Source organism: Gastrolobium bilobum, unplaced genomic scaffold (assembly GCF_033153095.1).
Source record: "Gastrolobium bilobum isolate Gb01-03AN ecotype WA unplaced genomic scaffold, APGP_CSIRO_Gbil_v1 utg21399, whole genome shotgun sequence".
NCBI lineage: Eukaryota > Viridiplantae > Streptophyta > Magnoliopsida > Fabales > Fabaceae > Gastrolobium > Gastrolobium bilobum.
The window spans coordinates 1-72,089 of NW_026897686.1; the positions used below are offsets into that span (position 1 = coordinate 1).

Here is a 72,089-nt window from a genome sequence, read left to right on the forward strand (position 1 = left end):
CTAAACCCCCTTTTAAAGATTTTATTTCTTCCCAGTCATCACCTGTGACAATTATGTCGTCAACATAAACAATGAGGATAGAAATTTTGCCACTATCGGAGTGTTTAAAAAATAAAGTGTGATCAGTCTGAGCTTGGATAAATCCTCTTTCTTTAACAACACGAGTAAACTTTTCAAACCACTCTCTAGGGGATTGTTTAAGTCCATAAAGAGATTTCTTCAACATGCATACAGAACCATCTCCCTGTTCAAAACCAGGTGGTGGATCCATGTAAACTTCCTCATGTAAGTCCCCATTTAAGAAAGCGTTCTTTACGTCCAATTGATGCAAGGGCCAATCAAGGTTGGCAGCAAGTGATAGTAAGACTCGGATAGAGTTAAGTTTGGCAACGGGAGCGAACGTCTCCTGATAGTCTATCCCATAAGTCTGAGTAAATTCTTTGGCAACCAATCTGGCCTTATATTTGTTGATGCTGTTATCTGCATTAAATTTTATTGTGAACACCCATTTGCAACCTACAGTTTTCTTTCCTCTGGGAAGTGCCACGGACTCCCAAGTTCCATTTTTTTTAAGAGCATCCATTTCTTCAAAGACTGCATCCCTCCATTTAGGGTCATTAAGTGCCTCTTGGATATTTTTTGGTATTTTTGTACCGTCTAATATAGTGTTGAAAGCACGAAAACCTGGAGATAACTTTTCATATGAAATGTGATAAGAAATAGGATGAGCAGTGCAAGATCTAGTACCTTTTCGAAGGGCAATGGGCACATCTAGGTCAGCTGTACCAGTGTTCTCAAGTGGATTGCTGGAACTAGGACTCGGGTCAGAATCCTGGCAGTCTAGAGGATCTTGAGGAGATTTTCGCCTGCTGTAGAATTTTCCCCATTTACCGGGAGGATCTCCAGTCTCTGGTACAATCGCTGTCCTTGTCTCCTGTACATTAACTCCCCCTGACTCCAAAGGTAAACAAACAACAGATGTTTCCAAGGGTAAAGGTAAGACAGTAGAATTATTTGGATTCCAAGACTTGTCTTCATTTATACCAATAGACTCCCCCTGAAGAGAAGTCAAGGGAAAAAATGATTGTGTTTCACAAAAAATAACATCCATAGAAACAAAGACCTTTCGAAGAGAAGGTGAGTAGCACTTGTAACCTTTTTGATTAGGAGGATATCCTATGAAGACACATTTAACAGACTTATGATCAAGTTTGGACCTTTGATGTGGAGGAATATGAACAAAAACCACGCAGCCAAACAACTTTGGAGGAAGGGAAGAGAGAGCCCGAAAGGAGGGAAAAGAGCGGGTAAGGCAAGATATGGGAGAACGAAAATTCAGGATGCGAGAGGGCATCCGATTGATGAGATATGAGGCAGTCAAGACAGCCTCCCCCACAGGTATTTAGGGACATGCATTGTAGACAAGAGGGCTCTAGCAACTTCAATGAGATGTCTATTTTTCCTTTCAGCCACCCCATTTTGTTGAGGGGTGTTAGGACAAGAACTTTGATGGATAGTACCTTGCTTGGTTAGGTAATCACCAAGAACAGAATTAAAATATTCAGTACCGTTGTCAGTTCGCAGGATTTGGATAGAGGTCTGGAATTGAGTTTGTACCATAGCATGAAAATTTTTAAAAGTGGCTGCAGCTTCAGACTTATCTTTTAGAAGATATACCCAGCATACTCTAGAATGATCATCAATAAAGGTAATAAACCAACGAGTTCCAGATATATTTTTTTCACGAGCTGGGCCCCAAATATCACTATGAATCAATGTAAATGGAGACGAAACATGATAATCTCTAGGGAAATAAGAAACACGAGAGTGTTTTGCAAACTGACAATCATCACAAAAAAAGGAACTTGGTTTTTTGTTGATAAATAAGTTTGGAAGCAGCTTTTGAAGATAAAAGAAATTTGGGTGTCCTAAACGACGATGCCAAAACAAAACATCATTACAATCGTCTGATAAACATAAAGAGTGATTTGCAAAAAATCTCTTTTCATGAGAATCTTCTTCAAAATAGTAAAGCCCTTCTTCCTCTCTAGCACTGCCAATCATCAGCCCCGAATCCTGTTCTTGAAAAACACAGGTTTTGGCAGAGAATTTAGCAACACAATGCAATTCAGAGGAAAGTTTACTAATAGAGATAAGGTTACAAGTAAGAGAAGGGACATGAAGGACAGAATTCAGAGTAATATGTTCAGAGAGCTTAATGGATCCCTTTCCCGCAATATTAGAGAAACTACCATCAGCGTCCTTATTTGTGACTGGTGATAATAAGGGGTATAAGAACAAAACAGGGATGCATTACCTGTCATATGATCAGAAGCTCCCGAATCAAGAATCCAACGACTACTATGATCAACATGGAATGCCATACCTTGTTGAGCAACATGACTAGTTGCCTCAGCAGATTGAGACATCACCTTCTGAAATTGCTCATAATTCTTACCGTTTAAACGGTGGTTAGTAATCTGTATAGCTGGGTTGTCTCCGGAAGACGAAGAACAGGGAAGAGGAAAGACACCGGAAACATTACCGGATGATTTTTCAGAATGCTTATTCTCAGCCTCAATATTTTCAACTTCCATTGTTCAAAATAAAAAAAAATATAAAAAAAACAAAAAAGGAACTCCAATCGTTCAGAACTGAAAAATCACGAAGAGGAACCAACTGGACCCAACAAGAAGAGTGCTCCAATCGTGATTTAAACCCCCAGAACAGGAAGAGGAAGGCCAGGCGAGTCGTTCTGTGAAAGCCGCGTGACAAACGGAGGCCGGCAGGGCGGCGCGTGGCTCACACGCGCCAGAGAGGCAGTTCTGCAGTGGCGGCGCGTGGAGGCGCGTGGCTGACTTTCCGGCGACGGGGCTGACGTGGGTCGACTCGGAAATGGCTTCTGAGTCCAATGGTGGCCTTGGTTTCGTGATTGGAGGGGTCCAGATATGGTTTCTGAGTTATTTTAATAAACAGTGAAAAATGGAAAACGGAAGGAAACGTGAAGGTTTACAAGATGACCACAGGATAACCTGCTCTTGATACCATGATGAAATATAAGACTGAAATGTATTTTTCATATATTGATTGACACCCAAAGGGATCTTTATATACAGATTACAAGGTAGTTAAGGAGTTGAAGTAATAAATAAAATACACAGTAACCGAAGAGGCATCACACTACTCAAAGGAACAAGTAGCTAGAAACAAGTAGAAAACTCTAGAATATTCTACAGTTTCTCTCTCTAATTTGTTCAGAAGTCAGGTCTCATCTACATCTACATCTTCATCTAGTCCTAATTACCCCATCTCAAGAGATGTATCCTGGCAATTCAGCATCTACCCTAGCCATTAACCATTTTGAGAGTCATCTTTCTGTGCTCCTCTTCTAGATTCTCAGCCTCCTAACTCCCTAAAGTTATCTAATTCCACTCATTGTTCACCTCAAGATTTTGATTCTCCTATTGCCACTAATGTCCACTGCTGGTATTGCATCCCCCACTACAAAATCTTCTCCAATTTCCTCGACCACTCCATCTTCCTCCCAATCAAAGTATATTCCTTCTAATAATATTAGTACACCCTCACCTACACATTCCATAACAATCAGGTCCAAGGTTGCAGCTAGAAACTTGGCCTTACACATGTTGAGCCTTCCATAGTAAAACAAGCATCTCCGGGTCCTCATTGTTTCAAGGCTATGCAATTAGAGTTTAATGCCTTACAAACTAAAAAAAACCTGGACTCTTGTTTCTTTAACTCATGGCAGGCAAGTTATAGGCTGCAAGTGGGTCTTCAAAGTCATGGAAAACCCAGATGGCAGTATAAATAAGTATAAGGCTAGGTTGGTGGCCAAATGCTTCCACCAAAGGGCTGACTTTGATTACAATGAATCATTTTCCCCTATGGTAAAACCTATTAGAGTTCAGTTCATGCCAACTATTACCCTTACATTTGGCCTTCCTCAATGGAGATTTGGAGGAACAAGTCTATATGCAACAACCCTCTAGTTTGGAGGTTTCAAAAGTCTCTTCATGGGCTGAAGCAAGCCCCAAGGGCAGGCATTGAGGTTAAGAAAAGATCTCCTATTACTATGTTTCTTACTCAATCCAAGTACATCTAATGGTAAACTTGGATTACAAGGGCAGAGATGCATGATGTCAAAGACTCAAAGCTATCTCCCCTCCTATGGTTTCTAATGATAAACTTTCCAGATTTGAATACAGTAAAATGTAAAAGAATATGTTGTGTATTGATCTGTGTCAGAGAGTTACAATATATAGAGACCCTAATGGGCTTAAGTGAAAGGGCCAAACCTAATCCTAATACAATCAGAATATTTACGGATAAGACGGAATCCAATCATATCTAATCATATCATATCTAATATTCTAACACTCCCCCTCAAGCTGGTGCGTATATATTATGAGCACCAAGCTTGTTACAAATGTATTCAACCCGAGGACCTCTAAACGCTTTAGTGAAAACATCTGCTAGTTGATTAGATGAGTTGACAAAAGTTGTCTTGATTTCTCCTGACTGAATCTTTTCCCGAATGAAGTGACAATCAATCTCTATATGTTTGGTCCTCTCATGAAAAACAGGATTAGAGGATATATGTAGCGCAGCTTGATTATCACAGATGAGTGTCATGGGTTGTTTCTGTTCACAAAGATGAAGCTCCTGAATCAACTGCTTTAACCAGATCAACTCACAGGTAGTATTTGCCATTGCACGATACTCAGCTTCTGCACTAGATCGGCAAACAACAGGTTGTTTCTTGCTTTTCCATGAGATTAAGTTTCCTCCGAAGAAGACACAATAACCAGAAGTAGAGCGTCTGTCCGAGGGTGATCCTGCCCAATCGGCATCTGAGTAACCACAAATTTTTGTATTTCCCTGATCCGAATAAAACAAACCTTTTCCTGGTGCTCCTTTGATGTATCGGAGGATCCTCACAGCAGCATCCCAATGTGAATCACAAGGGGAATCAAGGAACTGACTAGCCGTACTGACAGCGAAAGAAATATCTGGCCTAGTCACAGTAAGATAATTGAGCTTCCCAATCAGCCTTCGATAACGTCCAGTATAAGATAACGGCTCCCCTTGTCTGGGCAATAACTTAACATTACGATCCATGGGTGTATCAACTGGTTTACACCCCAACATACCAGTCTCTTCTAGGATATCCAAGGCATACTTCCTTTGACAGATAGAAATGCCCTGTCTAGATTGCGTCACCTCAATTCCCAAGAAGTAACGCAGCTTCCCAAGATCCTTTGTTTGAAATGCACTGAATAAATGTTGTTTTAACTGACGGATTCCGTCTTGATCACTTCTGGTGATGATGATGTCATCAACATAGACTAACAAATAGATGCACTTGTTAGGAGATGTAATCCTATAGAATACAGAATGGTCAACTTTACTGTGAATTAGGCCAAACGCATGTACAGCAGAACTGAAGCGACTGAACTATGCTCGAGGAGACTGCTTGAGACCATATAAGAATTTTTGAAGACGACATACCTTCCTAGACTCCCCCTGAGCATCAAAACCAGGTGGTTGCTCCATGTAAACTTCTTCTTGTAAATCACCATGAAGAAAGGCATTTTTGATGTCAAGTTGAAGGAGTGGCCAGTGACGAACAGCAGCAAGGGCAAGAAATAGGCAGACGGACGCCATCTTAGCGACTGGAGAGAATGTATCGCTATAATCAAGACCAAAGATTTGAGTAAAACCCTTGGCAACTAGGCGTGCCTTGAGACGATCAACATGGCCATCAGGTCCAACTTTCACAGTAAACACCCAGCGACAACCAACTATAGACTTCTCTGGAGGAGCAGAAACAAGGTCCCAAGTGCCATTGGTATGAAGTGCGGTCATCCCATCAAGCATCGCTTGACGCCATCCTGGATGGCAAAGTGCTTCACCTGTGGTCTTAGGAATAGAAACAGAAGAAAGACTAGAAACAAAGGTGAAATGAGAAGGAGAAAGACGATCATAGCTCAAGAAGGTATAAAGAGGATAAGGGTTACGAGTAGTACGTGTACCTTTTCTTTGAGCAATGGGAAGAGCCTCTGGTGAAGGATCCGGAGGGGAAGAATCAACTGCAGGGGACAATGAGTCAGCAGGGGTCGAGTCGACTGGAGGTACTGGGTTACGACGCTGATAAGTGAGAAGTGGACGATTCTCAGGTACTGGAGCAATAGGTGATTGCTTATCTGGAGAAGAAGCACCTGCATCTGGCAAAGACAAGTCAAGAAAAGGAACAGGAACAACATGATCAACCTGTGACAATGGAGATGGGATAGAATTAAAGGGTTGTTGATCAAGAAAGGTGACATCAGCGGAAACTAAGTAACGCTTGAGATCAGGAGAGTAACGCTTGAGATCTGGGAAGGTATGTCGTCTTCTCCCAATCAGACTTGTCCTCCTTAGGGACATCAGTAGACTTAGTCGTGAGATGGTTCCCATATCCTTGCCCAAAGAACCAAACTCGAACAGAGGTGGCCCAGTTCTTGTAATTAACAGATCCCTTCAATTTTGAAGAGGTAATGGACCCAATATTGGTAGAGATGATATTAGGAGAATTTCTCACACGAGGAGATGGAGAATTGACCTCCGAATGAATTGGAGAGTTTGCTGCCATAGTATTAAATCACAAAGATATAAACCGAATAAAGAGAAACGAACCTGATCACCAATCAAGAAGAGGTGCGCACAAAAAGTCAGACCCACAAAGAACCAACCACAGATCCAGAAAGAGGAGGAGAAGACGATCGGCCGGAAAAAGCCGCCGGAATAGTGCTCACGCGCCGGCAGAAGGTGGCGCGTGAAGCCCACGCGCAGAGAAGAAAGGAGGCGCGTGAGAGCGCGTGACAACTCCGATGGTGGCCGGACTTCCACAGAGCAGGTCGCCGGGAGGAGAGGATGTTGTTCGCGTTCGTTCCAGACTGAAATCTCGCCGGAAAAGTACTCCGGCAGCCTGAACAGTGGCTGATGGTGGCTCCGGTGACTGTTTGGGGATGTGGACACGTGCAGAAGATGCCTGGAGAGGACTTACAGTCCTTGATGGCTTGCCGGAAGGACGCACGGCGAAGAAAAGATGACTCCTAAGCAGTGGGCTTAGGTTTTAAAGCGAAGAACAAGATTTCTAAGCGGAAACGAGGGTTCCCAGAACGAAATAGCTCTGGTACCAAGTAAAATGTAAAAGAATATGTTGTGTATTGATCTGTGTCAGAGAGTTACAATATATAGGGACCCTAATGGGCTTAAGTGAAAGGCCCAAACCTAATCCTAATACAATCAGAATATTTACGGATAAGACGGAATCCAATCATATCTAATCATATCTAATCATATCATATCTAATATTCTAACAAATACAATTACTTCTCTAACCCACACCTCTACAAAGCAATAGTAGGTGCTCTGCAATATGCTTCTAAGATCAAACCAAAGATCAGTTTTGCAATGAATAATGTTTTTCAATTCATCAGCGAGCCCTTGGAGGATCATCGAAAGGAAATAAAGTGGATAGAGGTATCTTGGTGGCACCTTCGGTCTTTATCTCCGGTCTGCCGATCCTCAAAGCCCATTCTCTCCTACAACATTTTGTGGTGCTGAGTAGACTAATGACCCAGATAACAGAAGATTTACCTCTAGAGCTTGTCTTTATCTTGGTTCAAATTTAGTTTCTTGGTGAGGCGGAATATAAAAGCTTTGCTCTTACATGAGCAGAAATTCTGGATAAAATCTCTTCTCCGTGGTTTTATGTGATAACTTGAGTACCATAGCCTTTTCCCATAATCCCATGCTTCATGCCAAGACTAAGCACTTGTTAGGGAACAGGTTCTGGCCAAATAAGTCTGTCTCTCATGTTCCAGCTCTAGACTATAATATTGATATTCTCACCAAGACACTCTCCCCAGTCTGTTTTGCCAAATTAAGACACAAACCCAGGGTCTTGGACTCTGCATTGCAGTCTCCATCTCATTGAGTTTGACGGTAAGTGAGAGTGTAACTTTACTATTGTTGTAATCTTACCTTTTTGTCCTTACTGTTTAGTGATGTACAGCTAAGCATCTCTCCTTAGTAGTTAAAATATGTAACTAAATCAGTTTAGTTCGGTTTAATAGTTGGTTAGGATGACTCTATGCTGAATCATCAACACAGAGCATGTCTCGAATACTTTTAACTTTCTCTTTCTCTATTTTACATGCAATACACAAGAGTTCTCAAGATCATTTCTCTCTCTTCTCTTCTCTGATTTTCTTTTGTCCTACATGGAATTTTCACTGATTTCTGATAGATAAAATTCTTTAGATGATTATGTTGTTGTTCTCCAATAAAAGCAAAAAATGTATATTAATGTTTTACAAACTCAATCTATGAACGAAATAACTTTACCTAAATTCTTTCCTTAATTTTGACACCATTTTAGAGTTAGTTTAGTTATAATTTTTTTCTTATTAATAAGGAAATTTTGTGTAGTTTACATAGTAAAGGAAAAGGGCATAGAAAATAACAAAAAAGAGGACGAGGCTAGGGGATCCATAGTTCAATGCAATTGCTTTTCACAATTTCTTTAAACAGAAATTTTCTCACATAATGTCCTTTGCATGAATGAGGAAACAATCTAAACAATGCACAACTTCGTTGATGGATTCTACATCAATGTAATAATAGTTTCACAGCCGAGGATACTCTCCCAATATTCTATACAGGAATTCCAACCTGGTGGTGCATAATGATCACTCTATATGATGTACAGAATCATGTGTTAGTATGGTCCTGTTAGGAAATGCAAGAACTATGACTAACCACAAAGCATTACCATTGTTAATTATAGACAAAAAATTTACATTTTCCTCATTCAGCACATGATTGTTAGTATTTTTACAATCATAACCACACACAGATAGAGCATATTTTGCAAAAATTGCTGGAGTATTTACTTTTTCAACTGTCACTGGTGTCCCCAAATATTTCAATTTTCTTTACATTTATTTATGGTAAGTCCATCAATACATTTGTCAGAATATTTTATGATAAAGATGATACAGCCTAAGTGAATTTATTCCAAAATGCTTTCAGAGAAAGCATCTAGTATTATAGTGGCTAAACTGTGTTTGCATTTTGAAAACAAAGAAAACAACTAACAAACATAATAAGTGGGGGGAAAAAATAATGAGAACATACCGTGGCTATGTTCTTCTCAAAAGAAGAAATATTAGATTTAATTGTAGCAAATTGATCCGCATCAAAAGATTTTCTATGTGCATAAATAATCTGTATTTAAGCAGCACCAGAAGCATGAATCAGTTTAACAAATTAAGAAAAAATTGAGACACGAACCACCAAAAGAAAGCAATAGTATTACCTGCTGAAAAAGAGAGCGAGCAGCAGATAAAAGAAAATTAGGCAGATGTTCCCCAGGATGAGAGCAATGCCACAAATTGGACAAGGTAACTCTACACTTGAGACATTGCACCCAAAAATCCTTGATGGCATGTGTGCTTTGCCTGAACATATGATACAAAGAGAAATGTGACATTCAGTAACAAGATGCAATGCTGTATTTGCCAATCTCCTGACTTAATTATTCATGAATTTCCTCAACACCGCAAGTAACAGAAATGCTGATCATATGGCAATGGTCATTTTGAACTTATATGGCTAAAAAGACACTTCATGAGTATAAGTTTGGAAACATTGATATATTAAGTTATATTGTGATAATCATGTGGCTTTACATATAGCATCAAAACCAGTCTATCATAAGTGACCAAGCATATTAGAAATTGATTGTCAGTTTGTCCAAGAACATTCCTAAGGAAATCACTATTGAGTTTGTCAAGGTGATCAACTAGGTTGCTATTCTTAGAAAGTCTCTTCGATGTCCTCAAATCCAATTTATCTATAACATGTTTGATGCACATAATTTTGTATATTCCGACTGAGAGGAAGTGCTAGATATCATTGTAACTAACGTAAAATATTATACTACAGTACATTAGTCATTATATCAGGAAAATAATTATTTAATTAGGTCTATATATTAACGGTATTACTAAGAACTTATTAGGTGGTCAAAGGAGGCACAAAAATAGGAGAGATCTCCATAATGAGCTAAGTGACAAATGGCAATGTGATTAATACCACATCTTAAACTAAAACCTTAAGGCAATAAATCTACAAGTCTTTTATTTATTTTTTCCTCAATGCACACATTCTTAACCGATGTGCAACTCCATCACTCATCTTTGAATTGCTAATACAAGAATCCCAACTTTAGTATGTCCCACAAGCAGAAGCTTTTTCAAATATTCATGGGGTTACCAACCAAAAGACAAGTCTTGGACAACGTGCTCCACAACATGGATTAGACACAAACTCAAACACCAACCATAAGATAAATAACAAAAAAACTAGATAATGAATAAAATAAACTCACGTGATCTGCAACACAGTTGATGCACCGATAGGCTGAATAAGCATGTGGGGTAGTGCAATACTAATATCATCAAATTCGTCAATCTTTGAGAAATTCTGAGTAACAATAAATATTATAAATGGGTCAAAAAGCATACAAATAGGAATAACTAAATATAAAAGTCATTGTGCGGTCACACATACCTTAACAAATTCAGGTGAACACACCCACAAAGATTCATGCCAGTTGAACCACATCTCCAGAATAAAGCTTGCAACTTTCATATTCACTATAATAAACCCCCCCCCCCCCCCCCCCAAAAAAAAAAAAAAAAAAAAAACTTATGTGAGCCCAATCACAAAGAAAAAGAAAAAAAAAATAAGATGACATATGCAGAGCTCTAAACCAACCTGCATCCACTAAAGTCCATGCATTCATGGTCCATAAGATCTTTTGATGGGGCGAAAACATTTGTGCAGGTCTTGATGAGAAACTCAACGAAAATTTCAAAGCACAGTCCAAAAAGGTGGAAAGACGTTTCACAGCCTGTTGTTAGAGAAGCAAGGAAAATTATGTTTAAAATGCAGTATACATGCAGACTATTTGCAGCATAACACACAAAATATTATGAATAAACCATTCAGAGAGGCGTAGTATACTTTATAAACAAGAGTTAAACATCAATAACTATAGTATAATGCAGTATATTATTAAAAAATATAAAAACCATTCATGAGAGGCAAGCTTGATTAAATAACACAAAATAAGCAGTGGAGCCCAACAGAAATCTGCAAATAAATAGCAAATTGTTGTTAATATTACATGGTGTAACCCTTCGGGATTGTCCAAAGGAATTGATGTGAGCTCCTGTAGTAACTGCATGTCCAAGAATAAACTGGTATTATCAACTGGAGGCAACGTATCCTGCCAGGCCTCGAAAACAGATTTTTGGCACAACATTTCAGGTGTAGACAAACAACAAGCAGCGGAACTTTCATCAAAAGCTGAAAGGCCTTCAGATCCTGTTTTCATCTGGAGCTTGTTTTTCTCATATCCAAACCTTCTTAACAACATCTGTAGAGAAAATTGATTAACAGATCAATGAGGAATGCACATTCTTATAAATTTCAATGATGTCACAAACAACACAAACCTGATATGTCTCCTCCAACTTCTTAACAATATTAATATCATCATCCTCTGGACCCCGTTTTGCTATTATAAATGATGAGATACTGACATCTGCATGGTTATAGAATATACAACGAAATATTATGCATTCACATATAATCCAGATGAACAATAAATCAAAAGTAAATAAAACTGGCATGCGCCAGCAAACATGGCTAAAACCAGAAACATTCATGCTACATATTTAAAGTACCCTCCTGATTCTATATTCTGCAGATTTTCATTGTAAAGCATATAAAGGAAAAATAAAAATCTAGCAGCTTCAAGTCTTTTATGCCAAGAAAAGAATAACTAGTAAAAAATAAATTTAACCTAGAGTGAACAGCCATAAAGTACATTAACTGTAGTACAGAAATACAAAAAAGAAAAACATAAACTGAAGTTTTCGAAACTTCATCGGTTTAGAGCAAGGGCAAAATTTTCGGTGCATGGTTATGTTTTTCAGGAACAGGAATCGGGGAGGATAATTGGCAGTGATAAAGAAGGAGGACTCTACATTTTTTAGGGATCTGATCATGTGGAGAATCAAGCTACTTTTGTTGAAAATGATCATTTTTTTTTTTCCAATTGTGGGGATAATGTAATGTTGTGGCACCATAAGTTAGGGCACCCAAATTTCAATTATCTTCAAAAGCTTTTACCGAATCTCTTTACCAATAACAAACCCAAAGTCTTTTCTTGTGACATATGTCAATTAGCAAAACACTCTCGTGTATCATATCCCATGAGGAAGTATAAAGAATCCTCCCCATTTACTCTTGTTCACAGTGATATATGGGGTCCATCTCGTCTAAAGAAAATTTCTGGCTCGCGATGGTTTGTAACATTCATTGATGACCGTTCTCGAGTGTGTTGTGTTTATCTTGTCAAAGAAAAGTCTAATATTGTCCAAGTTTTCAAAAAAATTCATGCCATGGTTCAAAACCAATTTGGCACCTCCATAAAAATTCTTCGGACAGACAATGGCAAAGAGTATTTCAATCTATCCTTGGTGAATACTTGTCTTATCATGGCATCCTTCGTCAGAGATCATGTCTTAAGGTTAAGAATGTGTGCAGAAATAAAAAATAGGCACATTCTTGATGTTGCTCGTGCTCTTATATTCACCAAGAATGTCCCTAAATATTTGTGGGGGAAAACCGTTCTAACTGCCACCTACCTCATCAACCGAATGCCTTCCCGTGTCCTTCAGTTTCTTTCTTCGTTGTCATGTCTTTTAAAGAACTATCCATCTCTTAGTTCTATGTCCTCACTTCCTCCAACATTGTTCGGGTTTGTTGTATTTGTCCATGTTCCATCACACCAACGATCCAAACTTGATCCTAAATCTCACAAGTGTGTCTTCATTGGATAATCTCCTACTCAAAAGGGATATAAACGTTATTCCCCATCTGTACGAAAGATTTTTGTCTCCATAGATGTCACTTTCTTTGAGAGTTAATCTTTCTTTTCTCAGCTTTCTTTTCAGGTGGAGCTTCTAGATGAAGATCAGTCTTAGGAACCCTCAGTGTTACCTTTTGCCTTATCCATCCCTTTATCACAGAACTCAACACAATTAGAAACAGAGGGAGATGATCAGTTGGAAAAAGGTAGAGACAATAATCAGCAAAAACAATTGCTGGTTTATAGTCGGAGACGGCCTCCTCAAAATGTAAATAATCTAGACTCTTTGCACTACCAGGATTCCACTTCGACTTTTAGTTCCAACAATCTGAATCCAACCCAACATGCCTATGAGAATTTCAATTTGCCAATTGCTATTAGGAAAGGAACCAATTCTTGTACTTCACATCCCATCTCTCAATATGTCTCTTACGACACATTATCTCCAGGTTTTCGTACATTCAACACAGTCTTGGATAGTATGAAGATTCCCAAAATATCCAAGAAGCCCTTAATGATCCAAATTGGAAGTTGGTTGTCATTGAAGAAATAGATGCTTTGGAAAGAAATAACACATGGGATATTGTGGAATTATCAAGAGGAAAGCAACCAGTGGGTCGCAAGTGGGTATACACCATCAAATTCAATGCAAATGGCAGCATCAATAAATATAAGGCCAAACTAGATGCAAAGGAATACACTCACGTATGGGATAGATTAGCAAGAAACATTTACTCTTGTTGCCAAACTCAACACTATTAGAGTTCTTCTATCCTTTGCTGCTAATCTTGACTGGCCCTTACAACAGTTGGATGTGATGAATGCTTTTTGAATGGTGATCTACATGAAGAAGTATATATGGATCCTCCACCTGGTTTCGAAAAAGGAGCCGACTTGGTGTGCAAGTTAAAGAAGTCTCTCTATGGACTCAAACAGTCTCAAACTGATCTACACTCTTCCACAAACACTCTAAGGATGGTAAAGTTGTCATTCTTATAGTCTATGTGGATGACATAATTATTACTGGTGATGACCATGAGGAGTTAGATTCCTTAATGGAGTATTTAGCAGGTCAGTTTGAACTGAAGGATCCTGGAGTCCGAAGGTATTTCCAGAGCAAGACAGGGATCACAATCTTAGATTTGCTTCAGGAGACAAGTATACTAGGATGCAAGCCAGCTGAAACACCTATGGAACCCAACATTAAGTTGGGAATTGAACATGAGAAAGAGGTGTACAAGAAGCGGTATAAGAGATTGGGTGAAAGTTTGATCTACTTGTCCCATACTCGACCTTACATTGCTTTTGCAAAAAGTATGGTTAGCCAATTTATGCATTCACCCAAAGAGAAACATCTTGGTGTAGTTTATAGAAGATCTACTTGTCCCATACTCAACCTTACATTGCTTTTGCAATGAGTATGGTTAGCCAATTTATGCATTCACCCAAAGAGAAACATCTTGGTGTAGTTTATAGAATCCTAAGGTATCTCAAGAGTACGCCGGGAAAGAGATTGTTCTTCAAAAAGGGGTATAATAGGATGATTGAAGTCTACACTGAAGCGGATTGGGCAGGTTCATCGGTAGACAGAAACTCAACCTCAACCCATTTCACCTATGTGTGGGGAAATTCCGAGCACTAAACTTGGAGAAGCAAAAAGCAAACAGTGGTTGCAAGGAGTATTGCTGAGGCGAAATTCTGAGCACTAGCTCATGGAGTTTGTAAGCAAAGTTATCAAATGCGGATTACAGTATGTCGCGGCCAACCCCGAAAAACGCTATAGCGGGTTGCGGTTGCGGAAAAGATATATGACATAAATAATGACAAAAAGAAACACTTTTTAAAGGCAGATATACCAAAAGTGACAAAGAGATGTAGATAGACTAAAAAACCCTTAAAAAAAATTTGTACACATTTAAATTTAGGACAAAATTAACATTTTGTCTTGTGACAATAATATGGTAGTGATTTGGTCGCAGATGTGACCGCGATGGCCGCTATTGCGTTCCGGTTCGGCGCGATGCGGTTTCTCGCGGCGTTATTGCGGCGCAATTAACTACTATGTTTGTGAGGGAGTTTTCTTATGAGCTAGTGCTCGGAATTCCGGTTAAGAAGCTCTTAGGTGAACTAAAGATCTCTTATTCCTTACCATTAAGGTTGTATTGTGATAACAAAGTAGCAGTCAGTATTGCTCAAAATCCTATTCTTCATGACGGAACAAAGCATGTGGAGGTTGATCGTCACTTCATCAAGGAAATATTGGATGATGGGAGTGTGTGTATGTCATATATCCCTACCAAAGAGCAAACTGCAGACATTCTTACTAAGAGTCTACACAGATCAATTTTTGATAACTTAATAGACAAGTTGGGAATAAAACCACTCCCCGTTAAACCCGACTAGCGAGTGTGGGGTGGAGGTAATCCTTGTACGCAGCCTTACCCATGCATAATTGCAAAGAGGTTGTTTCCTGAATTCGAACCCATGACCTTTCAGTCATGAAAGAACAGCTTTACCACTGCTCCGGGTCGCCCTCTTGATCAATATTGGGAATGATCAATATTTATCTCCCAACTTGAGGAGGAGTGTGGGAATTTCTTGTGACTTAGTATAATGGTCCTTAGCCCATGTAGCTTTTGTTGTTTCCTTTTTTACCTTTTTTGTTGAATATATGAATAAAACATTCAGTTCTAACAGGTAGAAATTAAAAACCATCTGTTTGTCTAATGTCTTATTCCAAAGACTAGAATCTATGTGTAACGTTGACTTTCAGATGTGTAGTGTGCACTACATCATTCCAAAGAAATATTTAAACATTCATAAATATGAAAAAGAAAAGGGATAACTCATGATACGAACATATAACCACAGACCACAAGAAAATTACTAGAACATAAAGAAATTTATTTGACAACATAAATCCAATGAAAATTGCCTTAGATATTATCATGTCATCTTTAAACTAAGAGAGGTTATAAGCCACAGGAAATTGCTCAGTGATCATTCTATCACTCTAAGATTCAAATTCGGTGTAATCCTAATTACCCGGCTAAAATGATACAAGGGAAAAGGTTGCAAATATTAGAATTCAGTGAGAAACTCATGGAAAGTGAGGGAAAATAGGAGAAAAGATGTAGAATAAGATTCTGGAACATTTAGCTCCGCAATGAGTCAGCTAAATTATCTAATAAAACTACTAAACTGAAATCAGTTACTCATCCTAACCACTAATGAGTAAAACTCTACTGTACACAGGATTACAGTAAAACAATACAGTAATACACCACTAAACATTAAGGGCAGAAAAATAAAGTTACATTAATAGCAAACAATATACCTTGCATTGCGAAGAAGCGAAGATCAGGATCAAATGATGCAACAACATCAACAAGATGGCTGCTCAAAACTCCTGGATATTTTCAAGGAAAAATCGAATATGAACAGCAGTACAAAATGTAGGAGGAATTACAATAATTAAGTATTGGCAAAAAATATTTCCATCTTATGAACAATTGACCACTTAACTGGTTAATGATGTTCAATGGGTGGTTACTTATAACCAGTTATTGAATTAATTAACCACTGAAGTGGTTAAATGTTCCAAAGCTAGGGATATGTTAACCAAGAAATCCTTTTTCAATTTTTTTCTTGAAATAACAACAAAAAGAAATTCAGAGTAGTAAACCTTGATTATTGGATGCTGTCTTTCTTGGCCAAAGCGTTTCAACAAATTGTAAAAGCTGATGTTGTTTATCATGTAAGTCAGAGGAGCATGGCAAAAATGGGTGACCACCATGAATCCACAGCAAGGATTTTTCCGAAGAAGACGTCCCCTCCAACTTTTTGCTCTCCATCTATTTAAGGGAAAAAATTAGTTAACTTTCTGAAAATAACGGAAATATATAAAATATTATGCCTGGCTTACCAGAAACTCATCTACAGCCTCTGGACAGATATCCATAAACTTTCCAACATCTTTCACCAAAGAATGCCACGAAATTATCATCTGATCAAGCTTTGAAGAAATGAACTGACGCCAAAATAAAACATGATGCTCAATAAGGTCAGTGTATAACTCTATTTTATGATCAAATGCCGGATCCTCAATTAGCTTAGGACTTGAAGCAACAAGTTTATTAAGGAATTTGTCTTCCAATACATGAAGAGACTTCAAAAGTGGAATAAAGCAACAGGCCTCATCACTAAAAATATATTGGCTCTCAGTATTCCACTGCTGGTAAGTTAACCTTAGCGGATCAAAGCACCGAATAGCATTACAGAGATTTGTAATGTTTCTATTTGATGCATCCAAATAAACTAAATCAAGTGATAACAGTGGCATTAACTGCAAATCAACATCTAGGTTTCCACGGCATGAAATATATTCCCATATAGGATGCTTGATCATCTGTTCTATCAGCATGAGAAAGTTATTAAAAAACTGACAGAAGGGTTGCAATTGTGAACTAAACCAACTTAACCTGAGAATATAGAACTTAAAATCACTTTCCATTGCTTGTTCCATGGTCCAGTTCGCTGCAAAAGATAGCATCTTATAAGTCAATTCCGAGTCGAATTCACTTTCCCTTTCAGAGTCCAAAATCAACACATTTGTAGCCTTAGGAAACATAATTTCATGCAAAGTCCTCATATCCATCAAATATGCCTTCACATTATCACCAGCAGTTTGCAAACAAGCTGTTGAGTACCTTTTCCGAGCAATTAAATATTGATGTGATGCAAACTGAGTTCCCAGGAACTCCAGATACATGCAATTCTGTTTGATTGAAGCTTCTTTTGAGTAATGTATATAATCCATTAGTCTCAACGGCACTGGCCATCCACCAGGCAAACCTAAAGGAGACTCCACCAAAGAATCATATCCAGCTAAATCGGTTAGTGATAAATATGCAGTTTTTGCATAATAGATTATTTTCTCTCCTTCATCACCCAATGGGGAGAGATATATATGCTCCCAACTTGTTTGTAGACTCCAAGTAGGATGACAACCATTCATGAGAAGCTGCAGAAAAAGATGAACCCAATGTGAAAGTTCAAGATACGTAATGCGCACATTAAGCTCTGAACCTTCTTTTTTAGCATAAATGTGTGCTGTGGCCATTGAATCAACCAATTGACCAACTGAGATTCCTGATAATACGAGAAATCTCTTCACATCTTTAAATTCAGTATCCTCATAGTTATACCCACTTCTATTCTCCAATGCCCAATATGGCTGCATCATAAATATTTCAACCCCCCTATTACGCATTGCTCGAGAAACTTCACCATAGTGGGGATTAACTGTGAGAAACATGCGGAAATTAGGGTGTGGATGGATAGACAAAGGGTTTCCATCAACAATTCCACGTTCATTGACCATAATTGATCCACAAGGTTCAACCAGAGAGTTAATCCTATCAAGAACCTAGCAACAACAAGAAGCCAAAAAAATTTAAAAAAAAATTACACTAACTACTCAATCAACATCAACATCAACATCAACACCAACATCAACATCACATTTAACCCAAGCTAATTGGGGTCGGTAGTAGATGAACCCAATGATAAATAAGAGAAGATTAAAATATAAAATAAAATAAATAAATAAATACAAAAATAAAAATAAAAATAAAAAATTGGGGAAGGGGAAAATAAGATGAAAGACAAGAAGGGGAAAAGAAAGAAAGGGGGGTTTGAAGAGGAAAAGGACTAAAAAGGGATCATCTGGAACATTGAAATAACAACAACGGGTTTGATAATACTCAATAACTAACAAAAAAATATTTTGATCAATCAATCCAAGTGTTAAATTACAATTAATAACATGTAATTCTAGCATGCCAAATTTTAAAATAGAAAAACCATATGAACAAATGGCTTAAATTTTAGTTTATTTCAGGAAATAATTTTACACGTTAATATGAAGGCATCTAGACGGATTAGGAAACAATGTAGGATTAAAGCAAATTTTAACAAGCCAGATGTGCTTGAAACAAACTTTCAATACACACACACATCCAAAGGGAGAGACAAATTAGTCAGTTTTTAGAAACTGTTGAGCACAACTCCACACACAAGTAAAGACAATAAATATGATTCTGCATTTTGTTCAAGAAAGTAAGTTTTAGAACCATGAACTTGCACAATATTATTCAACATAGGTAATGACATACCGTGGGGTTACATAGATTTGCATTCTCAAGGACAATCCATTCCCCTTGCTCTATAGCCTTGATCAGCAGTCCATTAACCCATTCAAATTTTGTTAAAATCAACCTTTTCTGCACATCTGCCTTCAGCTTCGAAACTGTCTTCATGGACAAATCAAGTTGTTGGATTGAATAAGATGTGGGAACTGAATTCTTTTCAATATTCAACTTTAGATGTTCAATGATCTCAGGTAACAAACTAAGAGAACAATCAATTTTCTTCCTATACTCAAAATGATTTGAATCAGAAGCTGCCAAACTGTCAAAATTAACAGCAGACAGGAAACCAATCCATCTGTTGTATAAATCAGTTTCCTTAAATATTGCTTCCTTTGAAGCCTCCAGTTGCAAACTGCAGTACTCGTTAACATAGCGCTCAACTTGAGCAACAACCGAGCGAAAATTACGCAAGGCATCATATTGTTCAAAAGATCCAAGTAATTCAGATGTATCAGTTGCAGATGAAAGATTTATTTCATTTAGTACATTGCCTGTTAGGTTGGCAAGTAATCTTATCAATGAAGTTTTTCCAGAGCATGATGGGCCAGTCAAGATACATAACCATTGACGCTCAACACACTGAGCAGCAGCTTCCAAACTTTGACAAATTTCAGGCAGTATATAGAGCTGACTGCTTGTGGCCGATGATAATTGGACAGGATTCCTTTTAATAGTAACATTCCCCACAACTAAGTGATGTGCATTGAGGCTAACTCGAGGATATGGGTTTATAAATGGTTTCACCTCAAATACCTCAATGAAGACACGTAAGACTTCCTTGCGATCAGCTTCTGTACGCATTCTTTGAATGTAGACAATGTTCAAGAAGGAATACGCTCCCAAGTGCTTGGGTGCACCTAAATTAAATATAAGGAAATATCAGGATAAAAAAAATAGAACGTCTCTCCATAGGATATTAGGAATAAAAAGAGAAAAACAGGGAAAATAAAAGCATCAAATCATAAGAGAGGAGTAGAAATAATAGAACCTTCAATTATCTCACAAGATCGAAATACATCACGAAGATTGAACTCCCATGGAAAGCCATCCTTGGCAAACTTTTGATTCAAGATAATGTCTTCATGCATCCTTTTATTGAATAAGATTAACTTCGAGAGTAAAGGCCTAGAGATAGTAGAAAATTTTGATTCACAAATGGAAAGATAGTCTTCCACAACTAACTCATCCACATATACCTGCAGTCAACAACCAAAAACCACAGTTGATAAATCTTGCATATCGTGAACAAAAGATTGAAACAAAACATGTTCTTTAAAAAGGACAGAACTAGAATAACACTTTGCTTGAAAAGAAGGAAGTTAATAATAGTTCCTTTTAATTTTATTAAAAGGGACAGTAATCAAGGCAGAGGATTTTGGGCTTTGGATTCATCAACTCTGAATGCTTGAAAGTCCTCCTTTGAACATCTAAGCTCAAAAGTAAATACAAAATTAAGATACTACAAGCATACCTTGGTAAATCGATTTAGGAAAGATCTTGGAAGGCCTTTCCGGCCACCACCTTGATGTGATGGATTCTGACAAGCAAAAACTCGAAATGATGGTGGACATTTAAAGGTATTACCCAGCTCTGGTATAAACACCTCAGCTCGGTGGTCCAGAATAGCATTTAAACCCTGATACAAAAAAATTGTGTTACAATTCATATTATACACTGGAAAAGCCCTAAACCCTTTCTCCAACAAAGCAATAGTATAGGTGGAAACAACGCATTGCTCATTAAGAAAATGAAGGAAAGTAAAACAAAGAGCAACAAATAGAGATTAAAATTGATCAGAAAAATGCCTCTAGAACAGATTGTGGAGCAAGATTAAGCTCGTCCAGCAAAACCCAACAGCCTTCCTTCAGGGCCTGCAGAAACAAGATAGGCGAAAGTTAAATACATATCAAAAGCTGAAATGAACATGGTAAGTTTCATCGTATGACAATTCAACCTGCAACAGGATCCCATCAGACCAAGAAAACATCACCCCATCATCACTTTCCACTGGTAAATCAGATCCCAACAGATCCATCATATCAGTCTGCACCAAATATACATATAGAATTAGAAACGCACAAAGTAAGAACTTTGTCACCACATAAAGAGCTGAACAAATTATTACAGTAAAAACAATGAAAGTATTATAAGAGATAAGGATAAACTAAGACTAATTACTTACCTGCTCAGATAAGTTTATCCGTACAACTCTGTGCCCAGAACATTTTCCCAATGCAATGATTAGACTTGTTTTCCCAACACCTGGACTACCTTCCAGTAAAACTGCAAACCAACAATCAATTAAAACAGAGAAATAAAATAAATTAAGTGAGAAATTTCTCTCATAATTAAAGGAAAATCAAATGCAAATGAAGATACCAGGCTTTGAAAGCTGCAAAGCCCGCAAAACTCTCATGGCATTTCTGCGGGTAGTGGGCGCCTTGAATTCAAACCCCCCATCATCACAACTGCCAAAACCTATAGGCATAAACCAAAAGTCACACAGAATAAGCCACATAAGGCAATCTGCACAGTGGGTTTTAATAGGGGAAAAAATATTATTAGAGAAAAAAAGATTACAAAGCAGAAGGGAAATGAATCCTATTAAACAACCTAACCAAAAAAAAAAAAAAAAAACTGAAAAATATTCATTAGCTCATAATATTTGCATCCTCTAAAACTATGTTACAAACCAGTGGCTCCAAGATGATATATGAAACATATCTATAATATTGAGACACAACTAAACCTAAAAAGAAATTTACTGTTACAAAGCTTTCAACAATCAAACTAAATCAGATAGAATTAAATAAAACTGAAAAATATTCATTAGCTCATGATATTTTCATCCTCTAAAACTATATGAAAAAAACAAGTTGCTCCATGATGATATACAAAACATATCTATAATATTTAGACCAAACTAAACCTAGAAAGAAATTTAATGTGATAAAGCTCTCAGCAATGAAAACTAAATCAGATAAAATTAGAATGATATATCACAATACTACCTTTCTTGATATAGAATGGATCAATGCCAAATAAATCATCGCACTGCATATCATCAGTAAGTGACACATCCACAGTTGTGCCATATTCACCCCAACCGTAGTTTCTCATTCTTGAAAGCTTTGAATATAACAAATTACTTTCATCAACCTGTTGCAATATTCCACTCCGCATTTACAATTAATTTCTAGAGATAATATTGGGAATGGCACCAAAGAGAAACCATAAAAAACAGCATTGTCCCATAAGAGCTCAATAAGCACATATCACCAAAAGTACATATAGGAGAGTTGCTTCAAACTCATTACAATTATTTCACATAGGAGTGCAGCAGGACACTGCTGAGGATGAATAAACATAACAATCTAACCTAGACCAACAGACACCAAAACTGATGCACTTACAGTTGGCTCATTGTACATGGCCCAACCATTGATTCAAGAAGCTCGAAGTCGACTAGAGTTGTGGCCCAATAAGAATGACCCAATTGTTGAAAAAGGCAATGATTTGAAATATAACAAATTACAATCGAATCCAAGTCTCAATAAAGCACCAGATGTGATTGTGATTTGTTTCAGAAGAAAAGAAAAGCAACACATTTGGCGTGATTTGAAATCGAAGATTTGGGATGTATTTTGAATTATTTATTTGTAATTATTTATTTATTTTTAAAATTTAATTACCATTATATTTATTTTAGAAAGTTTTATTATTTTTAGGATTTTTTATTTTTGAATTTTGAATCAATTTGTAATTAGTATATAAAAGGGTGCTTACGACCCTTATTCTAGGAGTTGAATGGTGTTATTTTGTTAATAGAAATTAAGAACCGAAGGGTTACTCTTTTGTAAAATCCTAACTTAGCCACTATTCTATGCGTTTTCGGCATCATTTGGTATCAGAGCACTAGGTTGCCTTCAACCAATGGCTGAACAGAATCGTGGAGGTCGACGGCTGCGGAGTCACGAGGGTAGGGAACGTGGATTCGTTCCTGAAGAATATAGACAACTACGTCAGATTGACCCGCTAGATATAGAAAATGAAGAGCTCGGAAGGCGGATCCTTGATTTGAAGCAACAACTTGAGCAAGCGCTAGACAAGAAAATCCAAGTTTTGAAGAGACTATGTGGGTATGCATGAAAATTCAAATTTTGAAGCAAATTCTTGTCGAGGTGCAGAGCATGGAAATTCAATATTTGGAGCGGCGACTTGCGTGGACAAAGTTGGGCATTCAATCCGAAGAAGGAATGGAATTAGATGACGCATCTGATGACGAAGAAGAGGACGTCAATCCCTTGGGGATTCTAAACCAGGGACAGAATTGAGAAGTACAACCTGGAAATCAGTCCACTTTTCAAGATATCGAGATGCAAATCAGCATTCCTGACTTTGATGTCTATGATCACAATCCAGTTTATGATGATTATCCGATCTATGATGACAATCCAATTTATTATGATTATCCGATTGTTGATAATTATCTCATTTATGATGATTATCCATTTTATGATGAAGAATCAGTTTATGATGATAATCCAGTCTATAATAAATCTAATGGAGAATCAGATTATGAAAATCTAATAGAGGAAGATTTATCATTTGAGTTTTTGTCTAAAGAAATTGAGATCAGTGAAGATAAACAAGATTCGAGGACAAATCTTTTCCTATTAGGGGAGAATGATGCACTTACAGTTGGCTCATTGTACATGGCACAACCATTGATTTAAGAAGCTCGAAGTCAACTAGAGTTGTGGCCCAATAAGAATGACCCAATTGTTGAAAAAGGCAATGATTTGAAATATAACAAATTACAATCGAATCCAAGTCCCAATAAAGCACCATATGTGATTGTGATTTGTTTGGGATGAAAAGGAAAGCAACAAATTTGGCGTGATTTGAAATCGAAGATTTGAGATGTATTTTGAATTATTTATTTGTAATTATTTATTTATTTTTAAAAGTTAATTACTGTTATATTTATTTTTGGAAGTTTTATTATTTTTAGGAATTTTGAATTTTGAATCAATTTGTAATTAGTCTATAAAAGGGTGCTTATGACCCTTATTCTAGGAGTTGAGTTTTGTTATTTTGTTAATAGAAATTGAGAACCGGAGGGTTACTCTTTTATAAAAATCCTAACTTTCTGTTTAGCCACTTTTTCTATGCGCTTTCGGCATCAAAAACCATTAGGAAGTGAGCTTTAGATGATCTTACAACCTCCAAGGCTCCAACATAAGGCTCCAACATAACATCAATATTGATAACATTAATGCCTCTATCCAAACAAAAGACTTAACCTTAGGAGACTTCGATTTCCAAAGCAGATGTTCAAGGATAAAGTTCAGTGTGTTCAAGATTGGGTAAGAAACTTAAAAAGTGCGCTTACAGTAATCCACACACACAAAAATCAACAGTCCAACCCTCCTATCTAAATTGGAACCCACATGAAAGAATAGAGTAAAACAGAGGCACTGCAATTTAAAACTTAGGAAAGGAAAAGTTGATATAAGAAACATCAGGATTAGAAAATTATGGGAACAAGTGGATAGGACCAGCAAAATTTGAATCTTATAAAGTCATTTCATTCAACCAGTCAGTTGATGAATGGGAATGGGAGGAGAGATAGTGTATAGTTGATGAATATCAAAAGGAGAAACATACCCTCAACTTCTGTAGCAGAAAGGATAAACATCTCTCTCTCAGCTCTCCAGCATCCCTTTCTGTAATCCCGGTCCCTGATAAAAAGTTGAGCAACTGTCAGTAAATAGCCAGAAAGAGAGAGGGAAAGGAAAATAGAGCAAAATGAATTAATTTCAGTAGACTTCAAAGCAAATAATGAAATCTACTTTGTGGCTACACAACTTGTGGGGTGTTTATGTGGTTGGACACTGTTTCTGCTTCGGGTATCTCAGGAACCCATAAATTGAAGCTTTGTGAAATAGTACACAAATTTTATCCCCCACTCAACTCATAGTTATTCTTGTAAGTCACACATTCAACTTCTGATGTATTCTCTCTCCTGATTGGTGTATGTTGTGAAGATACAAGCTTGGAAACCACTATTCAATAGTTCATTCTTTTGTGGAAATACCTAAAGTTATTTGGAGTTTATGAAAAATAAATCCTACAGCATCTGGCATAACAGCTGTGGCCACATCAGCTCAACATCAACATCATCTATCGCCACAACAACACAGCACTAAACACAACTGCCATCTCTGCCACTACCCCTATAGCACACCACCACCGTATTAAATCTATACATTAAATTTTAAAACTTTGGTGACAATATTATAAAATTCTTTTAAAAGAAGTAGATCATGAAACCAAACAATAACAATAGAATTGAGCTCAAAAATATAGTTTAATTACTTGTACAACCCAAACACAAAAGATTTTGAATTTCTTCTAGTTTGAACAGAAACCAACTTTTTCAACATATGTAGTAAGCCATTCCAATAAAAACAACATTCGTATATCTGAATCATTATAGCATTTTAACAACCAAAGGAGATTTAAATTATATGGATAAGTGGAATCAGGAGATTAATATGATCAAAAATCAAGTAACCAAAATAAATTATTCAATATAGTAATTATACAGGAAATAAGAGGAAGTTGAAGAAAAAAAAATTCATAACAAACTAAATATACCTAGACTTAACCCATCAAGTAAAACAAGAAATACTCCATGAAGAAGGGCATATTCAGGTCCTAAGCTTTCTTCCGTCACACCAAAAAAAGAAACCCAAGAAATGAGATCCCTCATGGTAAGCATTCTCTCTGGATGTAATTTGTTGAACCACTGAAAAGCATAGGAATAATAAATACAAAATGAATAATATATGAACTATGAAGATTAAAGAATTAATCACCACAGAACAAGTAGCACATAACAGAACAATAGCATCATTCAAATGTAATTACTTGTTACAAAAATGTAAAGCAAGAACCCAATACCAAAATCCTTGATTTATACAAATATTAGGTTAAAAAGGAGAAGTAGATGGAAGGAGAACAAGAAATCCTCATAGAGCCACTAAAACAAACTCACCAAACCCATTTCAAATCCAAAAGATCAACTTCATTAAAATATCTTAAGCCGATACCCATAAACAAACCAAAACACAACTCTAACCTTACAAAATGCGAAAGAAGATAAAAAGAATATCTCGTATAGAAACTAGAATAAACTATATATGGACAACAAAAACCTAAAAAAATGATAAATTACAGGTTTTGCAAGAATATAAATCTGTATGAATTGAACAAAAAGCATAAACATAATTATACTTAAGCTATTACGTGACAGTCACATGCCTCGTCACCCATTAGGCGTGAAGGTCGAAAAAATGCACATGTCCACCTACCTGTGCTAAGAAACTCCACAATATTTAATTACTTATTAACAGAATGGAGCGTGATGAGGATCAAACTCTTAAACACTTGGTCACAGAGGCTCTGGTACCATGTAAAGAATCATTTACACTCAAAAGGTTAAGTTGTTGGATGAAGGCACATCAATGGTTTTATATTTTATATTATAATTCTCTAACAGGCACAAACCCCAGCTACGCACCAATGAAGAGAATGTTTGCTAAAGATAGGAGAGATACATGGACTAATGCCAAGCATGAAGTAAATAAAAAATGACGTACCACCCATATCAGGGCAGTGGTGAATATTTTAAAATCAAAAAATGTACAACTAATGATTTCAATAGTAAATCTCAACATACCTCCAAAAAACTTATCATAGCACGAACAATAACTGAGAGTCTTTCTTGAAAAGTTGGACCTAAGTTGCCTGCAACTTTAAACTTGGAAATTCTGCACATAAATCAAATAAACCGAAATTAAATTGTATGTTTGTCAAAACATGTGTACTCCAATTATGAAATTATAGGTACCTTTTCAAGGCAACAGCTTGAAGCTCATCTGGATCATTAACGGGGGGAACCCATATCTCGGTGAAGCGATTGCGTAGTGCTGGAGATAGCTCCTTCTTACCATAATCACCACCAGGATTCATTGTTGCAAGAACAAAGAAATTTGAATGCGCAGTAACTCTCTCCGGATCAGAGCCTCCTTTCTCAGCCAAAGTCTTCATCATCAAAGAAACAAACAGAAATTCAAAATAGTGATAGGAATTGCAAAAGAGATATTATTCATAAAAATATTTGTCACCAGCAATAAGCAAATGCAATAAATATAAGCAATTACTTGTGTTTATAGCTCATGTTAAAAATTGCTTTCTTTGTTCTCAACATAATGGAGTGTCCCTAGAAGATGTGCAAAAATAATTGAGCGCCCTCTCATTTTAACACACTTGCCTACCTTAACTTTGTTTCTAATTTGCGCCTAATTTAACGAGGATATCTTATCCTCGTCTTAGAGGGCCAGCCTGGAACAACGGTAAAGTTGCTCCTTGTGACCGGAAAGCCATAGGTTCCAGTCCAGGAAACAGCCTCTTTGTCAAAATGCAAGGGTTTTGGCAACGTACTATCAACCATTACCCATCCCCTCGCAAGTCGGGGAGCCTTGTATACCGGGGTTTTCCCTTTACCTTATCCTCATCTTCTTTTGAATACTCTCTTTCCTACCTCTTACTAATATTTCTTCTCACACCAGCTCAAAAGAGCATTCTGTCTCTCTCAAAAAGATGAAATGCCAGCACTCTGTTTCTCCCAATACCTCTTTTGGCTGGCAGGGTCAAGCAACCGCCACCGTCTTTAATTTCAGGTACACTTACTATACTATATTCACAGAGTATATTCACACAATCGTCATTAAACCGAAGGGAAGAAAAAGTGATGACACCATTATTTGATACATCTTGAGCTATAAAACTAGATCTAGACTGACTTAAGCAGCCAGCTAAAAGAAACATATCTATATAGATAATTGACTTACTAGCATCCTTTCTGGCTCCAACACACTGTTCAATCTCTCAAGGACACTATCATCAGCCAAGGATATCTCATCCACAAGAAAGAGATCGCCATCTCTCATTGCTTTCACAAGGGGACCATCCTGCCACGGAAACATATTCTGCCAATCCCGATGCAAGACATCAATGTCCAACTTTAATTGCTCCAAAGCATAAAGATCTTCTCTGCTGACACCAGGACTGCAAACTTGATCTCCTTTGTATTTCTTTATCATACCACTCAGCAGATCAAGAGTTGAAGAAGCTTGATCTATGTCAGACGAAACAAACTATAGCACATAATGTTAAATCAGCATTTGTTTTATGAATAACATGGAACAAATGTATATATACATATATATATAGTACTCACAGGGGATTCAGGAAAGTATGCAAAAGCCTTTAGTTTCTTCAACTGTTCAATGATCTCTTTATAGTTAGAAATCAGTTTAGACCTCTCTCGTCTAGGTCGGAACCCCTGGAAAACATTTTCTAGTTAACACTACAGCTAATTATAGTAATAGAGATAGGACTCTTAAGAGTCCTAATAGGAACAATTAAAACAAAAAGCATGAGAAAACCAACCCCAATAAAATCAGACGTTTCTGTATACTGATGACAATTCAAGATATGTAACTTCAACTGCAAACAAGCACTTAGTAACTGACAGACAGTAGTCTTCCCTCCACCTGTTTCCCCAACAAGCAGTACAGGCTCGCGTAATTTAAAGCACCGCTCCACAAGGAAGTATAACCTCTGCATACTCTTGGTCAAGAATACACTGCATATGACAAAACCATCAGCAAGAGATAGTGAACCGATTTTGGACCAGAAGGAAAAGGCAACAGTGAGCCCATACCTCTCAAGACTCTCTGAACCTCCTAACCCAACAATCAAATTGGAAGAAGCGTTCACTCCAAATAAAATCTGAAACACAGTTATTGTTGAAGATATATTTTAGTTCAACCACTTTAATATATAATATATGGGTATGTACAAACGTTATGAATTTATATCCAAACTATATGATCCTTTATCAACAAAACAAGTCTGTCTATGAGGAAAAAAAATGAAAACAGCATTTACAGAATAAGTCTGCAGTGCCCAGTCAAGGAAAGCATATGACCTTACATTCACCAGATATATATATATATATATCAATTAATTCAAGGGAAATACTAGTCTCATGTTGTAGGAGACTAGTATCTTATGTCAGACACAAAGCATGTGGGGCCCACTCATAAGCCCCATATTTTCTGTGTCTATGACATAAGATACTAGTCTCCCATAACATGAGACTAGTATTCCCCTTAAATCAATACTCCAAAAGCCATAAAGTATATGAAAAAGCAGTGGCAGCACAATAGTAAATAATAACTACTATTTCCTGGCACCCCACAGGCGTGCAGGAAACACTAAAAGAAAGAACCATACCGGGTCATATAAATTTTTTATGTTTAGTTTAACCTTAAGATGTTTTTCCAGAACTTCTTGAACAACAGACTTCTCATTCTCATCTCGCAGCCTTTCTGCCAAAAGATAATAGCCATCTTTGGCCAAATCTTCACGACTCTTGCCAAATCTCTTGAAACGGTCAGCCCAACGAAACAAGTCTCGAGGAGTTATAAATCCATGTTTACCAGCAAAAACATTGCTACTCTGTCTGAGCATCCGAAGCTTCTTCATGACTTCAACCATATTTTGCGCGTAACTCAATGGAATTTCACATCTCTCACCCAATATTATGCTCAGCTCATCATCTGGAATTTCACCAACATGAATCTCTACAAAACGATTGCGAAATGCCCGAGACAACATCTTGCGCCCACCATAGAGTGTAGGTGGATTTTGAGTTGCAAAAAGCATGAAATCTTTATGTGCTAGAATTGTTTCTTGCAGTTCAGGAATAAAAAGCTCTCTGTTATCATCAAGTAATCGGTTCAATGCCTCCAATACATCAGATGGAGCCAAGTTCAGCTCATCCAGTACAATCCAGTAACCATTTCTTACAGCTTTAACCAAAGCACCTTCTTTAAAAACAAGCTTTCCACTAGCATCAAGTATATAAGAACCTACATAGTCCTGCAAATCAGTGTGTTCATGATTGTTGATTCTTACGAATTCATGACCAGTTATTGCAGCAAGATACTTAACAAGGCTAGTTTTCCCACTAGATGTGGGACCCTGCAAGAGGACAGGATATCTGTGTATTAGAACAGCACGAGCCAAATTCCCAAGATGCTCCAGGACACTTTTAGTTTTGACATAGCTCCCTGAATATCCATCGGATTTGAAGGTACTTAAATACCTATCAAAATGTACCTGCGGAGGAATACTCCCTCCTAATAAAAGAGACAATATCTTTTGCCTCATTATTTTGGCACTGGGTCCATCCAACATACTGAGGAAAAACATACTAAAGCCATCATATAATGCCTTTTGAAATCCAAATTTTCTCTCTGCTTTCCTTATATAGTCTAGAGCACGATATAGAGACCTTAAACTGTACTGAGGTTTCTGATTAGCACCATCCTGCAACCTCTCTTCAGATTCCTTTTTTGATTCTTTATAGAAACACACAATTTTATTCACCAGCTGTTGATCCATATGGCCACTATTTACGAACTGACTAATAAACAGACTTAAATCATCATCATCCAAAACATCATCAACAAAATACTCAGTAAATCTACTCCTCAAAGAAAATGGCAAATCTCGCTTCCCGGCATCTGTTGCTGGATTCATGCAAGCAAATATACGGAAGTTTGGATGAGGGCATATATAATCAATATCGCCTCTTTCAGCTAAACAAAGCGTTCCATTTTCCCCTTCTAGAACACCGATAATTCTCTGCAAGATTTCTGGAGGAGCCAAATTCACCTCATCAAGTAAAATCCACTCACCATTTCTAAGAGCAGTTACAAAACTTCCTTCTACAAAGGAAAACATCATTCCCAAAGATTGATTACTTTGACAGACACGATCCAGTAACAACTCCCAATCTTTTAGTAATATCTCCCAATCTTTAATTTCCCTTTTACGCTTTTTGGAAGGTCCCGTTTTGGAAATTCGTTTTTTTATAAACTCAATTGACCTCTCAACATATGTTTGAATTCCTAGAAGTAGCCTTTTCCAATTCTTCTCGTCTGAAAGCATTTGTAGCTTTGCAAGAGCGTTTGCATTTCTCTGAACAGCAGCAAACCATTAGAGCCCTTAACAACAATGACATACAAAATACAAATTGGGCAAACCTCGGTGCATATTGCTACCCGACTTTGCAAGGGTAGGGATGAGGGTCGATGGTATGCAGCCTTACCCTTTACTTTTTTGCAAACAAACTGTTTCTCATCCTCAAACTTGTAACCTTTCAGTCACAAAGGAGTAACCCTACCATAGCATCAAGGCTTGCCCTCAAACAAAAAAATAAATAAATAAATACCTTATCCTTCTTTAATTTACTTCTGGAAAAAAGTTCCAAAAACTCCTTATAAAGAGCAGAAGTCACGAACCGTGCATCCATAGGCTTAAAACCCCCAAGTAAGTCAGCAACGTCACTTTGCTGACTCAAGTTCTGGAGAAAGAACCACCATCATGGGCCACTCAAACACACTTATATAAAATTCCAAATAACAAAGAAAATAATAGAGAATATGTAACACACCAAAACGGTAAGCTTCTGATCAAGCCTTGAAGCCAAATTTTGAACAAGTGTAGTCTTCCCAGTACCAGTTTCTCCCACCAAGAGTACAGGCTCATTATACATGACTGAAAGCGCTACGCGCTCTAGCACGTGCATAAAACTACGGATTTCTACAAAAGGTGTTGTACGTTCATGTTCCTGCATAAGAAAAATAAAAGCAATGTCAAAGAAACATGACATTTCTACTAAAACTGGATCATCTTTCAAATTGTAAACTGACGATACTGACAGATTTTTTAGGGAGGGAAGCCCGGCCTATTGTTAAATGTGTGACAGAATCCTGCATTTTACCAAGACAAGTGAGAAGTTGATGCGGCCAAATGATAAAGCAAAGGCCAATACTTCACAAGATAAAACCTGAATTATAGGTTTGTCACGGGGATACAAGGACTCAGCATCAGAATCTGGTACTTTCCACAACTTTGCTAACTCTTTCATTATTGACAACCGGTTTTCATATGAAGTTGAAAAGGCCGCAAATACATCAACAGCCTGAGATTGAAGACAATAGCCACACATGAAGTAACTCTACCAAAATTGATAAGAGAAAAGGGCAGAAAAATAAAAGAAACCAAAAATCAGACCTCTTTAAACACTCTACGACATTGGTAATCTGATAAGCTACCATCAAAGCAAAAACCTAAACCAGCAATCCTATTGCACCATTTAAGGAGATCCCTGCCATGGAGGAACAAAGTTACATCAATGAAAGAAAATGAACAAAACAAGCACCGGAAATATATAATCATTTTAAATACCTTAACGAAAATCTGCTGAGACAAGAAACAGAAGCAGAACTTCCGGGGTGAAAACCCGCAATTTGATGCATGGAAAAAACATTAGCCCTTTCAAAGGTTTCTGCCAAAAAAATGTATAGGTATTTTATAGTGAGATATTAAAGAATGAGTTTGTATTAGCAGCTTACAATAAAACAAAAAAGTTATAATAAACTACATATTAAAAGAATATCATATCAATACCTATGAGTTTGTCAACATGAAGCTCCAAATCGGGATGCCTCACTTTGAGTATCTCTTGCAAGTCTTTAGTATCTGGCGGCCTAATCATCACTCTTCTCCAAAGGGCGCTAAGTGAATCTTGACCTTCAAATACAATAAAAATCAGCATCAAGTTTTAATCATAAAAAGACAATACAACATCAACAACAACCAAGCTTTCCCAATAGGTGTGGTAAGTTAAATGGATAAAAAAGACACCATTAGTCTCTATCAAAACCTTATATAATGAAATTTTTCAATTATTTGAAAAAATAATTAGTAGAAAGTGCCTACATATATATATATATAGATAGATAGATAGATAGATAGATAGATAGATATGATTCAACACTATCATGCCAATGGTTTCATTTAGATTTGGATATAATCCCACCCATTCAGAAGTAGTCATGCTTTGAATTATTTGTTGCCATACAAAGTAGTCTCTCAAAAGGAAAGAAGCATAATAGCCATTTAGCTATCAAGCCATACGTTTTGAGATTCCAAATTTCCCAGAGCTAATCCTTCTTCAGCTCAATTGTGAACGATTGTATAGAAAAAAGAAAAGACCAGTACAACAAGGGCAATAAGGTATCCTCTAAAAATGGGGAAACAAAAGGGATTAAACCAAAAAAAACAACAGAGAAACTAAGAATAGAGCAGAGCTTCTCAATCTCCTTGTCAAAGAATAGACACCCTTGAAACAATCACGGACAAAAGACCCTCAAAAATGCATGCCGTGTGTTTGAACCAAGTGTATCAAAGGATTTATTTACAGTACACGGCAACAAAATTTTGTTATCTTTCTTACACCCAGTGCTGATTGGAAAGGATCTTTACTATATTACCCAACTAGCACGGGTACAACATCAAATTGAGATATACATTGTCAGCACTCCAAACTTCAAACGTATTTATGACAAGAAAGTAAACAACTAAACATTATGACATTCATATATCACTACCAAAAGAACTATCAAACATATTAATTAAAACCAAAACAAAATCATGAAGAAATGACAATTAAATAAAAAACGGAAAGGGTAAAGGAAAAAACCTGCACTCTCAAATGTGTCAAACTTAGAAAGGGAAATAGTTGAAAATACTCTAAAACTTTCTGCAACCCTTATTACCTGCAAAATATATAATGCTTCAACAATTAATGACAAGTACAGAGGAATGACAGGCAAATAGATATAAAATCAATTAACTATCACTCTGCTAAGGCAGGCAACACCTTCCCACAGAAGATGCATATCTTATGATCTATGGTTAACCAGGGGGCCATGGAAGATCCCAAAGGACTCTGCCCTTGTTACCTATCAACCAGGCCTCAATATTATTCTTTTTCTTTTTAACTTCCAAGTAAAAGAAGAAATACAACAGTTCATAAAAATTTGTGCTGTGTATGCAGCAGTTCGGTGCATTTAAACAAAACATCAAGGTATTTACAACAGAAGTTTCCTCCTCTGTCCTCTTTGGTGGGATTGGCTTACATTCTTGAACATAAGCAACGATGGACACTCAATCTCTACAACAATGAACACAGCACCAGTGAGAGGTCATGAACATCCTACCCCACAATAATTATGTAAGGGCAAGGAAACATAATTGAAAATTCAGGTATTCCACTTTAACCAAGTGCTTTTAGGTTTAGCCCATAGTAGTTAATTGCGCCGCAATAGCGCCACAAGCCGCGCCGTATGGGCGTTGCGGTGCCTTTCCGCAAGAAACCGCACCGCGCCGCACCGGAACTCAATAGCGGCCATTGCGACCGCATTTGCGGCCATATTGTTGTCACACGGCAAAATGTCAATTTGTCCTAAATTTAAATGTGTAACAGAAAAAATTCAAGGGTTTTTTAATCTATCCGCGTCTCTCTATGTCACTTCTGTCATCTCTGCCTTTAAAGAATATATTTTTTTGTCATTATTTCTGTCATATATCTATTCCGCTATTTTCACAACCACAACCCTCTGTAACGCTATAGCGTTTTTCGTGGTTGGCCGCGATATGCCGCAATCCGCATTTGATAACTATGGTTTAGCCTAGTTATATTGCCAAAGCCTTCTAATACGTATCATGAGAAACAGCTCCACAGTGAAAGGACACCCAATGTTCACTAGGAACTAGAAAAAAAATCATTCCAAATAAAAATTGCCACCACATAATGTTAAAATATATAGCAAAAGTTGCCAAACAATAGCTGCAGAAGAATGATTGACGTTAAGTATGAATATACACAATCTTTCATTTGTATAATTCCATTGACAACCAGCATCAATAATGTGATCTCAATCTGCTACATAAAAGGGTCAAACCTAAACTTCAAATTTTGAAGTCCTACATAAGTTTGATCAAGCCCTCAAACCCAATTAAGAAAACTTAGAAATGTTGTGTATCATGAGCCAAATACTTTCCTATGGAATAATCTGTTTGTGGTTGATTCATAGTGCACACAAGTTAAATCCTTTTACCTTGAAGCAGTTTATGTAATATGTTTAAAAGGCTTTGCAGGAATACATAGGCTATATTTTTAAATAGTCCACGGTTTATGTAATCTTTTAGTATTTGATTGTTGAGGCACATCCGTATTTCAAGTTGTGTCTTTACCCTTACATTTGTTATGGGATATAATATCATCATATAATTGTCGTTTTCGCTTCTCTTTGGAACTCTACCCATGTAGTTGTTTCAACGGAATCTCTTCTTCAATATGCAAAGAAATTGCTTATAATACAAATAGCAAATGAATCCAATTACTTTATTCATGAAAAGAAGCAAGCTGCAGAGAAATCACCTCCCCATGTCCTGTCACAAATGAACCAGCCCCTTCCAATAAAGGCATTAAAATGGAGTGTACATCAGACGGTGCTTTGTTGATATCCTCAAAAACAATCCAATAACCATTCTGCACAGCCTGCGATAAAGAAAGTACATAAACATAAAATAAAAGCTTTCTTGCATAGTTGTCTATACAGAAATCAAAAAATGTCCACGTGCTTGTTAATTAGATAGAAACAGTCAAAACAAACCTGGGTAAGTGACCCAGGCTGCCATCTAAACTCCCCAGGCCCATTTGTACAGACATAACCTCCAACTAAAGTTCTGCCATCAATTTGATCATCCATCTGGATGGATAGAACTGCAAAAAAGAATAAATGCATAAACAATTATTAACATAAAAAAAATTATAAAAGGATAAATTTATTCAGATGAAGATTACAAAAGAGGATATAAATCCTCCAAAACATAAAACAAACATGAAAAAAGAGAAAATCAGTATAACAAAGCTTCCTAATCCCTCTGTCCTCTACATATCCGTTAGAGAAACAACATATAAAAGCTCATAAGCTTGGCATCAAATAGACACCAACCGCCTAACATTATCCCACGTCAAGTGATGTGTAAAAAAACCCAAATAAAATAGTGTCCTGTTCATGTTAGAGGGGTTTGTGCCAGGTTCAAGACAATATATTTAAATTAAATAAACATATAATTACATATTAACCCTCACTTACCCACGTTGATTTATACATTTGTGACTATTTAAATAATTTTCATTCGAAAAGTAAAATAGTCAAAATAAGACCTGAAAGATATGACATACCAGCTCGACATGCTCAATCAATTTATAGACAAGGGAAAACAAAAAATAATAATAACATAAAAAGAATGAGGTAAATATTAAGACATACCTCGTTTTCCACTATCCTGAGCCAGCTTAGCTATGAGAGCAGATTTTCCAGAACCAGAGGCACCATATAAAAGAACAGGCCACTTCTGGCTCACTGCCAATAGAACTCTCTCATAACTTTTCTTTACTGCTGAGGTCAATATGAATGTATTACTTACAGATATATCATCCCTGAAATAACAGAAGATACCAAAAATTAAGTGCTAATCCAAATGAAACATGGAGTACATCAGTAGGGTTACAAAAGAGAAGCTACAAGAAATAAACCAAGGGAAAGCATAAAAAAGAGCATTTAAGAAAATTCAAACATTATAATTGTAAAGAACCATTTCAACCCAAAAGCTTAAACTATAGGGTGATGCTACATTAATGATTTTATATTTCTCTAACACGCCCCCTCAAAAGAGAACCCATTGGGCTTGAAGGATGGATGATGCATCACACTCAGCCTACCTGTGCTAAGAAAGTCCATAATATTTAATTAGTTTATTAATAGAATGGAAGGGGTGAGGATCGAACATGAGACCACTTGATCATGGAAGCTCTGATACCATATAAAGAACCATTTCAACCTAAAGCTTACGTTGTTGGGTGAGGTTATATTAATGGTTTTATATTTCTCTAAAAATAACCTTAAGCAGACAAATAGTATTCAAGTTACAATGCCAAATAAAATTAAAAATAGCAGAAAAAATATCAGTGTTTCAATTCAATTCAGACTACCTTGCGGCAAGCCGCCGACTCTTGAGAAGTGGCTGCAACTCAAAAAGCTTTGGTGAGCTAACAGGCTGAGAATCAGAGGCAAAGGATTTTAAACAGTTCTCTTGACTGAAATCCATGCTTCTATCTGGAGAACCAGACACATAGTCTCCTATTGGCTCAACATACCAACCAGCTTTCTCTAGTGATGTGTCCTGACAGAACTCTTCCCAACTGAATATGGCAAGTTAAAGATTGTAATTAAACAAGCATTAAATTTTAAGTACAACATACAGCCAAAAAGAAGTAAACAATACTGACTGCAATAGACACGCAAATGCTTCCTCATCTCTAATATTCAAGCTTTCAGTGGCTCTATAACTTAATTTGAGCACAACTCTTAATATCTGCACCCTACACCATATCAGGTCTGGTTTGCGTGGCTCTTTTACGAGGTCCAGAAAACAAGACCAGTCCCAAAGCTTTGAGAAAATTTCAGGTTCCACTAGAAGGAGGCGGTATGATATTTGGGCAACATGCAGTGCATGGGTCTCAACCTGTAAAAAGAAAAGGAATTCACTTGGTAATACCCAAAGCATATCACAAAATTATTTCCCCAAAAAATGAATACAAAATGTGTACTGACCATAACTTGTTTCACTGAATATCTTTCAAAGGGAGCAGGAGCAAAATTGAAATAGCTTAATACCGAACTGCACCAAATAACAAATAATAACATAAGTTATAACAAAAAGTTACTATAAAAAGGTCAACCAAAAATTCTCAACAAGCAACCAACTTCATTCATTATGAAAGTGGAATGCTACTTGTGTAAATAGGAAGATAGGTGATAACAAAATACCACAAAACTTATATGACCTATAATTATGCAAATATTAAAAATAGCCAGCAAATTATTATGTAAATTCCCAGATATAAAGGAAAATCATTTATCAAAGCTCAGTTGCTGATAATAAACAAAAATTTCTTATGCTGGAAATTTGCGATTGGAATACAGTTTTGTCCCCCTTCATTTTTCTTTTTTGCAAATACTTTTCTTCACAATGCTAAAATTTGGGGGATGCTAAAAGAAGAAAAATACAATTTTCTTCCCCTTTTTTTGGACAAATGAAAGAACTAATACAAACTAACATAAAGATTATCTTTACACACATACACTCTCATGAGTCATGTACACACACATTGGATGAATTATTGTTGTTGTTATCATCATTATTAAAGACAATGATGAAGTATTGCCAAAAAAAGGGTTATATCCTCCTGAGAAAAGATTCAGACAAGGGATATAGAAATGGAAAATAAAGCCATTAATACAATAAATCTCTCCAATTCCACACGCATAATTACTTATAATTTGTGTTTGAAATATAAATTTGCCACGTCAGAGCTACGATAAGAGTTCTACTATAGCATTTAGGAAATTACCTGCAGACTTCACTTGCCATTTAACAAGATTTTATACTAGGTCATTCATACAATTTAAGGGGGGGGAAAAAGTAATTATGAAAATCATATTTTGCATTCCTATATTTTAAAATAATAATAATTAATACTACTAACCATCTGTCTACTTAATTAACAGAAATATTACCCATCAAACACAAAACAGGAAAAAAAAAACAAAACAAAGAATTAATTCAAAATTAGGCAAATACTACTATATTTTACAGGGGAAGATGCCAACCTCAGCAGAAAAGGACCCATGTCAAGAGCCCGACAGAAGGCAAGACAAGCCAGCTCATGAAGAACTAGACCCATTCCCCTTTGACCATAAAACTCTACGACATTCGCAACTTCATCAGAAACTGTGAGGCAATCATCTTCCTTTGCAGTATCCTTAATATTAGACCTCAGACTCGGTACAATACAGAGCAAAGCAACAGCTTTATCTACTATATTTCGAGCAATTGGGCGGAAACATCCCATCAATGGAATTGTATAACAAGGGTGCAAAAACACCCCCACTAAAGTATTAACTACTTCCTCTTCTGTAACCATGTGCCCCTGCACACAATAATATATAAACAATAAATACAAAAATAAAAATCAAACTGAATAAACTAAAATTTGTGAATTGAACTGCAATTGAAGATTGAGGCTATACCTTCTGTGCCAGCGAATCAAACTGAGGAAAACATTGAAGCTTTGGGCAACGATCAAGAAATCTCCGAAGAGAAGAATGAAGGCTAAAACTCCCGTCAATCGCCATAACCAGAATTATATCTCTATGTGTAATCAAGCTGAACAGTTAAAACAGTATAATATATATAATAAAAACAAAAACAAAATGTAAAATAGGTTTAAGTCCGAAAAGCGAGTTTCTCCTTTGCCTTCAACCTGCACACGAAACAAAACAATTGAAAACTGAAGAGAACAAGGTTCGATTAGAGAAGTTTAGGATTGTGATATAATTGTAATTGAAATAACTATTATAATTGCGTTAGCGGAAGATGATGGAAGTGTTGAAAGCAGCGACTCCAAGCGAAGGGACTCTCTCTCTCTCTCTCTCTCTCTCTTGTTTTCCACAGCTACTCCAATTGAAGGTGAGGGTTTGCTGTGTGCAGGGTTTAGGGTTTAAGGCGCTTTATGTATGTTCTGTGCGAGTGCACTCGGCACCGTTCCACGTCAGCGGATTGTAAAATAAAGGACGTTTTAAAACTTTGTTTTTTTTTATGATATAAATTATCTTTAAATTTTTATATTTTGAATTTTATGATTATTAGATAACTTATCTTAATAAATCTTTTTCAAAAAAATAATTTTAAATAAAAAATGTTTTAAAACTACGTGAGCAACGCAATCTTCAACACAAACTTCCTGCTGAACTCACGGGCAAGGGCAAACGAAATAGCTTGAGATTCAAGAAATTCAAACAAGAAATTAAATTTAATAATTATTAAAGAATTAGTTTTACAATTACTTAATCATTAAATTATATTTTTTAATTGTATGTGTACAAATATTTTAAAATTATTGTAAAATTGCATTATAATAATAAGTTTAAAAAGTCCGAAAAAAAGTAGTTTGTAATTAAAAGTTGTCAAACAACTTAACATAAATTCCAAGTAATTTGGCGGTGAGATTTAAGATTTATATTGGATTGAGATTTTAATAAATTGTTTTTAGCCAAAAAAATATAAGATATTCAATTATGATTTTAAATGATCGTAAAAAAGTCACGTCGTATTCAATTAGAATTTTCAAATATTGTTTTAGAATTCGTCCAAATTCGATGGTATTCCATCAGAATTTTAAATAAAAGAAAAATAATCTTGTGCTATTTAAAAAAACTAAATTTTAATGAATTTTCTATTAGTGTGAATTTTGTAAGATTTTCTTTTTTGGTAAATAATTTTGTAAAACTTTTGAGTGAGAAGTTTAAAATCACATATTTCTATCACAATCTCACCCTAATCTCTGAGATTTCTCTATTGTGTCTCACAATCTACCCTAATCTGTTCTTTTTCTTTTTTTGATAAACACCCTAGCATTTTCTCAAACCATGCAAATGAAATGTTGATTGGAATAAAAAATTTGTGGATTTTTTTTTATAAAAGTCGATACTTTATACATTAATTGATGAATTTTTTTTTATTCAATTGGAACCTTAGTACTTTTGTTCTACACGTCAAGATCTTTCTATTCATATATGATATATATGCTTTTGTGGAATATTGAAAGAGATTTTATATTCTCAAATTTTAAATTTTAGGGTTTATTTATTTTTTTGTCTAAAATGTCATTTTAATTTTTGTGTTTCTTATCACCCTTTGAAATTTGAATGGTTGTTATACACTTTTGTCCCGACACACAAAAATCAAAACAACTTCTTTTCGGGCTGAAAAAGGAACCCTACATGGGAGAATGTGAACGCATAGCCTCAGCGCGATTTTATTTCGTTCTGCTAGGGTTTTTCGTATACGAATTATGATTGAACTATGGAGATCGAAGATGGTAACCAGCAATCTAGGGAGGATGATGAGGGTTCTAAGAACGGAAGAGGTAGAATCTTGGCTGAGGAGGAGAACTCTCCTCCGAGTGGGAAGAAACCGAAAGGTGAAGTAATAGAGGACTTGACTATAGATGAGGAGATGCAGGAGGAAGTAGCGGATGTTTCGGGTTGTCTTGACCCTGCCCACTTGACTCCAAATGAGAAGGTGATGGAGGGTAGCGAAGGTGTCCGGGCGAGAGTAGTATCCTATAAGGATAAGCTACTGTGGTTAAACGAAAATGGCGGTCTATCTGACAGCGAAGATGAAAATTGGATCTCGAAACAGAAACGAGAGGAGGAGGAAGCAGATCTAATGGAAGGCCTAGGTCAGATTGCTGAAGATGATCCTCTTTGCCCGAGGTATACATTCTCTGTCGAGGAACACAAACAAGATTGTGAGAAAGGGTGAAAGGCTCTGATCATCAAGATGTTGGGTAAACGTCTCAGTGGGAAGTTCCTGATGGCCAGACTTCAGAGGATCTGGAACCTGGTGAGTTCATAGGAAGCTATTGATCTGGATAATGGATTTCTGTGTTTGCGCTTCCAGGATGACGGTGGTTACCGTTATGTCCTAAAGGAAGGGCCTTGGATTGTAAATGACCACTATGTGGTAGTCCAACGATGGAGGCCCTTCTTCGATCCCTATGACGACAGTGTCAAGAAATTGGCAGTTTGGGTGAGAATCTCAGGCCTTCCAATTGAACTCTACACAATTCGTCACCTGTGGCGCATTGGTAATATCTTTGGTCGCACTTTGAAAGTGGACAGGAACTCCCTGAAGAAGAGTGAGTTTGGCGAGGATGTTATTACTGAACGAGCTAGATTTGCTAGAATCTGTGTCGAGGTTGACTTGAGGAAGAGTTTCCTGCCTAAATTTTGGATAGGAAACATGGTGTTTCAGGTGTGGTACGAAGGTCTTCACCTAATGTGTTTTAAATGTGGAGCGTACGGACACAGGAAGGACCAATGTCCTACTGAGCAGGGTTCTTATTCTCAGCGTGTGGTGGAAACCCCAGCTCAGGGAAAGGAAGTACTTGGTGGTATGGAGTCAGAACCAAAGGTGGTCAAAGAGGAGGAAGCCTTTGGGAGTTGGATGGTTATCCAAAGGCAACCTAAGAGTAGAAAACTAAAGGCTAAACCTCTCAGACCTGAAAAGGGGGTCATGGTGGAGCAGAAGCAGAAACATGTTCTAGCAACTACTATTCCTGATTGGATGGAGACCAAGTTTAGACTGGATGGAAAGAAGAGTGGGATGGAGGTCTCGAACAGCAGCCTGCAAGATCATAAGGAGGTTGGCAGTGTTGGTATTACTGTGGTAGATGGGAACTCTCCAGGTTCTGTTGCCAAAGATGTTGTGGTTGTTGCTCCAAGTCCTCAAAAGAAAGGTAGAGTTCCTGAAAATGGAGCTAAGAAAACCATATCAAATGAGGGGAAAGATAGACCCAAGTCTGGTAGTAAACAACTTATGAAGAAGAATGGGATTGAGAATGTCCCTCTTAATTCTGTAACAGAAGGGCCAAATAAAGGGCAAACTAGAAACAAATCTAAAAGCTTCACTAGCTTTGAAGGATCTCCGGCTGGTGGGAGTCTGGTGAATAACAGTGCCAAAAAGGATTTTTATGGAGAACTCTATACAACAATAGATTCTAGTTCACCTGCTGTAGGGATTAAGTCTGGAGACAGTTCTATCAATTTGGTGGGTGGGTCATCTTCCTACCAGGTTTGTAGGTAACCTTTTGGGGTCTTTCCTTTGTACAGCTTTATTTCCATTCATGTCTATTTTATCTTGGAACTGTAGAGGGGTGGGTAAGAGTAGCTTCCATACCCTTATTAGAGATTTAAAATTTAGATTTAAAGTTAGCATTTTGGCTTTGTTGGAGGTTAAGGTTGGTGGTTCTAGAGGGGATGAGATTATTAGAAAACTGGGTTTTTACAAATTTTTTAGACAGGATCCAGTTGGATTCTCGGGTGGGATTTGGTTACTTTGGGAGGATAGAATGGTGGATGTGAAGGTTTTAAATAACCATCACCAATTTATTCATACCAGGGTGTCTTATCTAGAGTCCATGGAATCTGAGTTCATTACTTTTGTTTATGGAAGTCCTAGGAGGTTGGAGAGAAGATCTTTGTGGATTGAGTTGGAAGCTATTAGCTCTGATAATTCTGCTCCCTGGTTGGTCTTGGGGGATTTTAATGCAATCCTTCAAGCTTCTGAAAAGATAGGGGGTAAGGATCTGTGTTATAAGAGTATGGATGAGTCCAATCAATGCTTAATTAGTTGCAATATCAGTGATATGGGGTATAAAGGCCCTGATTATACTTGGAAACGTGGAATACTCCATGAGAGACTTGACAGAGCTTGTTCTAATGAAGCTGGGAGCATAGCCTGGGCTAATAGGTATGTGTCCCACCTTCCCTTTTACAACTCTGATCATAGGCCTATCCTATTGTATGATGGGGGCATTTTGTTCCTATGGAGCATACTAGGAGCTTCAAATTCATGGCAGCTTGGTTAACAGACAAGAGGTTCAATGAGTTGGTCAGAAGGAGTTGGGAATGTAATGGGAGCTGGTTGGATGCTAGGAAACAATTTGAGTCTGATGCTAAAATTTGGCACCAGGAAGTGTTCAAGGAGAAAAACAAGCAGAAAAATAGACTGTATTCTCGGTTGAATGGTCTTGATTCCTATAGATATGGTAGATATGATCATAATACTGAATTGCTTCAGAAGGAGCTGTGGAGGGAGCTTCAGTCTATACTTATTCAAGAAGAATTGATGTGGTTTCAAAGATATCGTAACCAGTGGCTGAAATATGGAGATAAAAACTCCAAATTCTTTCATGCCTCAACTGTAGCTAGGAGAAGACATAACAGGACTGTGTCACTGAAGGATGAGCAGGGTAATTGGATTGCTGATACTTATCAGTTGGTTATTATGGCTACTAACTTTTATCAAGAGCTGTTCAAAGCTGATGGGGAGAGGGAGGGAAATTTTCCTATTCAGAATGAATTCCCTGTTTTAACAAGCTCTGAGAAGAGAAATTTGGCTAGTATTCCTTCTAAGGAGGAAATAAGAAGGACTGTTTTTATGATGGGGAAGTTTAAAGCCCCTGTCCCGGATGGCTTGAGTGCCATATTCTTCCAGAGCCAATGGGAGACTATTGGGAATCTGTCTGCAAACTGGTTAAGGATATTTTTTCAAATCCTGAGAAGGTGAGAGATATCAATGGAACTCTAATCTATTTAATCCAAAAAAAAAAGAGTCCAGAAAATATGAAGGAGTTTAAGCCCATAATTTTATGTAATGTGGTGTACAAAATCATCTTTAAAATCATTACTGGTAGGTTGAAATCTATTCTGCCTAAGATTGTGTCCCCTAACCAATGCAGTTTCATTAGAGGTAGGCAAGGTAATGATAATATTATCATAGTGCAAGAGATCATTCATTCTATGAGAACTAAGAAGGGTAGTAAGGGGTGGATGATGATAAAGGTTGATTTAGAAAAGGCTTATGATAGACTGGATTAGAGCTTTATTCTTGAAACTTTGATTGATATTGGCTTTCCTGACTCCCTTTATCAATTAATCTATCACTGTATCTCCTCTGTATCTATGAGTCTGTTGTGGAATGGGGTGGTCACTAAGGGTATATATCCGGAGAGAGGCATTAGGCAAGGGGATCCTATCTTCCCTCTGCTCTTTGTGTTTTGCATGGAAAAATTCTCTCAGCTTATCCAGATGGCTATTGATTCTAAAGCCTGGAAACCTATTTTTTTAAGAAAAAAGGCTCCCCCCATTTCTAATCTTCTCTTTGCAGATGATATTATCCTTTGTGTTGAAGCCAGCTTGGAGCAGGCCCATATAATCAATCAGGTATTGAGGATATTTGCTGATACATCAGGTCAGAAGGTGAGCAAGGACAAAACCAAGATTTTTTTTCTCGAAGAATGTATGTTTTCAGAAAGCCAAAGAAATTAGTGAAGCTTTGGGGATGGGGATAACATCAGACCTGGGCAAGTATCTTGGTGTCCCCATTCAGCATAAAAGAGTCACCAAATGTACTTTCAGAAATATATTGGACAGAATGCAGGAAAGGTTATCTAAATGGAACCAGTCTTCTTTATCTTTGGCTGAAAGGTTTATCTTAGCCAAATCGGTTTTAGAGGCTTTGCCTGCTTATTCTATGCAGTCAGCAGTGTTACCTCCGGGTGTTTGTAATGAAATGGAAAAGATGACTAGGGACTTCATTAGGGGTTCTTCTCCAAGTCAAAGGAAAACCCATGTGGTGAACTGGAGCAAGGTGTGTAGACCCAAGAAGGAGGGAGGTTTAGGATTCAGGGATCAGAAACTAGTCAATAAAGCCTTCTCCATGAAATTGGGCTTTAACATTCTGTCTAACAAGGAGAATTTATGGGTGAAAGTGCTTCGAAGCAAGTATAAAGTTGAAGATTCTTTTACGCCTGATCTCAGGAAAGGCAGGGGTGGTTCTAATACTTGGAGAAGTATTCAGAAAGTGTGGGACCAGATGCTAGAAGGATCCAGAGTTATCATTGGAGATAGCTCCAATACATCCTTTTGGTTTGACAAATGGGTGCCCAATATTGGCAGATTAATTGATTGGGCCTCCTCCAATGTCCCTGAAGATTGTAGAAGCTATAAGGTGAATGACTGTATCCTAGGGGACAGCTGGAATTGGAACAGATTCAACAATTTCCTTAATATTGATATTCTGGAAGCCATAAGGAAGGTCACTCCTACTACTGGTTTTGTGGGAGTTGATAGAGCAATTTGGTCCTTATCCAGTTCTGGGATGTTCACTGTTAGATCAGCCTTTAGTTCCCTTTCCAGATATTCCATGAGTCCTAGTCCTTTGAATTGGGATATTATTTGGAAATAGGAAGGCTTTCCTGGGATCCAATTTTTTCTTTGGCTCTTAGCAGGGAACAAGTTACTAACCAATGAAGAAAGAACTCGTAGGCACATGACAGTGATTGATTTATGTCCTAGGTGCCAGGTGTCAGTGGAGGATGCTGATCACATATTCAGAAGTTGCCCTTGGGTTCGGGAAGTTTGGAGTTTTTGGGTTGATAATAGTGAGATTATGCCTTTCTTGGGGAATGATATGGCTACTTGGTTGACTAGAAATCTGGGCAGGGAGGTCAGGAATAGAGATTGGAGGTTGAAGTTTGGTGTGATTTGCTGGTTGGTTTGGAAAGACAGAAACAATTTAGTGTTCAATGGTAAGTCTCTTTCACCTCGGGGGATTTTCTCTCAAGCTTCTTTGTTTGCTGACAATATAAGGGAAGCTAATAATATGCTATATGTTGCTGGTCTTGCTGTTATAAACCAGACAGAGATTCTGGTTAGCTGGATACTTCCTTGGCCTGGCTGGATCAAGGTTAATACTGATGGATCTTATTCTGAGAATTTGGTCCGGCTTCTTGTGGGGGAGTTGTTAGAGATGAGGAAGGTAAGTGGATCATAGGGTTTTCCAAGAATATATATCCAGAATAATCTTTAATGGCAGAATGTTGGGGTCTCTTAATTGGACTTGATTGGGCTTGTTGGAAAACTTTAAGAAGGTTATCCTGGAAAGTGATTCTTTGGTGGCCATTCAACTAGTAAAAGAGGGATGTGTAAAGTCTCATCCTTATCATGAAATCATATCCAGAATCAGATCAATGCTGGAGAGAGATTGGAGGGTTGAAGTTTGTCATGTGTATAGAGAAGGGAATCTTGTGGCAGATTGGTTGGCTACAAGTGGTAACAAAGGGACTTGGGATACTCAATGGTATAGTAGAAGCCCTTATGGCTGTGAATATCTAGTCTTAAAGGATAGGAGGGGTAATTTGTTGCCCAGAAATCTGTCTGTGTAGTTTTCTTGTTTTTTCCTTTCTATAAAAAAAAAAAGATTTAAGAATTAATGTAATATCATTTATCCTAATCAGTTGTAGAGGGTGTTACATTTTATGGTATCAAAGCCTGAATATCTTCAACTTCTGAACCAGAAGTTAATCCAGTAATGGATGCGTTCACCCGAGTGGCAGAAGCTCTTAGAGAACATACTTTAACAACCAGAAATCACACCCATAATTCTAAAAGTGAAAGTGGACCTAGAACTGCAAATACTCAGGTAGGACTTAATTATGATTATAAATGACTTACTGAATTTCGTAAGCATAAAACTTCCAATTTTCGTGGAGATTATAACTCTAAGGCAGCCATAGAATGGGTGAAAGAACTTGAGAAAATATTCCTAGTAATGGACTGTCCTAATACTCATCGTGTAAACTTTGCCACATACTTGTTGATGGGAGAAGCAGAACATTGGTGGACAAATACCAAAAGATATTTCCAAAGCCAAGGAACATAGATTACTTGGACAATCTTTAAAGATGCATGTTGGGTGGTTTACTAATAGTGGAAAAATATAAGTTCTGATAGGGGACGTTCCTCTATTCTTGTAGAACACAGATTTGTCCCTTAGTTCCAACCCAAGTGCGCAAGTGCACGCATCAAGTAATAAAGGGAGTATTAATGCCCAAATTATCGTTCCCACGAGGATAGAGTGCTAATTATTGTTTTATCACTGTTTATAAAGAGTGAAAATGAGAAGAAAAGTTAGTAAATGAACTGCCTGGTCAAACGTTCCCTATTGTCTTAACAACGTTCCTCAGGAACAGTAGGTTCAATCTGATGGCAAACAGTTGCTCGCTGCGTTATGTATGTGATCATTCCTGTTTAGAAGAAGGTGAGATAATAATCATTGGAGTTTTTATAAGTATTAAATACAATGAAATAAAACTACTAAACATAAATAACTATAATCAAGAGACAACAGGGTGGTGGTTAAAACAGTTAATAGAAGGAACAGATTCACCGCTTCACTCTTAAAGGGGCTATTTTCTCTGCTTAAGACTTAGCACCTTTTGGCTTTGTCCCAGTTTTTTTGCCTGCCAACTCTGATTCCTCAGCTCATGGTCTAGATGGCTCACAAGTTTTCATATTCCTACGGCTCCCTTGACTCCAACAGGTACTTAGTTCAGAACCTTAAAATGGACGAGTAGGCCCCTTATTCCTAAGGTGACCAGTAGCATTTTTGCCATGACATCTACCTTCCCCCAATGGCTAAGCTGTCTGAAATCCCTTCCTTATGGAAGTTCCTTTCTCAGTATGTACCCAATTTCCATTGGCACACAATGAATATAGCTTACTTAGCCAAAGAAATACAAAAAGCTTCGATCAAGAGTTTTGAAAACAGTTCTTTAAGAGTTTCACAGTTTACCCGTTCCACAGATAGTTCAGCTTATGGCTGATAGTTTAAACATAAATATTCTCAACTGAGATCACATAGACCCGAGATTCAGTCAAGAGATAACGAATGGAACGAAGAGAAAAACACTTATATTAATTTAAAAGACAGATTACAAAAAGAAACAGAAAATGGAGAAAGATGGGTATTTGCTCGTGAGGAGTCTTGATGGTTGTTTACAAAGAAGAGAAGAGGGGTTGTCACTTAACTACAATTACAACTTAAAATTAAACTAAGTTACCAACTACTACTAAGTGATCTCTTCCTTTCGGACTGCAAACCCTCCAGGATTCGATGATGTTTTTGTGTGAGGGTGGTCCTATTTATAGCTGGAAGGGGAGTGGCAAGACTGTACTTCCTTTGGAGCTAGTTGCTTGAATGAGGGGACAGGACTGTGGCAGCAGAATATGAAGCTTGCGTGAATTGCTGAATGGAACAGGATTTGGTGATGATTAGCCTTTGTTTGCAGACCTTCCCATGTTTTGCTTCTGTTTTCAGCCAATGAGAACTCTTGATTCTCTGCTCTTCACGTTTCCAGCTGCTCAGTTGGTGCACTGCCTTGCTTTTTAGAAGTCTTTAACTCTACGTTACCTGCAAAGTGTACAGAAGCATTAAATGAATGGAGCAGGTGCATTAAATGCGTCTCAGTCTGTTCCCCTTTTAATATATTTTAAAGGAATACGTTAACATCTGTTCCCCCACTGTGTTTTTGTCACCAATGTGTAAAACAAGTGATTTTCATGCTGAAGTTGCTCATCAGATGAGGGAACGTATGGTATTTTGCCATCAAAATGAGCTTAGATGGGAACGAATTTACGTCCCATCAATGCCTTTTTGGAAAAATATTTTCCTCAAAGTGTAAGAAACAAAAAAGAAATTGAATTCCTTGAACTGAAACAAGGAAACGTGACTGCTGGAGAATATGTGGCAAAATTTGAGGAATTATCCAGATATTCTAATTATGTACAAAATCAACTTAATGAGGAATGACTGACAACTAAATTTGAATCTAGACTAAAACTTGAACTAAAAAGTATGATAATAGGACACCAAATTAGGAATTTTTCATCATGAATAAACAGGTGCAGAGATATTGAAGCGAGTATGAAGGAGGCTAAGGATGTAAGAGAGAAAAACAGAGTCTCAAATCGAAGAAGGAATGATGACAACAACAAAGGGAGGTTTCCACGGACGCAAAACTCAGGAAACAATTTTGCTAGCAATGGAGGGAAGAAGAATGCGGGTCAGACGAATTCCCAGATTCAGGTATGTCCAAAATGCAAGAAAAATCATGCTCGAGAATGCTTGGAAGGAAGAGGTGTGTGCTTTAAGTGTGGGAAACATATACATATGTTAAGGAATTGTCCTTAGAATCAAGGTCATAATTCATTAAACCAATCTACAACAAGAGGAAGATTTTTCACCCTAAGTGGTCAGGAAGCGGCTCAAGCTTCAAACTTGGTTCAAGGTACGAGCTTAATACAATATTATCTTATAACTGTACTTTTTGATTCTGGGGCTTCTCATTCTTTCATATCCTTATCTTCTACTCAAAAGTTAAAATTACCAATTTTCATTTTACTTTCTTATCTTGAAATCTTTCTTCTTACTGGAGAAGAGATAACCACATCTCAAGTCTGTAGAAATTGTCATTTTCAATTCGAAGGGAAATTGTTTGAGGTAGATTTAGTTTGTTTGCCTATGATTGATATAGATGTGACTCTTGGTATGAATTGGTTGTCTGCTAATTGTGTGGTCATTGATTGTCATAATAAAAAATAATTTTCACAAAAGAGTCAGAACTTTCCAATGAATCTTTATTTTTGTCTACTTTCCAACTTAGGAAGAGTTTGTTAGATGGAGCACAAGGGTATGTTCTCTTTAATCTTTCAAAAGAAAAAGCTAAACCTAATGCAACCAGTATCCATATTGTCTCTGAATACTAAGAGGTTTTTCCGGATGAAATTCCAGATTTACCCCCAAACAGAGAAATTGAATTCTCCATTGGCTTAATACCTGGAGTAGGGCCAATTTCTATTGCACTCTATAGGATGTCACCTGTAGAGCTTATTGAACTAAAAAAACAATAAGAGGAACTTCTATCAAAGCAGTTCACCAGACCAAGTGTGTCACCTTGGGGAGCACCGGTGCTTTTTGTCAAGAAAAGGGATGGAAGTATGAGGTTGTGTGTGGATTATATGCAACTAAACAAAGTCACCATTAAAAATAAATATCCTTTGCCTCGGACAGATGATCTTTTAGATCAGTTGAAAGGAGCCACAATGTTTCAAAAATAGATTTAAGATTAGGATATCACCAGATCAAAATCAAGACTGAAGATATTCCAAAGACAGCCTTTAGGACTAGGTACGAACATTATAAGTATCTAGTGATGCCTTTTGGAATGACAAATGCTCGAGCAGTATTTATGGATTATATGAATAGAATTTTTAGACCTTACCTAGATCAATTTGTATTTGTGTTTATAGATGATATTTTAATATATTCTAGGAATAAAGAGGAGTATGAGGAGCATTTAAGGATATTTTTACAAATTTTAGAAGATAAGAAATTATATGCCAAACTTTCAAAATGAGAATTCTGGATGGAAAAAATTAAGTTCTTAGGGCATATTATGTCAAAAGAAGGAGTCACTATTGATCCTAGTAAAATTGAGGTTGTAATACATTGGGAGAGACCTAAGACTATAACTGAGATTTGGAGTTTCCTAGGATTGACTAAAGATATTATAGAAGATTTATTAAGGGATTTTCACAATTAGTGTTACCTTTAACTATGTTAACTAGAAAGAGAGTTCATTTTGTTTGGATACAATAATGTGAAGATTGTTTTTAAGATTTGAAAAATAAGTTGACATCTACATCAATTTTAATAATCCTCGATCCATTAGAAAAATTTGAGATTTACAGTAATGCATCTAGGAAGGGATAGGATGTATCTTAATGCAAGAAGGAAAAGTTGTAGCTTATGCATCAAGACAATTGAGACCTTATGAGGAAAATTATCCAACTCATGATTTAGAACTGTCTGCAGTAGTTTTTGCCTTTAAGATTTGGAGGCATTATTTGTATGGAGTAAAGTTTGAGGTTTTTAGTGATCATAAGAGTCTTAAATATTTATTTGACCAAAAAGAATTGAATATGAGGCAAATGATGTGGATGGAATTTTTGAAAGACTATGATTTTGAACTTAAATACCATCCAGGAAAAGCTAATGTGGTAGTTGATGCTTTAAGCAGAAAATTTCTTCACATGTCACATTTAATGGTCAAAGAAATGGAGTTGTTGGAAAAATTTAGAGATATGAAATTATATGTGACTGTATTGCCTTAAAGTTTAGGTATTGGTGAAATAAAAGTAGATAATAAGCTGAAAGATAAAATTAGAAAAGCTCAACAAAAAGATTTTGATTTAGGAAAATCTTTGGAACATGAAGGATTTACCAAAAGGGAAGATGGTTTAGTGAAATTTCAAGGAAGAATTGTTGTACCTAGGAGAGAAGAATTGATGAAAGAAGTTTTGAATGAGGCACATAGTAGTAAGTTTACAATTCACCCTAGTTCCATTAAAATGTATCAACATTTGAAAAAGATATTTTGGTGGCCAGGAATGAAAAAGGATATTGCTAAGTATGTTTCAAAATGTCTAGTTAGTCAAAAAGTGAAAATTGAACATCACAAGCCTTCAGGATTACTTCAATCATTAGACATACCAGAGTGGAAGTGGAAAAGTGTAGCTACTGATTTTGTGATGGGTTTACCAAGAACTCAAGAGGCGTATGACAAAATTTGGGTAATCATTGATCGATTAACTAAATCTGCTCATTTTCTACCAATTAGGGCTCAATATTCTATTGAGAGGTTAGCCCAACTATATATAAAAGAAATTGTCAAACTTCATGGGGTACCTCTAAGTATTGTGTCAGATGGAGACCCTAGATTTACTTCTAAATTTTGGGGATGTTTACAGCAAGCTTTTGGAACTAAGTTGAGACTTAGTACAACATATCATCCTCAAACTGATGGTAAAATTGAGAGAATCATTCAAACTTTAGAGGATATGCTGAGAGCTTGCATCTTTGAACAAGGAGGTAGCTGGGGTAGATATTTGCCATTAATAGAGTTTACTTATAATAATAGTTATCACTCTAGCATTGGAATGACTTCATATGAGGCACTTTATGGAAGAAAGTTTAGATCTCCAGTGTGTTGGTTTGAAAAAGGAAAAAACATTTATTGGGACCAGAATTAGTCAAAGAAACCTCGAGACAAATTCAGATGATAAAAGAAAACCTTGAATAAGGACAAAGCAGACATAAAACTTATGCTGATAACAGGCGAAAACCTTTGTCTTTTGAAGAGGGAGAACATGTCTTTCTTAAACTTTCTCCTATCAAAGTGTAGGCAGAACCCTCAAAGTTAAGAAATTGAGTCCTAGGTATATTGGTCTGTTTCAAATACTCTGAAAAATAGGGCCAGTTGCTTACCAACTTGTTGTTCCACCTCATCTTTCCAATCTCCACAATGGTTTTCATATTTCTCGGCTTAGAAAGTATATCCCAGATCCCTCTCACATTCTTGATATAAACTCAGTACAAGTTAAAGAGAATCTGACTATTAATGTGCCTCTGGCAGGTGTAGTTTTCTAAGTTAAAATTGATCAGAAATGAGTCATAGAAGAGCAATTTAAATACATATTTACTTATTATATTGATTCTTTCTATGTCAATGACATTTCTCACCTATTGGTTGTGTTTATACAGGTAAAAGAAGTGAAAATTACAAAATTATAAAAAGCCTGTTGACGCGACTCTACACGGGTGTAGCACAGTACAAATTCCAGAAAAATGGCGCAGAATGGCGCCACACTGGCGCAAACCCGCACCAATTTACGAACTGCACAACGGAGCTTTGCACCATTTTCTTGAGAATGACATTTTTTTGGCAGTGGCATGGCGCCTAGTGGCGCCAACTAGCGCCAGTTTTCGAGGAATTTGGTCCGACTTTTACAATTTGGCAGAAGTGCGGCGCCGGTTTGCGGGAAAAATTACGCCGTGTTGTCCGAGGGAATTTTTGGAAGAAGGAAAAGAGGCGTATAAATAGGATGCCTTTTACAGAATTAGGGATCGAATCCTATTCCGAAGACCGGAGACGACGGTTGTGCTCAGAGAATGTTCTGAAGGATCTATTTGTTCTTCCATTCTTCCTCTTTTCATTTATCAAGTATGTTGAATATTGAATTTATAGCCATGATAATGGTTGGCTAGTTTCTTTTTATTGTAGTTAGAGTCACAAACCCTATGTGAACCCTTGTTACGACGGATTGGTTTATGATTATTCGTTTATATAATTGTCTTTATCTCTACCCTGTGCGTATTTTCTATCTTCTTTATTGGAACTGATCAATCTAATAGTTGAGGATAGTCTGAGGGTTAGAACCCTATATAGGAATATTAGGGTTTTGATCTTGAAAGGAGGTAGGATAACAATTTATATGCATGCTAGGAATAGATGTGTATTTAATTGCAGATGCTTAAATTATTGAGTTCATTGCTTAATGCCATGAGAAAAATTGCAAGGAATTGGGGTTTCAATTGGGATTAGAGGGTTAACCTTGCAAGGAATTGAGGGTTAACTACTAATATTTTTAGATAATAATTTATCTGAGTAATTATAGAAATGAGTATTGTAAATCAATCCAAAGTAAGAAGTGAGAATCATTCGGTGAGTGTACTCTAGCTACAATGCTTCTTCATTTTACAAAACCACTCTCTGTTCTTTTCTCATAAACAAAAATTCAAAAATACTTTTTACTTTTAATTCCTATTATTCTCAAATCCACAACAAATTGTCACACACTTATTTGAACTCTTCAGTCTTAAAAGGAACGATTATTTGATATACGATCACAATACCTGTGTAGACGACACTTTTCTTATCACTGTATTACTTGTGCGATCGGTATACTTTCCGGTGAGCATCAAGTTTTTGGCGCCGTTGCCGGGGATTGGCGTTTCTTATATCATATAATCTTGATCTTTAAGATTGGATTTTATGATTTTATTTTTTATTTTTTTTGTGATATTTGAACAGTGCTACTAATCTCTTTTTTGAGTTGTATGCGAGGTAAAATTCTAGAATTTCCACTTGATTTGGAGATTACAAGGACTGAAAAGAGATACAGAAAACTTGCTCGGAAGAAGCTTGCACTCAACCAGTTAGGAATTCTTTCTGAAGAAGCACAAATCATGGCAGCAAATAATGATGCGGATAATCCATTCATGGATTCCATTCTCACTCCATCTTTCAACAGGCCCAACTCGAGCATTGTTCAGCCTAATGTTGCCAACAACAACTGGGAGCTCAAATCTTCCCATATTCAATTGGTGGAGAAAGCTCAGTTTGGAGGAGAGGAGACTGAAGATCCTCATAGGTTTATTGACAGATTCTTGATGATCTGTGACTCCACCAAGCATCCTTAGGTATCTAATGATGCGATCCGGTTGAGATTGTTCCCTTTTTCTGTTAAAGGGAAAGCTCTCAATTGGTTGGAAAGACAGCCAGCGAGAAGCATTTCAACCTAGAATGATTTATCACAGAAGTTCTTTGTTGAGTTCTTCTTGATGGAGAGGTAAAACCAGATGTGAATGATATCATCAATTTCACTCAATTTGAGGGTGAATCAATGTGTGCAGCATGGAACCGGTTCAAGGATTTAATGAGGAGGTGTCCGCATTATAACTTGACTGTTGGTAATCAGGTTAGAATCTTCTTCAATGGTTGCAAACCTGAGGTGTGGATGGTGTTGAATGGTTCAGCAGGTGGCATGATCAAATCCCTAAGAGCAAATGAGACTCTTGAGTTGATCGAAAGGATGGCTGCGAATGAGAATGAAGGCTTGTCATCCAAGCCTAAGAGAGGTATCCTTCAGCTGGAAGGTAATGATGTGGTGCTGGCAGAAAACAAATTGTTATCTCAGCAGATAGCAAACTTGACCTCAAGGCTTGACAAGATGCAGCTTGCTGGTGTTCAGGCTCAAACTATTGCTGCTGTATGTGAATATTGCCAGGGCAACCATGAATCTAATGAATGTTCTTCTTTGCTGGCTTCGGATTCACCTCAACAAATGCAAGTGAATGGCATTTGGTATGATCAGAGACCTCAGCATCAAAATGTTCAAAGAGGTCAAAATTTTGCTGCTGGAGGTGGTAATTATCAACGGAAGATTCAAGGCACAGGCCTTGATTTCAATTCAAACAACTACTTGCAGCCTCCACCAATCCAAACCAAGGAACCTTCTGATTTGGAGAGGTTAGTTGGAAAAATGGCTCAACATTCTAGTGCTTTCATGGAGGAGACTAGGGCCAATACCAAAAATACAAATGCATCTATCAGAAATTTGGAGAATCAGATTGGCCAACTGGCTAAGCAAATTGCTGATAGAACTTCAGGTACCTTCCCTAGTAACACAATTACTAATCCGAGGGAAGATTGTATGGTCATCACAACCAGAAGTGGTAAAGTACTGCCATCTCCAGAGGTTGAAGAGAAGCTGGATCCCGCAAGTAAACCTGAAAAAGAAATTAAGAAACCTGCTGAAGTGGTGAAGCCAGCTGAAAAAGAAAAAGCAAAAGAGAAGCATGAGTTGAAACCTGAGTACATGAGAGCCATGGCACCTTATCCGGAAAGATTCAAGAAAGATGCCCAGAAACAATATTATGAAAGGTTCCTGGATATATTCAGAAAGCTTCACATTAATATTCCATTTGCTGAAGCCTTGGCTAATATGCCCAATTATGCCAAGTTTATGAAGGACCTTTTGTCAAGAAAACACAAGTTGCAGGAAGGCCAAACGGTGACACTCACTGAGGAGTGTAGTGCTATTATTACAAAGAAGTTCTCGCCTAAGCGTCATGATCCAGGGAGCTTCAACATTCCAATTGCTATTGGTAATACTGATGTCGGCAAAGCCTTGTGTGATCTTGGGGCAAGCATAAATCTGATGCCCTTGTCCGTGTATAAATCGTTGGGGATATCTGAGCTTAAACCTACTAAGGTTTCCTTGCAACTCGCTAACAAATCTTTAAGAAAACCTAGTGGTATAATTGAAGATGTTCTTGTGAAAGTGGACAAATTCATCTTTCTGGCAGATTTTGTAGTGTTAGACATGGAAGGGGGAACTGAGATGCCTCTTTTGCTGGGTAGACTTTTCTTGGCCACTTCTCGAGCCATGATTGATGTTGAAAATGGAAGCTTGAGTTAAGGATGAATGATGAGACAATTACCATCAACGTCTTTGACTCTATGAAACAATCTTCTGACAAAGGCGATTGTTTTAAACTTGATGTTTTAGAGCAAGTGGGGAAAGAAGAAAAATCTTCTAGTCAAGAGATTGATGAAGAACTTGAGGCGCATGAGAGTGTTCCTGTTAAGGAAGGAAAGAATGATTCTGACAAAGAAGATGGTGCCCCAAAAATAGAGTTGAAGGAGCTTCTTGAAATTCGGCAATATACCTTCTTGGGTAATAAGGAGGCAGTGATTAAAATATTGAAGGAACATGGGACTGCCATAGGGTAGTTTATTTCTGATTTAAAAGATAAAGATCCCTCTTCCCGTACCCACAAAATTCTTAATAAGGATGGTGACAAAAATGTGAGGAAACCTCAAGCGAGGCATCATCCTACAATGAAGAAGGTAATGAGAAAGGAAGTGGTGAAACTCTTTGATAATGGTTGGAGGATGTGTGCGGATCATCGGAAGTTGAAGGACGCAAAAAGGAGAATCTGTGAGAAAAGACACCGAGACTCTATCTCTCAGAGGAAACAATACTTCAAAGAGTTCTTCACATGGATTCACAGTTGGAATCAAATCTGGGAATGGTGGTCTCATGCACTGATGCATCCAGAACCACCAGATCCTCCATTTGCTGAGTCATCCCATGCTGCTGAGGGCGATGACATGGATGATTGATATCTCCTTGCTGACGGAGATGTATTGTATATTAGTTTATTTTTATGTTTAGTACTTTTGCTGTTTTATTATGACCTTAGGTTGATGTTAGGGTCATTTAGCTTCTTTGTGTTGGTTTATTTCCCAAACATTCTGAAGTTTTCTTGAGCGCATTATAGTTTATCCTATATGCTGTTGTTTGTTCCATTGTGCAGGTTTTTCATCCATCTTATGGTTTGACTATTGCTGGGGACATGAATTCTTTAAATCTGGGAATGGTAGGCTTTAGGCAAGCACTTTGGAACTGCAGTTCATCTATCAAGGGAGATATTCTAAACTCTTTTAAATTTTTTTTAGTTACTTTTGTTAGTTATTTTGTGTTGCTCTATATATAAAAAAAAAATTGATCTGTTTTTCAAGCAATTCCCAGGTTTAAATGTGCTTATCTAGTTAATGTGCTTGACTGAATTCTTGGAAGTATATTGTATGACATTCTGGCATGATATTACATAGGTATAATTAGATTACATGATTGCTCATTTGTCTGAACTGATGTTGTGAAATTCTGATAATGTCTGAGGTCAATTTTCTTGAGACTATATTGATACCATAGATGTGAGGTTTGAGCTTAAACACTGAATTTTCTTGTTGAGAGAACTCACTGTTGTAACACTCTAGAACTTGATTTGTTTCTCTGTTATGCATGCATTGGTTGAAGTGATAAAGACATTTTGTTCTTAATTAGCTTATGGCCAAAATAGCCTACCTGTATGAATTTTTCCATTGCTAGCCCCTTGAGCCTGAACTTATTTTGTTGATAAATGACCTGTGGCCAGATTGATGGCTTAGCCTATATCCATATGACTTACCTTGATTGAAATTGAATTACTGATGTGTTGAAAATAAAACAAAGAAATTGAGGTAAGCTCCACAAAGGTCAAGTAATTGGGGGATGTAAATTTCATCTGTGCCCTTAAAACAAAGGGAGAAAAAGAAAAAAAAAGCAAGAAAAAGAAAAGAATGAATGTGCATAAAAAGGTGGGTGGAAGGAATTATTTCCCGAAATTCTGTGGGAATGTTAATTGAGCAAAACCATTGAGTTGAATGTGTTAAAGTGAAATAATATCAGTTTTTCAATCTCATTGTTGTTTGAGCTACTGTCCATATATTCCTACCCGTTAACCCGGCCAAGTTACAACCTGTGAAGTCCTTTTGATCAATTGATGCATGTGTTTGATTCTTCATTTTTAAGAATTTTTTAGAATATGATCAAGCCTATGGTAGTGTTATACCTGTGATTGATTGAGTGCTCATGATACCCTTAAGCACTGAGCGTTGAGTGGACATTATTTATCTGTGTGAGGGGTAATCAATGTAGACTTGTATCTTTAAGAAGCTGATGACATTGTTGGGAGTTTATGATATTGGGTCAGGCATGCATAGCATATTGTGTCTGAGAGTGTCTATGGATTGTTATGTTGGATTAATTAAATAGGTCCTGGATTGAGTCTTGTACATTGCTGGGGACAACAACGTTTAAATCTGAGAATGATTTGATGTGCCTCTGGCAGGTGTAGTTTTCTAAGTTAAAATTGATAAGAAATGAGTCATAGAAGAGAAAATTAAATACATATTTGCTTATTATATTGATTCTTTCTATGTCAATGATATTTCTCACCTATTGGTTGTGTTTATACAGGTAAAAGAAGTGAAAATTACAAAATTAAAAAAAGCCTGTTGACACGACTTTACACGGGTGTAGCACAGTACAAATTCCAACAAAATCGCGCGGAATGGCGCCACACCGGCGCAAACCCGCGCCAATTTGCGAACTGCACAACGGAGCTTTGCAAGTGGCGCCACAATGGCGCCAGTTTCTTGAGAATGACATTTTGTTGGCAGTGGCATTGCGCCAACTAGCGCCAGTTTCCGAGGAATTTGGTCCGACTTTTACAATTTGGCAGAAGTGCGGCGCCAAATGGCGCCACACAGGTGACAGCTGGCACCGGTTTGCGGGAAAAATTATGCCGTGTTGTCCGAGGGCATTTTTGGAAGAAGGAAAAGAAGCGTATAAATAGGATGCCTTTTACAGAATTAGGGATCGAATCCTATTCCGAAGATCGGAGACGACGGTTGTGCTCAGAGAGAGTTCTGAAGGATCTATTTGTTCTTCCATTCTTCCTCTTTTCATTTATCAAGTATGTTGAATATTGAATTTATAGCCATGATAATGGTTGGCTAGTTTCTTTTTATTGTAGTTAGGGTCACAAACCCTATGTGAACCCTTGTTACGACGGATTGGTTTATGATTATTCGTTTATATAATTGTCTTTATCTCTACCCTGTGCGTATTTTATATCTTTTTTATTGGAACTGATCAATCTAATAGTTAAGGATAGTCTGAGGGTTAGAACCTAGATAGAAATATTAGGGTTTTGATCTTGAAATGGGGTAGGATAACAATTTATATGCATGCTAGGAATAGATGTGTATTTAATTGTAGATGCTTAAATTATTGAGTTCATTGTAGATGCTTAATGCTTAAATAGGTCCTGGATTGAGTCTTGTACATTGCTGGGGACAACAACGTTTAAATCTGAGAATGATTTGATGTGCCTCTGGTAGGTGTAGTTTTCTAAGTTAAAATTGATAAGAAATGAGTCATAGAAGAGAAAATTAAATACATATTTGCTTATTATATTGATTCTTTCTATGTCAATGATATTTCTCACCTATTGGTATTGTTTATACAGGTAAAAGAAGTGAAAATTACAAAATTATAAAAAGCCTATTGACGCGACTTTACACGGGTGTAGCACAGTACAAATTCCAGCAAAATCGCGCGGAATGGCGCCACACTGGCGCAAACCCGCGCCAATTTGCGAACTGCACAACGGAGCTTTGCAAGTGGCGCCACAATGGCGCCAGTTTCTTGAGAATGACATTTTTTTGGCAGTGGCATTGCGCCTAGTAGCATTTATATGCATGCTAGGAATAGATGTGTATTTAATTGTAGATGCTTAAATTATTGAGTTCATTGCTTAATGCCATGAGAAACATTGCAAGGAATTGGGGTTTCAATTGGGATTAAAGGGTTAACCTTGCAAGGAATTGAGGGTTAACTATTAATATTTTTAGATAATAATTTATCTGAGTAATTATATAAATGAGTATTGTAAATCAATCCAAAGTTAGAAGTGGATATCATTCGGTGAGTGTACTCTAGCTACAATGCTTTCTCATTTTACAAAATCACTCTATGTTCTTTTCTCATAAACAAAAATTCAAAAATACGTTTTACTTTTAATTTATATTATTCTCAAATCCACAACAAATTGTCACACACTTATTTGAACTCTTCAGTCTTAAAAGGAACAATTATTTGATATACGATCACAATCCCTGTGGAGACGATACTTTTCTTATCACTGTATTACTTGTGCGATCGGTATACTTGCCGGTGAGCATCAACTATTAAGACCAGACCTGCTCAAATCCTTGATAAATGTCTAAACCAACTGATAAATAGGATGATTCTGCTAATTAAAGTGCATTGGGAAGGACTTTCACCACAAGAGGCTACATGGAAAAAACAAGAATTAAGACATAGTTTCCCCAAATTTTTCTTACGATGTATGTCTAAATTTTGAGAACAAAATTTTAATTAGGAGAGGGGAAATGTAATATTTTAAAATATATATAATAATAATAATAAATTAAATATAAAATATCTTAGATATTTTAGAAAAGTAATGATTAGTTTTTAAGATTTTTATAAACGTAATGATTAAGATTCCTTAGATATTTATAAAAGTAATTATTAGATTCCTTAGATTTTTATAAACATAATGATTAAGATTCCTTAAATTTTTATAAAAGTAATGATTAAATTCCTTTGATTTTTATAAAAATAAATGATTACATTCCTTTTTGAAAATCTATATACCCCCCCTTTTTTTCTCTCTTTCTTCTTCTTGGTTCATCCTCTGCATGTGATGTAATATGGTATCAAGAGCTTGTTTTGCGCACTTTGAATTTTCTTCTCCGATCTAGAGATCATGTTTCCTTTCTTCATATTTTTCTTCTTGTTTCTTTTGTTCCATGGCGTCTCACGGTGCTGATGATTCACTTAACCCCTATTTTCTTCGTCATTCAGATAGTCCAGGTCTTGTATTGGTCTCTCAGCCACTCACCGAAGACAACTACTCGTCTTGGAGTCGCGCCATGACCATAGCTCTATCCGTGAAAAACAAATTTGGTTTTGAGAATGGCACCATTCCCAAACCTGATGGATCTAATCCTGCTATTCTCATATCTTGGACTCGCAACAATGATATGGTAATTTCCTGGATTCTTAACTTTGTCTCCAAGGAAATTTCTACTAGCATTCTTTTTTTGATTCCGCTTCAAAAATTTGGGTCGACCTCAAAGACCGTTTTCAACAATGAAATGGACCCAAAATATTCATGTTTCGACGCGATTTGGCTAATTTGAGTCAAGAACAACAGTCTGTTGGAGCGTATTTCACTCTATTGAAATCTCTCTGGGAAGAATTGAGTACTTTTCATCCTTCTTGTACATGTGGTTCATGCACCTGTGGTGGCGTTCGAAATTTGTTGGATTACTTTCAGATAGAGTATATGATGGCTTTTGTCATGGGATTGAATGATTCATTTGCTCAGATCCGAGGCCAGATACTCCTCAATGATCCACTTCCTCCGATCAACAATTTTTTTTCGTTGGTGGTGCAAGAAGAACATCAACGTCAGATCTTACCCCATGGCTCCGGTGTTGAATCCACCAACACAATGACTTTTGCAGCCAAACTTGAAGGTTCGAACAAGGGTTTTAAGAAGGAGCTACCTTTCTGCACTCATTGGCAGTACCATGGACATACTGTGGATAAATGTTATAAGCTTCATGGATATCTGCCGGGTTTCAAGCTTAGACAGAAGAAATCATCATCATCTTCCAACATTGCTGTAGCACATAATTCTAATGTTGATGTAGTACGTCACACGCCAGCCCTTAATTCACTGAATAATGTTCTGCAAAATATTGATTCTAGTAGCTGTGGTCAACTCTTGAGCTTACTTTCCAATCGCATGGCATCTATTAACAAGGTCTCTGATGTGGTTGTTGGTCCTGTTACTGACTTCAATATAGGTACCTATTTTTCCATTTCCACCAATCCAATTTTTTTCGGATAGAGAAATTTGGATTGTTGATTTAGGAGCTTCAAAACATATCTTTGCTCATGCTCATCATTTTATATCTCTTCGGTCAGTTCATGGTTGCATTGTCACATTACCCAATCACACTAGTATACCAGTTTTTTTGTTGGTGATGTTCGCCTCAATTCATAATTGGTTCTCAGAGATGTCTTATTTGTTCCTCAGTTCAAGTTCGATTTGATGTCTGTTAGTGCATTATCTACTGAGTCCCAACTTACAGCTACTTTCTCTGCTAATACATTTGCTATTCAGGAGGAGAAGTCCAACAAGATGATTGGCAAGGGTAGTAAGTTGGAAGGCGTATATGTTCTACATACTAGGATCCCTGTTAGTACTACATTGTTTGATAATGTTGTTAATACTATCTCTGTTAATACTTGGCATCATCGATTAGGACATTTATCTGATAGGTGCCTTGTCTACATGAAAGATAAACTCCAATGTTCTAGTATACATTTCAATAATAATAATAAAATGCCTTGCTACATTTGTCCATTGGCCAAGCAACGAAAATTTCCTTTTGTCTCTCATGCTCATATTTCTGAAAATTCTTTTGATCTTGTTCATTTAGACATTTGGGGACCATGCTCCATTATTGATTATTCTGGTTTTCGCTATTTTTTGACATTAGTGGATGATTGCACTCGCTTTACATGGATTTTCTTGCTTAAACATAAGTCAGACGTGAATGCTATTTTGCCTAAGTTTTTTAACTTAGTGTCAACTCCATTTAGCAAGAAAATAAAAGTGTTACGCTCAGATAATGCTAAGGAGCTTGCTTTTACTGATTTTCTTAATGATCATAGTGTCATGAATCAATTTTCTCGTGTAGAAAGACCACGATAGAATTCTGTGGTTGAAAGGAAACATCAACACATTATGAATGTGGCACGCGCCTTATACTTTCAATCAAAAGTTCCTTTATGCTTCTGGTCAGCATGTGTATCCATGGCTATATTTCTCATTAATCGCACTGTATCACTGGTAATTAACTTCAAATATCCATATGAGCTTTTATATAACAGGCCTGTTGATTACTCTGCACTACGTGTATTTGGATGTCTTGCCTTTGCATCCACTTTGTCGGCTCATCGCACTAAGTTTCAGCCTAGAGCTAGAGCTTGTGTTTTTCTTGGATATCCACCTGGTATGAAAGCTTATAAACTAAGTTGTTCACCTCTCGTGATGTAGATTTTCATGAAGATGTTTTTCCTTTTCAAGGTGTTGACCAAGTTTCTTCGCAGGTTGATTTATTCCCTGACTTGGTTTTACCTTGCAAGGATCTTGATTTTCAACTGGAACAGGTTCCATCTTCAACCATACTAGCCCATCTCAGTAACAACACAGCTGGTAATACTGCTCCACCTATATTTACTCAGAAATCCACTAGAATTTATAAGGCTCCACAATATCTTCAAGACTATCATTGCAGTCTCTTAACTCATAATATTACTAATGCAGCAGTATTATATCCTTTGTCATCAGTAATATCCTATGATCATCTATCTCCACATCACAGGAATTTTGTTTTAAATGTTTCCTCTCATTATGAGCCTCACTTTTATCATCAGGCAGTCAAATTTTCACAATGGCGTGAGGCTATGGCTGCTGAGTTAAGTGCTATGCAAGCTAACAAGACATGGTCTGTCGTTGCCTTACCACCTGGCAAGAGTGCAATTGGTTGTAAGTGGATCTACAAAATAAAACTCAAGGCTGATGGTTCAATTGATAAACATAAAGCTCATTTAGTGGCCAAAGGATTTACACAACGAGAAGGAATATATTTCAGTTATACTTTTTCACCAGTGGCAAAGCTTGACACTATCAAGACTCTTCTTACAGTTGCTTCTATTCAAAACTGGCATCTTCATCAATTAGATGTCGATAACGCATTTCTCAATGGTGAGTTACTTGAAGAGGTTTATATGGAACTATCTCTTGGTTATTCAATTCAGGGGGAGAATATTGCTTAAGGAGCCAAACCTGTCTGCCGATTACATAAGCCAATCTATGGACTACATCAAGCATCCAAACAATGGCACACTAAGTTTTCCACAGCTCTTTTGCAACATGGATACATACAATCGAAGTCAGACTATTCCTTATTTACTAAGGGTCATGGTCCTTCTTTTGTTGCCTTATTAGTATACGTAGATGAGATCATTATTACTGGTCCTTCCTTAGATGTCATTGCTGCCTTGAAATCTTTCCTACACACTGAATTTAAACCCAAGGATCTAGGAACTCTAAAGTATTTTCTAGGCCTTAAATTGGCTAGGGCCAAGAAGGGAATTAGTCTATCTCAACGCCATTACACGTTGTAGCTCTTAGAAGACACTGGATATTTAGCTTGTAAACCAGTTCAGACCCCTATGGATCCACGCCTACAATTAAATGCTACCGAGGGTGAGCTCTTGGAGGATTTTTCTTTGTATCGTCGCTTAGTGGGCAAACTTTTATACCTTACTTTCTCAAGGCCAGATATTACATTTGTTGTCCACAAGATGAGCCAATTTGTCTCCCAACATAGGACTTTACACTTGCAGGCAGCACATCATCTGCTCAAATACTTAAAGGGTCGACCTGGACAAGGTATACTCTTTCCATCTTCCTCTTCTATTCAACTCAAGGCATTTAGGGATGAGGATTGGGGAACTTGTGTTGATTCACGGAAGTCAGTCACTGGTTATTGTATTTTTCTGGGTGAGTCTTTAATTTCTTGGAAAACAAAGAAGTAATCCACCATTTCCAGGTCATATGCGGAGGCAGAATACCGAGCTATGGCTGCAACTGCATCAGAGGTGCATTGGCTAAGGCAATTACTGCAGGATTTCGGCTGCACTCTTGATTCTCCTGCCTTATTATTTTGTGATAATCAAGTTGTTGTACATATAGCTTCTAATCCCACCTTTCATGAGCGTACGAAGCACATAGAGATTGATTGTCATTTTATTATGATCAGGTCTCTTCTGGTTTAGTCAAATTGATGCCTATAAGGACACATTTTCAGCTTGCTGATCTCTTCGCTAAAGCTTTATCATCAACAAAATTACTGCCACTGTTATCCAAGATGGGAATTCATGACATTCACTCTCCATCTTGAGGGGGGGTATTATAATTAGTAAATTAATAACTCTAGGTTAGTGGTTTTAGTCAAATTGTAATCATATTAGTTATGTTCAGTTACTTTTCATTTGAACTGGACGTCATTATTAAGTGGTTGTATTTGTACATTTGTACATTCGGTTGAATAGTTGAGAACTCACTTTCCCCTTTTCTCTCATTCTTCTTCTTGGTTCTTCCTCTGCATGTGATGTAATACTCTATCAAAATTATTTTATGAATTATTTCTACTCTTTTACTTTATTTTCTATATTTGATTTTGTGAATTTGAGGAATTTACTTATATTAGATATGAGAATGATCTTGAATCAAGTTTATAGAAATTAAAAAATTTCTTTAGTACCAAATGAATACTAATGGAATATGTAATCTTTTACTGAATGATTTTGATGTGACTGACCCACAAGGGGAACATAATGATTATAGGGTAAATGACGCCTTATCATGACTTGAGCTCCTCCATACAGAACCTTTCACATACAGAACCCACAGAATTTGGGCACTCCAGAATTGAGTATTAGTCATTTCAGTTAAAGATTACATGTTCCTATATATGTATCTAAAACTCACAAAGTTTGGGTAGAACCCATAAAGATTTTGGTATAGCTAAATGAAGAACTCACAAAGGTCTGAGCTTATATTTATTATTTATGATATTATTTTCTTATTATAAATTTTATTCTGTGAGAATGATATTTTTCATAAAAGTGGCTATATTGGTTATTGTTCGAAAACCTCAATATTACTGAGATTTATCTCACGTGTGTTTGTTTTTATGTTAATCTTTTTTTTATGCTAACCTTTCTAGAATAAACAAAGATTGAATCATGCAATAATAAAAATAGTTTGGCAAAATAGAAAACTCAAGCCAATATTAGATATTGTATTTTTAGGGTAATTTTTCTCTTTCTATAGTGCTTAAGATCGATGAACAAATGCTTTTCAGAATAGAACATGGACCTCTATTTTGGTGGTGTGTAAACTACCAACCAAAATAACACGACTGAAAATTGCACAATTATAAATGCAAAATCGAGAATACAAAATAACAAGGTTTCGGTATGAGTTTATAAAGGAAAAAATCAGTGTTTTAATTTTTTTTAGATTTGTATGTGAAGGTTAGCCTCATATAAAGACAAAATAACCAAATTATTACTTAAGTAACTTTAAAATTAGAGTAAATACATTTTTTGATCCTCAGCAAATTTCACGATGCCCGCTTTAATTCCTAGCAAATAAAAAGGTCCATCGTGGTCCTTGAGAAATTCAAAATGAACCCATTTTAGTCCTTTTAGGGACTAATATGGGTTTTTTTTGAATTTGTGAGGGACCACGATTTCAACTAAATGGATCAATTTTGAATTTTTTAGGGATCACGATGAACCTTTTTATTTGCTAGGGACTAAAACGGGTGACGTGAAATTTGTTGAGGATCAAAGATGATATTTACTCTTACAATTATGAACATGTTTCTATTCGTTAGAGAAATATCTATAACTACTCTTTTGTTTATCTCCCTTGCGCATTAATTTGGCGTTTCTCTCTCTTTTATTCGCTCACGTCTCATCCGAACCTACCGACGACATTTCTTTTCTTTTTTTTGGAAATAACCGACGACATTTCTGGGGATCAAGGAATACGCACTTCCTTTCTTAAAAGAAAAAAAATATAAAAGAAAAAATCCTAAAATAAGAATAATACAAAGGAAAAAGTGTGTATGATTTTAAATATCATAAAATTATGTTATTTTAAGTGATAAAAAAAGATAGATAATCCTAAAAAAATTGAGGGAGAAAAATTTTAAAAATATAAATCCCACTTCTTGTAAAAGTGAAAGGACATGGTTATTTAAAATAAAACCTTTTTCCCTAATATAAATATATTATTTTTGGAAAAAACATCTATCCTTTTAAAAGATATAAACTTACATCATTTTAGATTCTAACCGTTGATTTTCGTCCATCAACGGTTATAATCTATTGGGTCAAACTTAATGGGCCAAATTTATTATTAATTAATTTAATAATTTTGATCCAATAAATTGTAACTGTTGATGGATGGAAATCAACGGTTATGATCTAAAATGATATAAGCATATATCCTTTAAAATGACAGATGTTATTCTCATTATTTTTTCATATTTGTATATTTTTCACAAGTAACCTCTTTTTTCAAAAAATGTAAATAAAAAAAAATCTTAAAGCGGTTAACTATTTTAGCGTAAGGATAAAGTTTCAGGCTTTCCTGTGAGGGAGAGTGACTATTTTGCCACGCTTGGCAAAAAAATTTACCAGACTGCCACGCCAACAGTAAATCTTGCCAAAATGTCATGCGGCATATTTCGCTACACTGTGTAGTGAAATATGTTTGAATATAATTCGCTACACAGTGTAGCGGAATATACTATGTCAGGCTGCACAGTCAGAAAAAAATGACACGTGTCAAGTAGGCAGAAATTCGCTACACTGTATAGCGAATTATGCTTGAATTCTGCCTGCTTGACACGTGTCATTTTTGCTGACTATGCAGCCTGACATGACATATTTCGCTGCACTGTGTAGCGAATTATATACAAACATATTTCGCTACACAGTGTAACGAAATATGTCGCGTGATATTTTGGCAAAATTTACTGTTGACATTGTCAGGTCAAAATGGTCACTGTTCCTTCATGCGAAGGTATGGTATCTGGAAAGAGACAAAAGGCGAATATGCCGTTTTTGGTTTATTGGGATTTTCGAAAACTGAGAACAATCCAAATGTTAGTTACGAACTTGCGATGATTGGTGACTAAACCTGGGAGTATCCATAAAATATGCTGGTTTTGAAAGTTCACATGGGAGGAAAATAAAAAAAGTGTAATGTTTATTATAACCCTATTACACAGACATAAACATATGGGATATGGTAAAATTAATTGATAATAATATTAATTATAATCTTAATTGATTATTACAATATTCTATCCCTAAAAATATGTGAGATCCATATTTTTTTTCTCTTCTTTTCACATGAATCCTTTTACAAATTACATTATGTATTCCTAGGAGAACATAAAACATAGTGTAACTTAATATTTCCCGGAAGTACATAGTATAGTTTATAAGAGTTTATAAATAAAAAGTTTATAAATATAACCCTCCCCTTCAACATCAACAACATCAACAACACCTTTATCCCAAATTAATTGGGGTCGGTGGTAGATGAACCCACATGAAAGATACAAAACGGTTAAAAAAATAAAAATAAAAAAAACAAAAAAAAAACAAATAAAATAAAAAAAAAACAAATAAAATAAAAATATAAAATAAGATAAAATAAAATAACAATATATGTATATATAAATAAATAAAAGTAAAAAAGAAAGGGACAAGAAGAAGTGGGGGAAATGAAGGGGAAAAGGACTAAAAAGGGACCATCTGGAACATAGGAATAACAGCGGGTCTAACCCTCCACCATACTTATAGCTTTTCTCCATTCCGTTCTAAGACATACTGTCCGCCAATTTATATCCCACTCCATTAAATCTTGTTTTACTACTTTCCCCCAAGTAAGCTTCGGTCTACCTCTGCCTCTTTTTGTGTTGAGCTCTTGGTAACAAACTTCTGTTCTTACAGGAGCATCCATGGGTCTTCTCATCACGTGCCCAAACCACCTCAATCTATGCTCTCTCATCTTCTCGGCTACCGGTACTACTCCGACCTTTCGTCGAATATCTTCATTATTTAACCCTCCCCTTAAAGAAATAAATTTATTTCTTGCAACATAATTATTAAACCAATAGAAAAAAAACACACTAAGCACCCATCATTATTCAAAACCTGTTTTTTTTTTCTCTCTCCATTTTTCTTTTTCAGCAATTGATCTAGATGAGAAATTGTGTGCAACAATGTTTTTCTTTATAATGGAAAATCCTTTTAAATTCATCTTTGTAAGCAAAAAATATATGAAATCAGATGATTTGATTCTCCATTTCAAAAAATGCTTGATCTAAAAATATTGCAAGATTTAAAAGGTTAGGCTGTACAATTTACACTCCATGCCCACATTCTACGTTCACATAATATTTATAAAAATATTCTGAAAATATTTTAGATAGTAATCATAATAATAAAGTGTACTTATTTAATAATATATAAGTACATCAGATGTCTTGTTACAAGATATTTGCTAATCATTTTTAATTATGTACTATTAGAAGTATATAATTATAATATTAAAATTATTAAATAATTGCATGAATGAACAACACCATTTCTGCAATATGTTTCTTATATTTTCGATAAAAGAATATTAATCATATAACGATGAATTGAAAGTGATAATTTTGTAATTATTTATTTTAATTTTTGATTTTTTTTGTTACTATTAATTCACTTTTGTATAATTAAGATTATCTGATATGATATGGTCATATTAAATAATATATTAGATGTTCCATTTAATAATAATAAACAAATGAAAATTGTAAAAAAAAAAAAATAAAATAAAAAATCGTGAAGCTCGTCGTGTAGCCAAATGTCAGTTAGTGAGTGGGCGAGCATCACGGATTTTGTGTCGACTCCAAGGAGAATCCGTGATTGGGTTATGGGACCCACCATCGAATAGAAAAAGCCTCTACTACGTGGCACGCTCGCCGCGTCTCATGGAATTTCAAACTGCTTCTTTTGCCAACAAACAACTGTATCTATCTCCTCTCTTCTTTTTATTCTTCTCCCTCTTCACATTAAGTGTGGACTCGCTCCCTCACTCACTCGCTCACTCGCTCATTCACTCGCGTCTCTAACTCAGTGCTCTTCTTTACCCTTGCCTCCATGGATCCTACTCGAGCTTTTGTCAAGAGTGTCAGGCGTGTTGTCGTCAAGGTCTCTCAACTTAATCATGTCACGACCACGTGCATTCTCGTTCTATTTTGATTGAGGCCGTTCCTCTTTTTTTTCCTTTTTTTATTTTTATTTTTTCAATGAAATTTGTTTCGTTTAGAGAAAACGAAGAAAATCAACGTTGTTCCATGTTTTCGATGATGTCATGTGTGGATGGAAAGGACAGTTGTAAGCTTTGTAATCGACTTTTAGTGTATTATTTGTTTGATGATAACTTTTTTTCTAACATAGATGAATTAGGAAAACGAGATCTTGAGGAAATTGTCACTTTTATTGAATGAGTGAAGCATTAGATGTTTACTATAGCTATCAAAATGGTTTTCTGTAACATATTTTATTTCTGTACTACTTTGTATGTTGTTAGTATCTCATCATTGACACTATTTTGTTGTTAATCGTTCTGCAATTAATCGTTTATTTATTTTCTCATATTTGAAGGTTGGAACAGCTGTGGTTACTCGAAGTGATGGAAGATTAGCGTTGGGAAGACTTGGAGCTCTCTGCGAGCAGGTAAAGTATTTTTCTCTGTGTAAACAGAATAGCATTACATTACTTATATAAGAATCTTGATAACATCCATTCACATAAACCAAACTTGTATCTGAATAGCATAGAAAAACCATAGCAGCTCCGAATCCAGTAAAATACCCAAATCTTTTATTCAATTTCTTTTTTTTAATTTACAAATAAAAATAAAGAACTTTATAAATTAAGGAAGATGGTGAATAGGTGGAGCAGCTCTAATGAAATCCTTGTCCTGCTTTGCTCTTCTGCTATTTTGAATGGCTTCTGGACTTACAAAATTTACATGTGTTTGATATTTCTTCACTGGTCACGTAATTTTTGTGGTAACTGAAAGCTATCTTTAACGCAGCTTAAAGAACTAAATACTAAGGGATATGAGGTTATATTGGTGACTTCAGGCGCAGTTGGTCTTGGCCGGCAAAGACTAAGATACCGCAGATTGGCCAATAGCAGGTTGCTGTAACTTCTCTTTTGTTATATTAACTAATCATTTTTTTATTGAAATACATCAAACTTTTCAGCTAATAACTTGTTCATACTTTCATTCTATCAATTTGTAAGAATTGGTAAAAGTTAAGTAGTATGTGATGTTCTAAAAAAAAAATGAGTTTTCGTGCTATATAAAACAAAAAAAAAAGTAAAAAAATTCAGTCTGAATTATTTATTTGTGTTTTTGTTTTAAACAGGACAAAAATGTTGTGTTGCATTGCTAAAAGCGTTGTGTTTCAAAAAGTAATTCAAGTTTCATCGCTAAAGCCAAGCATAATTCCTTTTGTA

At 36.5% G+C, this 72,089-nt stretch overlaps 2 protein-coding genes across 4 annotated transcripts in view; one reads left to right on the plus strand and one right to left on the minus strand.

Moving 5' to 3' along the window:
* Positions 1-747: 747 nt before the first annotated feature.
* LOC133309314 (midasin-like) lies at positions 748-39,485 on the minus strand (the record flags this gene model as incomplete). The annotated part of the gene is given in 47 exon segments (XM_061510076.1): positions 748-1,057; positions 2,412-2,590; positions 2,681-2,955; positions 3,444-3,637; positions 9,205-9,294; positions 9,386-9,527; positions 10,460-10,554; positions 10,642-10,727; positions 10,849-10,984; positions 11,261-11,512; positions 11,592-11,680; positions 16,350-16,421; positions 16,698-16,866; positions 16,938-18,440; positions 19,189-20,081; positions 20,213-20,455; positions 20,692-20,860; positions 21,030-21,095; positions 21,179-21,268; positions 21,407-21,507; positions 21,604-21,702; positions 22,236-22,383; positions 24,895-24,968; positions 25,888-26,038; positions 26,972-27,062; positions 27,143-27,336; positions 28,146-28,451; positions 28,535-28,639; positions 28,747-28,942; positions 29,021-29,088; positions 29,596-31,347; positions 31,601-31,732; positions 31,823-31,999; positions 32,082-32,141; positions 32,219-32,353; positions 32,446-32,539; positions 32,620-32,719; positions 32,842-32,964; positions 33,917-33,992; positions 35,660-35,779; positions 35,895-36,004; positions 36,558-36,727; positions 37,280-37,489; positions 37,577-37,806; positions 37,902-37,968; positions 38,961-39,280; positions 39,381-39,485. Coding segments are annotated over 47 exon segments (10,567 nt in total), but the record flags the coding sequence as incomplete, so codon positions are not given.
* A 31,097-nt stretch (positions 39,486-70,582) lies between these two features.
* The window catches only part of LOC133309319 (delta-1-pyrroline-5-carboxylate synthase-like), a 19,219-nt gene continuing 17,712 nt past the window's right edge, over positions 70,583-72,089 (plus strand). Inside the window, exons 1-3 of one of the 3 annotated variants that reach the window (XM_061510081.1) lie at positions 70,583-70,769; positions 71,226-71,297; positions 71,662-71,765. In XM_061510081.1, the coding sequence (XP_061366065.1) occupies positions 70,719-70,769; positions 71,226-71,297; positions 71,662-71,765 (227 nt within the window). In that variant the 5' untranslated portion in view covers positions 70,583-70,718. Of the gene's footprint in view, positions 70,770-71,225; positions 71,298-71,646; positions 71,766-72,089 lie in introns of all 3 variants that reach the window. The other 2 variants (XM_061510082.1, XM_061510083.1) reach the window with 2 other exon arrangements.